Genomic DNA, 72,089 nt, shown 5'->3' with positions numbered 1-72,089 from the left:
CACCTACTTCCCCAGCCACACCTAGAGCCTTGGCTTGCTTTCTTGATCTGCCTTTGCCGCTCTATATTTGGGAGTCATTCACTCACCTGTGCAGTCCCGTCTGGAAATTCTCCCTTTCAGCTGCTCAGTCACTTCCTCTCTTCTGAGCTCCCCCAGCGTGGCCAGCTCTCAAGTCTCTCAATATTTGGTGGTTTTCTTTAATACTGCAGCTCCTGGAGCCACGGTATGTGAAAATCACAGGTTTCAATTTTTTAAGTAACTTTGTAGCCTGCATGGTTGTGGAGAAAAGCATGAAACAGCAATGCTTATAAACCAGAAGGCCAATAGAAAAACAAAACAAAAATTTTTAAATAAATCTCATGATTTGGGGGGGGGGGCTGACTTACGATTTTTGAAGTTGGCAGTACTGCTCTCCTTAGCCCATCCTGTGCTCATTAGTATCTGGTTGACTCTGCAAAGTATTGTCTGGCTAAGAATCAAGGGACAGAGGCTACCTGGCCCTATGTGCACATTGAGATCAGGAGGAGGCATAGGTAGCCTACTGCTGAGCAGACCAAAGCAAGGGCCCAACTGAATTGCAGCTCTGACATCCTGGGGCGGACAGGAGCTGTTGCTGTTTCTCAGGGAGGAATCAGAGCCGCGAATTCACCATTCCATCCATCTCAAAACACAGGCATTTATAACCCACTGGTGAGTGTATTACAAGTTCCCTGCTTTGCCCTAGCGGCAGAGGAAACAAATCTGTTACAACCCAGATTCTGCTTTTAGCATTGAAGGTGCAGTTCAGGCCCCAGTGTGTCAGCCAAGGTGGTGACTGTCACACATTGACTAGTGGGGCTGCTTAATCTGCACCCTACAAAGGGTATGCAGCCCCTGTGCACCCAGGAGCTCTGGGAGACAGAGTGCCTCTAAGTGTTGCTACTGAGGCGGTGTGTGTCCTCTGCACTGCATGCAATTTGCTCAGTTTAGCACTAAGACGCTGTGGATTTGTCCCTATGTTCTTTCCTTTTTTACTATCCCAGTATTATATCTCATCACGTTGTTATTATTGTGCTAAAACTTGAGGTCCTTTGTCAGATTTTTCTCTGTTTTTCTGCTCAGGCAAACCCCAAGACAGATGGAACTAATAATAGTTGCAGCCAGTAACATATGTTAAGTAACGCACATCAATATTTTTGACTTTCACAGATGCTAGGATTTTGCATTATAGAGATGTATGATTCTTTAACTAATTTCAACAAAGCCAAGAAAGTGATCTCTATTGGCAATACAATAAAACCACATTTAAATGAATGATTTTTCATAGCGCCTATTTTATATGCTAGAAGGTTATATTTGAAATTCCACTGTACTAACAGGCAATACTGAAAAAAATCTTAGTACACATTAAATTTCAAATTCTCACATCTCCCACTTAGCATCGTGAGATAACAAACCTTTCTCCAACTGAATCTAAAAATAGGATTTATGAGGTGTTTGTATCTCCTTCATTTTATTGTCGACAGGAGCATGCGACATCTCAGCGAGAACTTTGAAGGACATTCTATTCTGCAACAATTCACCTTAGAGTGTGCCTCTCATCCTCGTTGCTACTAGAAATGTGTGCACAGAAACAATGATTGTATTCCTCAGAATATTCCTTGAAGATTTCCCTCTTTTTGTGTTTTCACATTTAGAGTTGTTCTTCTGCTGGTGCCCTCCCAATCATTTTCTCAGTAGCGGATTGTGATGTGGTGTGATATACAAGGATAAGACTTTGAGTTGAGGGGGGGGGAAACCAAGAGTAGGTGAAGTCTCAGACACAAGAATCCTTTTTTTATGTGAAAATCTCTATTGATAAATAGGGAAGAGAAATATTTAATAAAATTAAGATTTGTATCACAAAATTGTCTAAATATGAGGCTAAGGCAGGGTCTACAAGCTACAGGCTGTAGCCAGCTATTTTCCTATAGATACATGGGCAAATGCTAACAATGGCTCTCAACCTTTCCAGACTACTGTACCCCTTTAAGGAGTTTGATTTGTCTTGTATACCCCCAAGTTTCATCTCACTTAAAAACTACTTGCATACAAAAGTGTCGCAGCACATTACTACAGAAAAATTGCTTACTTTCTTATTTTACCATATAATTATAAAATAAATCAATTGGAATATAAACATTATACTTACATTTCAGTGTATAGTATAGAGAGCAGTATAAACAAGTCGTATGAAATTTTAGTTTGTACTGACTTTGCTAGTACTTTTTCTGTAGCCTGATGTAAAATAAGCAAATGTCTAATTGAGAACCACTGGATTAAAGCAGTAACGCAAAAGCCTACAGGTCTCAAGCCTGTAAGACAACAGCTTAGTCAAATTAACTCAAGCTAAGACCTAAAGACTTGACATAAGCAACTAACTAGTAGGAGACCCTATATCACCAGATGTCACAAGATAGAGTGTTATAAGTAAGTGTTGCTAAACTGCTGACAGGTAACCTAAAGCTGGTATAAAATGGCACCTTGTGATATTTTAAGTTAGAAACTCAGCAGAGATGTCCAACCCTAAGAATGCCGTGGTAACTAATTGTATGTAGTGTTGTTGTAGCTGTGTTGGTCCCAGGCTATTAGAGAGACAAGGTGGGTGAGGTACAGGGCCGGCTCCAGGCACCATCTTAACAAGCAGGTGCTTGGGGCGGCCAAGGGAGAGGGGCGGCACCTGCGGCAATTCGGGGGCGCCAGGTCCCTCACTCCCTCTAGGAGCGAAGGACCTGCCGCTGAACTGTCGCCGCCGATCGCGACTTTTTTTTTTGCTTGGGCCGGCAGAAATGCTGGAGCCGGCCCTGGTGAGGTAATAGCTTTTATTGGACCAACTTCTATTGGAGAGAGAGACAAGCCTTTGAGCTTATGCAGAGCTCTTCTTCAGGACGCTTCAGACAAGTTCTAGAGCTTGTTGCTCTCCAATAAATGATATTATCTCCTGGTAACTATACAATAATGAGCTTAAGGTAAAAGGCTGCGCATGAATAGGGTGAGGAAATACAGATGAGGAAAGGGGACTGACACCCCTACTGAATATGTATGAGGCATAGTGGGTGTTAGCATGGCCTATGATAAAAGGTGGTGTTCGGCCCATGCACTCCTGGGAGATTTCTTGGAACCTGACAGGGCAAGGACTATTTGTAGGCCATCTTACCTACTATGGGGCTCCCCAGCAAAGTGAGTTTGCAAGTTCTGGATGCTTGTATTATCTCTGTCTACCTTGCTATGTTATAGTGTTTGTGATATTGCTGATGGTGCTACTAAAGCTATCACAAATTCAGAAGGTCCTCCCTAAAGTATGAATGTCTCATTACATTGGAGTCCTCACTCCCAAACTAACTGTAATTCTGTGGCTAATCTTGAGGCAGCTGAAACCTGCCAAACCACGTCATGTTAATTGGAAACTCCAAATAATACATAATCAACAGACCAGACAACAAGGGAAACTTCTCAGGAAGCCCCTTGAGCTTCAAGCATCTGCTTTTTGTTGCTCCTTGGATTTGAGGCAGTAGAGTGCCCTAAAGTGATTTGAGATGCCCCATAATGCATAGCAGTGGAGCATGTTAAATTCAAACACAAGAGAAAGCAAATGTCAGGAGGAAAGAATATGTGACAGGCCAGGCACTGAGGTAGCTGGGCCCACCAACAACTCACAGCAGGAAATGTTGGCAGCCATACTTCCAGCCCCTTTGTCTGGGGGGAGAAAATATTGGCTAATTTCCTCTTGGCCCTTGGAGCTGCCCCGGGGCGGTGTGTGTGTGAATAGACTGTTCTTTCTTCTTTCAGTGGATGGGCTTCCCCCTAACACTGAAGCTGCTATATGTGATCGGTCACATTTTCAGTGAGGCTTTTTAACTGTATGTACAAAATTTGTGGGTTAATGTGTCAAACTTGGCATTTCTGCACATAAAATCAGCAACAGTGCCTGAAAAGTCTTGATTTGTGTGTGCAATTCAGCCTATATGTACATGGAAATTTGTCTCCCACATTGATTATGGGTGCAATTAAAAAAGTCTGCTGAAAATCTTATTATAAGTTTTCCAGGAGTTATCTGTTGATTATAGGAAGGTATTTTATGTTAACTTCTGTAGCATAATTCAGGATTTAAATTTCTGAACAACTGAACATGCAAATATCTACGTGATATACCACATTCTTGATAGTCTGAAATATTGTGTACTGGAACAACAGATTGCTAATTGTATCAAAGGTTAAAAAAAGGTGTGAAAAAAAGCTGTTTAATAGCCTGTCAAGTTTTCTGTGTGTCTGCTCCTAAAACCTGTGCCCAAAGCTTAGGTGTCTCATTCTCATTGGCTAGGCTGTCCTGTTTTGCTCGTCACCTCAGACCTAATTGGCCATGGCCCTTCACCTTGTGTGCTCATTTACAGCAGAGCAAAAGGAGCACCATTCTAATCTGGTAGCATTTTACGTGCAGTTTTCACTTTTCAGTGGTATAAATGGCACATGAGGTGCAGGGCAACAAAAGTCTGCTTCTTTCCATGCTTCCTTCTTCTTCAGTTTTCTCCCTATCTCCTGCTGCTTTGTGGAGTTACCTTTGAGGCCCTACCATCACCTCCAATGCTCTCAGTGACACGACTGATTACCTAATAATCCTTGCCCTCTTCTTATTGGTTAAGCCAATCAGGTCACCTCCCCATACTTGGAATGGCTGCTTCCTGGGGATGGGTGTAAATAAGGCCAGGTCTACACTCCAGAGTTAGGTCAACTCAGCTACGTTGCTCAGGGGAGTGAAAAATCCATACTTCTGAGCAACATAGTTAAGCTGACTTAATCCCCAATGAAGACAGCACGAGGTCGACGGAAGAATTCTTCTGACAACCTAGCTACTGCCTCTAAGGAAGGTTAATTAACGACGCCGATGGGAGAACCCCTCCCATCGCTGTAGTGAGTGTCTACACTGAAGTGCTTCAGTGATGCAGCTGCAGTGTTTCAAGTATAGACGATCCCTATGTCCATTTTAAAGAGAAGAAATTGAACCTCTGAAGTTTTACCAGCCTTTCAAACCCACTCAACAAGCTCCCTAAAACATACTGCACTTTCTATCACTCATAGTGACTCTATAAATATGGAGGGAATAAACTATCTATTCTTGAGTGACTCTGTTTGCATGAAGTCATCATTAAAGGATAATCTGCATTATAGGTTTTCTATCATCAGTACGTATTCTTTTAAATATATATGTATATACCAATGAAAGGGTAGATTAGTGTTAAAAAATTTATCACGAGTTTGTGATCTCCCTGGCATCATGTCATCCCTCTTTGACTTATCAGCTCTGCACAAGGTCAGTAGAATGACCAATAAACTCAAATATTGCCAAATATTTTTATTGGCATAACAGTGACATCTATTGTTCAATATTATATAAAGTAAATTTGTAAAATCCCAAGCAACATCCTGTTGGCATTTTTTTTGCATTTAATAAAATGCAAGTATTCACAGTCAAATTATTGATTCAAAGGATTATGCCACAATACTTGCAATAATACAGTTGTGCCACTATGCAGGGCTGGCTCTAGGTTTTTTGCCACCCTAAGCAAAAAATTTTTTGCCCTCCCCCCCCCCTTTTTTTGGCTTTTACACGTTTGCACTTTGCAATGTTTTTGTTTTGTTTTGTTTTTTGTTTTGTTTTAGCTCCCCCGGTGTGGGGTCTGGAGCGATTCCATTCGCCCCCCAACCCAAGCAAACAGGGGCCCATGTTGTTCCCTTTCTGTCGCTCTTCAAGCTTCGCTCTGTGCTGGAAGGCAGGGGATGGGGGTGGGGGTACTCTGAAAGGGACGGGAGAAGTGATGTGCCTGGGTCAGGGGCTGGGATTCTGGACCGGAGTGTGCCTGGGGCAGAGGGCAGGGCCTTGGCCTGGGATAGCCCGGCCCCCGGCGGGCTGGGCTGCCAGAGCGGCAGCCAGGGGTGGGTCTCCGGGCGCGCCACAGGGGGTAGGGGGCAGTGGCAGGAGCCCCCTTTATAGGCAGTGGTGGGGCGCAGTGTGGGGCCATGGAGGACGCGGCCGCGGACCCGCTGGGCCGCGAGTCCTACTATTACTACGGGGAGGCGCACGAGAGTGGGCCAGGCACGCAGTGCGAGTGGCTGGAGGACTGGGAGGTGTCCTTCTCGCTGCTGCCCGTGCTCTACATGCTGGTCTTCGTGCTGGGGCTGTCGGGCAACGGGGTGGTGATCTTCACCGTGTGGGCCAAGGGCCGCTCCGCCAACACCTACATCGGCAACCTGGCGCTGGCTGACCTGGCCTTCGTGGTGACCCTGCCGCTGTAGGCCGCCTACATGGCGTTGCGCTTCCACTGGCCCTTCGGTTCAGCGCTGTGCAAGCTCAGCAGCTACTTGGTGCTGCTCAACATGTTCACCTCCGCCTTCTGCTGGGCTGCCTCAGCTTCGAGCGCTACCTGGCCATCTTGCGCTCGTGCGCCGCCACGCCTCCGTGCTGCTCTCGCTGCCCGTGCTCTGGCGGCTGGCCCTGCCCACACTGCTGCTGCGCGACACACAGCCCAGCCCGGCCGACAACCGGAATGCCGCCCCTGGAAATGTGCCGCCCCAAGGACGTGCTTGCTTTGTGGTGCTAGAGCCGGTCCTGCCACTATGCCAAATAATAAATCTAATTCTTTTTGTCACAGCATGATTTATGAGTTCACAGTGGATTGAGGCACAAAAAGAAGTACCCTCTGTCAGGGAGCCGATTGCCTAAATATGATAGATTTTATAAAACCTGTATATTAGCCATATTGGTGGAGATGCTGCTAAGAACATAAAAATGTTCTGTGATGTAAGAGACTAGTCTGTCTTCCATATCACAGGTAAAGAAGGACTAGGAAAACCCTTGATGGACTTCTAAGAAATCTGTTTGTAAATTCATATTGCATAATAATTACTAATAACTCTTTGCATTTCTGTAACCCTGCGAGCTAAGAAACTGATTTATCAAGCCCACTTATAACTGAAATGCAGCCACTTCTGGGGTTAACAGTGCACAGCAACACTATGCAACGGTTTAGGATTGGTAGTGGGAAAGTATATCATAGCTATTTGAAATTGCACTTGGCAGGAACTTGGGGAGAGGGAGAATGCAGTTACCAGAGTTAGAAACCTCGGCACCATTACTACTATTGCTAAATGGGTCAGGGGATATTTAATGACACCAGAAGGTCAGAACCTGATTCATGGAATTTTCTGATCAACTATTGCACTGGAAACTTTGAAATTTGAGTCTGGAAAAGGGGATTTAAAAAAATTAGTGAATTTCCCGCCTTTGTGGCTGTCTCTGCTATCTCTCTCTCTCTCTCTGAATACAAATTCAAACAGTAAAGCTTTTAATATAGCAGTAATGAAATAGCAAAAGCTATCTAGTATGACAGACACTCGCTGGCTGATTGCACTTTCTGATTCGTGAGCTAGAACTCAGGGGAACAGCAACTGCCTCTTTTACTGCCTGTTCTATGAAAACAGCAGACGGCTGTGTATGCTCATTACTATTTTAGGTGATTCAGAGCATTGGAGGAGAAGTGGGGAGACTGGAAATATGGAAGGATGTTTTTAATAACGTCAAATGGATTAGCAACCTCAATTCTCATCTAAACAAACTATGGATAGCAATTAATCTCAGTACAAATGGGTGATAGCGGTAAACTAAGTGAGCTATTTCTGACCTCTTTGAACCACGAGAAAAGGAAAGTGGCTTTAATAATAGGACATTGATTCAGGAAAGCATCTCTATTGAGGACAGCATTTAAGTATGTATTTAACTTAAAGCATGTGCTTAAGGCCTATTAGTGTGCTAAAGTGCTGTTTTGAATAGTGATGGACTTAAGCATGTGGCTAAGTGCTTTCCTAAATTGAAGCCCTAAGCCTGAGTGAAACATAACTGACCACACCTACCATAATTGGAGACAGAGATGAAAATATAGACTTGGTCCCTGATCCTGCAATGAGCTGCGTGCGGGCAGACCTGTCTCTGAGGTGCATAAATTTTTAAAAGCCTCAGCCAGTCAGGCCCAAATCCTAGTCCCATGAGTAAAACCTGAAGCTCTATGTCTATTGAAGCTTTGTTGGGCAGAGGGTACAGAATCTACCCCCTACCTCAGATGCCTACACTCAGTGTCAATGCTGTGTATTTTACTTTGGCTGTGGTTATGCTGCAGAACTGTAGTGTTGCTCATTTAAAATAAAATCCTGAAAATCACTAGAAAGCCACTAAGTCTAGAAACAGAAAACGTGGGGATCTCAAATTCTCAGCTGATATTAAATAGTGGCAGCCCCATTAATTTCAGTGGTGTTATGATGAGTCACGTCAGTTGAGGATTATGGTCCAAAACCCTTTGAAACCTCCCAGACTATGTCTAGACTAGGCTGTGCCCTAGGATTGACCACAAGTACATTTTAAAATATGATTTGCTGGGTCCGTGCTTGGTCCTGAGCTCCTTTGAAAACATGGCCCACTTAATTTCAGCGCCTAAATGGGAGCAGAGCTCCCTCAGTACTACTGGCCTATGTATTCTGGGTATTCATACAGCAGGCAGCAGTGGTACTAACAACCAAACTTCCTTAACCCAGAGAGTGGAGACAAGCTGAGACGAGTGTGAGGGAGTGAAATAGATCTTTAATTGCATCTTGACAGATGGCAAAACTAAATGGAAGTGACTGGGCTGACAGTGAAATTTGAGAAAAGCATAGCTGAATCTCAGTGCATACAGAGGCTTAAGGCTGCCGTAACAAATCCAGGTCATTCTAACCAAGAAAGATCCAGTTCCACTTCATTTTCTCTTTATGGGCCAAATCCTGAGCCCCTAATTAAATTTTTACTCCATGCTTACTCAAGCTAGTACTTCACTAGGGGCCAGCATGATTAAGGACTAAATAAAGGTCAAGGGCCATGTCTCCTCCTGCACTAAAGCCCACAGAAAGGAGCTATAGGCAGGAATGCTCCATGAGATCCAGCTTGTGGGTTTCCTTCAGAACCATCCCATCTAGGGGCAGTGTTTGCCTCTCTTGTGAAACAGGCCAAAATTCGGTCCCCTGCCCTGTGCATCCCCTAGGATCTACAAGAGGTAAGAGCCCTGTGCCACTGCTGTATCTCTGAGCCCCCATCTCCTCTTCCCTGCTGCCTGACAGGATGGCTCCACTGAGATTAGAGGAAAGGAATGGGCTGAATACATGCTCTGTAGCTGCCAACCTACCCCTGGGTAAGTGTGACAATATCCTCTGGAAGCATGTTCCAGAAAAAGCTTGATGAACCTACGGGCTTTTATCTGTACTGGGATTTTTAAAGGCACCTAAGAGAATTGGGGGCCAAAGTCTCATTGAAATTCTAAGCTTCATAGGCTTCTTTGAAAATCTCGACCATATGTATTTATTTATTGCCTGTGAACCCACATACTTTTAAACTGCAAAAGCAGGGTGTGAATGCTAGTCGGCTCGGGAAATCAGCATTAGCAACAGGCAGGGAGCCCCCAATCAGAGTGGAGAATAGTAATTTATTATCCATTAGGAGACCTGTCAATCAGCTAGGGCTGATGGAGCAATAACCTTTGAAACAATCTGTGCAGCCATGCCTAGACTGCTAACTGGCTATAAAAAAAAAAGGTCATGTTGATGAGATGAATGGTTTCTTCCCATTCAGACACTCTATCCTGCACTTTGGTGACACATGCAGCTATCTCTGATCAAGCAAGATTGTCAAATATCTCCCGGGGCTGAGTTCACTGTGTTCTCATAGCCCATGGAGGAAATAGTCCAAAAGCTTTTATAGTTCTCTGAAACATTTTTAAATAAGGAAAATACCCCAGTCTCTTTGGTGCCTGCCTAAGGTGGGATGTGGAACGAAATGCACCGTTGCTGCCTCCCACGCCAGCTATATCCTCTTTGAAATGTTGACATGCCACTGCAAGGCCTTCACTTCCAAGAATGCTGCCAGGTGCCCGCACAATGAAGCTGTGGGGGGGAGGGAAGGGGGGCCTTGAGCAGTAAAACAATTATGCAAGTCAGTTCTTTCTGTTATGCCCAGGTTCCACAGTGGAGGAGGAGTAGGCTCTGTTTGGAAAGAGTGCAGCCCAAGTCTGGGGCCTTTAGCCTCTCTCTGCTCCTGTTCATACCTTCCTCCTAGTTTATTTTATTTTTAACCTATGTGGCAAAAGTCCTCAGGGCTAAATCCTGCCAATTTTACTCACTCAATACGTCTCATTGAGCAAGGGAAGCAGGATTTGGCCCTTAAGGTGTGTGCACAAGGCTCTTCTTAAAGTCTCACTTAAGCCCATAGGGTGAATTTCACCTTTATCAGAGGGGTAGGTCTGTTAGTCTGGATCTGTAAAAAGCGACAAAGAGTCCTGTGGCACCTTATAGACTAACAGACGTATTGGAGCATAAGCTTTCGTGGGTGAATACCCACTTCGTCAGCATTCACCCACGAAAGCTTATGCTCCAATACGTCTGTTAGTCTATAAGGTGCCACTGGACTCTTTGTCGCTTTTCACCTTTAGGCTCTGATCCTGCAAAGCACTTAAGCATGTGCTTAACTTTAAGTATGTGCTTAAGAGCTTTGCTGGACTACGGCCTTAGGGGCAGATTTCAGAGGCAGTTAAGGCCAGTTTGTGCTGCATAAGTGACACAAAGTGTCCTTAAAATGGCCGGGTATAGTCAGTGGAGAATTCCCTGTGTGCAGGAGAACTCTCAGCTGGTAGTAATCCAGGAGTGGTGGTTCTGTGACCAACCGTGCCAGCTACCCCCTCCTGCCCAGTGTTAGGATAAGGGGGGTGTATGTCAGGGGTGTGCTGGGATGGGTCATGAACAGGATGCAGAAAGGTGGGGTCAGGATGCGATGGAACAAGACTCCTCTACACCTGATTCTCCACTGACACAAGATCCCTGAGGGACCTTATGTTAGTGGCGTAAGTTAAAAGGCTACTCTGTGCAGCCATAACTTGTGCCAGGACTGGGGAAGATGCTCCAGTCAGCTCCCCGAAAGGCACAATTCGGACAAAGTGGAGAATCAAGCACTTAGTGAACAAGTCTCTAAGGTTTTTTCCCCTCCCATTTTGTCTGTATGGAATGGGACCTATGGAAAGTAACATTAGTTAAATTAAATAAAATAGAGATGCATCTTGCACTAGGATGGCAGCAAATCACACGTATAGTCAAAAGATTTCCTTGTAGAGGGTACCACCAGGTCTCGTATAGGAACTTTACCCGTGCACTGTGGTAGCAAATTAATATTTCAAATAGACGGTGCTGCATGCATGGAGATTACGTGTAGCCCAGGGACGGATGTCTCCTGTCTGAGGTTATGGAACCCATATGTGTGGAGCTGCCTTTAAGTGATTAAGGAGCAGCAGAGAGAATTCTTCTCAGAATGCTCTGTACAAAGCCCTGAGCATGCTTGGGGATGGGGAATCAATCCACTGTCTGATACACACCTGGCTTCTATCCTGACTTCTGTTTCCTTATTGCACTGACATTTGTTACCCGGTTTCTGGCTTGCAGCTACAAGCAAGAGTGAAACTCTTCCTGACCCCCTGGGATGGATCTGGGAACTGTCCCAGCCTCAGATTCCAGCCTAAAACATGATTCTGGTATTCCCCATCCTTATTGTGAAAGGGATATTTATTGTGTGCATGTTTATTCGTCTTGCTCTAATAAGCTATATCTGAACAGCTAGCTAGTCTGTTCTCTAAGGATAGAGTGGAACAGCCAGTATCTTCTTGGAATAAATACAAAAAGATTTTTTTTTCTTCTTTTTAAGAAGCTTATAACATACCAGATGAAAGGTCAGAAATAATTAAGAGAAATGACGTGCACTTTAACAGAAGGAATACATGTAAACCAGCTAATACAACTATCATCATCACACCATTCATGTATAATAGGTCACAGCTGGGCTGAATGATGTCTTGGTTTGAAAAAGGAATATCTTTTCTGGTGCTGCCAGTTTTGATCGGGAAGGACACAATGATTATACAAAAGTCATTATTATTCAGTGACAGACAATTACTGACGTCCACATTTAAAAGCAATGGACTATGACCAGGTGAAAAGAGTTAAAGATGTTGACCGCAGAGGACTGGTGCAGTCATACTGTAATAGCACGTATTATGACCAAGACTTTCAAAAGAGATTTGTGTTTTTGGCAGCCTTCATTTTTGGGTACCTGTCCAGAGTTGAGACAATTGATTTTCAGAAGGAAAGCACACTGCATTTTCTGCAAATCAGGTGCCTTTATGGTGTCTCAAGCTGAGGTATTTAAAATCACTAGTCACCTTTGAAAATCTTGACTTATGCCTTCATTTACAAGTATGATTTTCCTAAACTTAAACCCATTCCAATATTTTAAAATTCTAATTATAGTTTTGTGTAAAGAGGACTCCATCAATTTGACTATCTGATTTTAAGGTGGATATTTTTGCAAATGAAGACACTGATGTCAGAAATTTACAGTACTCAGGAAAACTGTAAATGGTTACATGATGGCTTCAGGGAATCTCTACTGCACATCATGTACTACACCAGGGGTCGGCAACCTTTCAGAAGTGGTGTGCCGAGTCTTCATTTATTCACTCTAATTTAAGGTCTCGCGTGCCAGTAATACATTTTAACGTTTTTAGAAGGTCTCTTTCTATAAGTCTATAATATATAACTAAACTATTGTTGTATGTAAAGTAAATAAGGTTTTTAAAATGTTTAAGAAGCTTCATTTAAAATTAAATTAAAATGCAGAGCCTCCCGGACCGGTGGCCAGGACCCAGGTAGTGTGAGTGCCACTGAAAATCAGCTCGCGTGCTGCCTTCGGCACGTGTGCCATAGGTTGCCTACCCCTGTACCACACCTTGATTCACAATGTCTTCTTTACTATTTAAGGTCTGTTACGGGACATGTGATACTTTGAGGAATAATGTAGAAAACACCTTTTCAAACAGACACTTAATGGACATTCAGCAGTCTTTCAAAAGAGGGAAACAGGGATTTAATAGATATATGAATTTCCTACAGAATCATTAAAACTTACTTTCTGAAATGGGTTTCTCATTTAAATATATACTGTAATATGTATGTCTGCTTTAGCCACCTTAGAAAGCCATTTACCAAGATCAGCTCCTCAAACTAGTAAATGTTAAAGAAGAGATAGCCACAAGCAACTCAAATTAATACTTTCAACAGTTAGAATATCAAAGAGCCTCCTACCAGCAATGGGGCTGGAGATACTGTATGTGTTCTGGAATGCATTAACGTTGTGCAGGCTGTTATCAGATACGAGGTGAAGGAAATACAGACTTAGATAGCACTGACTAAACACTCCATGTAGATTAGAAGGTCTCCATTAGAGAGATCCTGGAGCTTTTAATTGCGAAAGTATCCCTTACTACTGAGCTAGGTAAGGTTGACACATGGAACATCAAGTACATCAGTTAAGTAGGAGCAGACATGCTCCTAGGAGGGCTTGCTGATGTAACAGAAGGTGGGATGGCCTTCACTGCGGCACTGAATGCAGATAGGATAGTATTCAGAGCCTGAGCCAACTCCCCAGTGAGAGATGGTGTTGGCTCATAGGGTCTGAACCAGTGCCCATTAAAAGTTGACAAAGGGACTCCCACTGGTTTAATAGATGTGGGATCAGACTCATAGTGCAGTAGTATCCACTAGTCAACATCATTTTCTATGTATTCAAATGGATTGACTTCTCTTAAATGTGACGCTAATCTCCCATCATGAGTGGTAGCATAATTTTGTGGAATAGGTTTAAGAAAAATGTAAAATACTGGGGATAAAATTCTGGATAATCACAATTGTTGGTAATCTATTTAGGAATGAACTGCTTAATTTGCTAATATTGGTTTAAGAAAGAAATACATTACTGAGAAAAGTGACAAGGTAATCACCTTTCCCATTTCACTGCAAACTAAATCCATCCCACATAATCATGCTTTTTATTACATACAGATTAGCAATTTCCATAAAAAACGATTTTCAAGGTACAAAACCAACTGCTGTTCATGCATTGGAAAACCTGTTATTTTACCAGAGGGACAGCAGAGGAAATTCGTTTCACCCTGTTATCAAACCTCTGGGGCTTAGTTAATGTTTGAGAAGAGCTTTGAGATTCTCAGATGAAAGGTGCTTTATACATCCAAATATGATGGCTTCCCTCTTGGCCGACATACTGGAGATTGAACCAGGGCACCTCCAGAGCTAAAAGCATGAGCTGGTATAACCTAGCCACAGGCAGAACGCCTATTAAACTCCATGGGTGTTTGGGCCAAGTACCGGGATCTGGCACTTTATTGCTTCAACATTAAACATCTCCAAATGCTGTGGACATATTTCAAAGATATGGAACACACGGATTACATTAGAGTTGTGACAAAATCCAGCCATTCTCATAGGCTGAGATTTTCAAAGGGACCTAAGGGAGTGAGGCATGCAACTCCCATTGAATTTCAATCGCTCCTGGGCATCTAACTTTCTTAGGCTCCTTAGAACCACCTGGTCATAGCCACAAGCAATTTGAAATGGCTTCCAGAAGGGCTGGAAGCAACATAAATTCTTCTGGACATAGTTAAATGAGTTTGGTAGCTAGTGCAAAATCTTCCAGTCTCCCTTTAAGATAAGTTACTTCTTTGTGTGTTTGGTGCCTGTAATTCAAGCTATACAAGACCTCGATTCTCAATGTCGTATGTAGTACATAGGTAGTATAATATTTATATACTCCCGGTTACCATCTCATCTTAGTAGGTTCCTCAGACTCACCTCAATTAGATCAGTCAAATCATCTCCAGGTTAAATTCTTCCATCGAACAAAAAGAGCCTTGACTTAGCAGGGTGAGTTATAACTGAGAACATAAGGTAATGTGTGAGATATAAGTATCATTGACTTAGCCACTTTTAAATATTCATCTTTGCTCCCTAAATCTTTGAAGAAACATTTTATTAGCTTATATTTTAGTTTAAAGTGTTATGTGGAAAGCAACAGATCTTGCTGGGGTACAACATTCATTTTCTGATTCAGACCTGTTTTAGAAACTTGGGCACTTCCAGGTTACTGCAAACAACTGCCACAAAACGAACAAGCTTTTCTGACACCAGACAGTAAGGTGGCCCAATGTTCAGTGATCGTATAACCCATTTTCCATTTAACTATAGGAAGAATGACTGTTAAATTGTGGAGGAAAATAATGTAAATTCTGGAAATGGAACTAGATGCTGTACTGGATCCAGAATATGCTGGATAGAGCTAATGGGTGAGCACAAATGACTTGTTTTCAACCCCTGGTTTTAGAAGTGATTGTGTGAAGACTGGATTTTTATCTTAAACAGCCTAGTCTTGTTATAACCCCTAAGGTTGGTTACACCAGCTGTGACTCACCAAAGCCTAGTTCTGCTCTGTTCACACCCCATTTTTCCTGCAGCCCTGACCCCCCTACAACATATGAGGGACACTTTCAATGGGGTGGGGGAACCATCGTCTAGCTGGGTCTACCAGCAGAAAGGGGGCATAGCATTGGCAAGGACCTTGCCTGATTTTTTTTATCAGTCCCTAACATTTAAATTCACTATTCAAACAGATTAAAACAAATCAAATAGCAATTTTTGCTTGCCTAGAAAATTCATCCTCCTTGATCATTAAAGCAAAAAATTCTACTGGCTGCATGCATGAGACCTTCTTAAAGCAGTTGTTGTTTTTAGATAGCTTAATTTTCGCCGTTAAATTGTCAGCATCACCTATTTTGGATCTGTGGCTGGATGTCTAGCGCAGGTATTATCCTTATTACCGTTGCACACATTTATTTGATTATTTTTAAACACCCCGAACTAGTTAGAGATGAAAAGTCATGAATGAGGTTAATGAATAATTAATGGGCTGAGGTGCTTTGTGGTGGCAGCTCTGAATAATGATGGATGAGCTCAATGCGAGAGCTGACTAGCTGTCCAAGGTCAGATTGCACATAGGACCATTAATGTTGCCTGACACAGCTTTAGTTCCATCTGATTTCCTATTTTAAACAGATTTGTTATTCCTAGATAACTGCTGAACCATTTAAAGGGTTGGGTGGGCATTTGCTGATCCAAAAATCTGGAGAACTCTTATGTGGTATCAAACAAATCACACGGTTCAGCAGAGTTTTTGCCCACAGATGACCTGATCCAAAGTCCACTGAAGTCCATAGAAAGACTACTATTCATTTCAATGGACTTTGTGTAAATGGGATCATTCTGGGCCTGATCCACAGGGGAAAAAATCACTGAGATCAACTTTCATACAAAAGTACTTTACTAGTTAGATTTAAAAAAAAGTACAAATTGTGACTTTTATTTTGACACTTACAGCAATTGACAAATGTCAGGCCAAATTCTTCACTGACTTATCCCTTGGATGAAATCATAGCTGCATTGAAGTCAATGGGAGTTTTGCCATTGATTTCAGTGGACTCAGAATTTCCCCCCAGTGTGTAATTCCACTAACAACAAAGTGAACAATTCAGCAAAGGGTGCATGGTGTTAAGTCAGTGCAGAATTTGGCCCCATAACTTCATTTCATTGAGACAACAAACTACCATACAATCTGACATGAATAGTTGCAGACCCTTATTGTTGTAAGTGGGTGTGTACTTTACACCAATCAGGAATGAATTCTAATGCCTTGCCTTGCTTAGGCAGGTCTACGCTTAAAACACTGCAGTGGCACTGTAGCGCACCAGTGAAGATGCTACTGTGCCAATGGGAGAGTTAAACCACTTTTGTGAGAGGTGGTAGCTATGTCAACGGGAGAAGCTCTCCTGTCAACATAGTGCTACCTACACCAGGGGTTAGGTCAGTATAACTGCATTGCTCATGGGTGTGGATTTTTCACACCCCTGAGCGATGTAGTTATACCGATGGTAGTTTATAGTGTAGACCTGGCTTTAGTGTATCCAGTTCTCCATCAGTTACCTCTCTTGAAAGAGAAGTCCACAGTAATGGCCATATTCCCTTCTCTGCAAAGTATACCAGAGAGAAGCACTTCACATTCCACAGCCCACGTCGGTGGCCAGGCAAGCAGTAAAGGGCATTACGAATCGGCAACCTTGGAAACAGTACCTTGTATACGTTACATAGATTAGAATAGATGTCAAGATTGCTGAGAAGCCTACTAGTGCCCCCTAGCCCTGGGGTTTGTTACATCTGATGATGGCCGAACCTGGTGCATGTGCTGAAGGATGGGCAATTTGTTAATATGCCATGTTTTGAACACAGTCTTAATTTAATAGTAGATATGTCTCAGCGGAAGGAAAAGGTTTACTCTCTCTCTGATGCCCTGCCATATACTCTGCTGCTACCTAATTTATTTTCTCTGGCCACTATTGTCAAGGTTTGTACTTTCCTCTCAGTCAGGCACTGAGTCAAATGAATACAGATGTAAACAGAGCCTCTTATTTTCTGTATTTCCACAAAGGCATTCAGGGTTCTGCTATACAAAATGAAAAACAGGGTAGAATGCTTAAAAATGAGCATTGTTCCTAAAATACTAAGTGTTGTATGGTTTAAAACCCCCTCACAAGCAAATCCATTGTCATATGAGACTAAATTTACAGTTTCTGTCACAGTGGTTGTCCTTAAAATGTGCCTATTTTATCCAAGCAACTAAATCATAGGGAACAAATCATCCCTCTGTGAGTCTGTTCTGTTCCCAGAATTCAAATATGAACCTTCTGGTGTTCAAAGGGGCTTGGCTTCATGTTTCCTCTTTAAGCCCCTCTGTATGTGTAGTTAAACTGTGGGACAGGATAATGTTGAGGCCCAAAATTTTAGCAAATTTCAAAAATTGATTGGATGTTTATGTGGACGACAAGAATATCCAGAGTTGTAACAGTTAATGATAAAAAAATGTGGAGGAGATGCTAAGATTCATACTTCCAGGTTTAAGCTAATCTCTAAATACTAATGACTGGGAGATTTCTTACACCTTCCTTTGAAGCATCTGGTGCTGGCCACAGAGACATAATTCTGCACCAGATGGACCTTGGATCTGATCGGTTATGACAATTATTATATATTACAAACTGGCCCAGCAACCCACTGTACAGGCATCCGTCTCTTGCAAGTGGACCTAGTCATTGGTCTCCATGTGCTTCTAAGCTGACTGGGTCTGGATAGAGTCTAGTCACTGTTTCAAACTCAGGGACTCTTCGGCATGCTACTGTGCAGTTCCATATCTACCATGCTTCCCCGCACATGCCACCCTGGGCTTGCAGCATCCCCCGCTCCCCAACCCCTCCCCCTCGCCCAGGTAAAAAGCCCATTTTCCAATAGGGTGAGTCAGTAGTTGAGGGTCAAAATCAATAGCCCCAGACTGTAGCCTTGATGGCTCTCAGTGATGGTCCTTCAACAAGGTGTCAAATGAGATCCCCAGGCAGGGAAGCTGTCTGGAATGCAGCATGACAGGCTGCCTCTGTGCAAGTCTGCACTAATGTTGCCACAGGACCAGTATTTCAAGAGGTATAAAATAGACTTCACAAGTTGGTACAGTCAGATCCCTCCCCATCACATTGTGTTCCTGATTCTGGTTTAAATGCAGAGTCAAATTCAGAATTCTTTGTGTATCCAATGCTCTTGTTAAAATCAATAGGCTTGTTGATCTCACAAGAGATTCAGAATCAATCCCTGAATCAGAATATTATTGTGTCAGATGATATAGCAGGTGTATTAATCTGTCAAAGTAAAAACAAACCAGAGAGTATGAATGCACAGTAAGCTATGCCTTGATACTGTGGCGGAATAGATTACTTGTGTATGTGTGTACTAGAAAAAGGCTACAACTATAACATAAGAACGGCCATACTGGATCAGACCAAAGGTCCATCTAGCTCAGTATCCTGTCTTCCGACAGTGGCCAATGCCAGCTGCCCCAGAGGGACTGAATAGAACAGGTAATCATCAAGTGATCCATTCCCTGTTGCTCATTCCTGGCTTCTGGCAAACAGAGGCTAGGGACACCATCTCTGCCCATCCTGGCTAAAAGCCATTGATGGGCCTATCCCCCATTAATTTATCTAGTTCTTTTTTGAACCCTGTTATAGTCTTGTGAATCCTGTTATAGTCTTGGAACAAAAAGGAATACAAAAGAAAAGGAGAACTCTCTGGGATAAATCTAAAAGACCAAGATAATTAGGACAAAATGTGAACCAAAAAATAATGTTCAGGGTTAGCAATCATTTACAATTGACATAATTTATAACAAATTAGCTTAAATCCCCAGTTTTTCATATTTAGAAATTGCTTTCATTTGATCATAAGCAGATAAATGTTTGGCTAAATGAACATGAATCCAATAGGACATTTATCTACTGATGATTGCATATAAACAGGATTAACTCCCCACTAACTAGAAACTGAAAGATGTTTCTCTTGCGCCTCCTGAATCCTGGATGAGCCTAGGAGTGAATATATATACAAATATACACTCTGAAAATAAATGAAATAGGGGAATGACAGAATAAAGCATGTTTGTGACATTAATCCAGCCACAGAAGGATAGTTAATTCTTGAGGATGTATTTAGCAATTTATTTCCCAGTTCAGCCAAGCTATTTAAGCATGAGAGCAATCACATTGAACCATAGCCCAATTTTTATTTCAAGGACAGGGCCACAGCAGGTCAACCCTCAGAAGCAGGCAACTGGTCATGGCTCTCTGACCATCCGCTTCATGCCATGCACTGATTGGATCTCAGCACAAGAAACAATTTGGGACAAAGTAATGATTTATAAACTGGGGCCCTGATCCTGCAAAGCACTTAAGCATGCTCCCATGAATAATGTCATTGAAGTCGATGTAGGGCCCTCTATGAGCAAAGCTGTCTATGTCCTCAAGTGCTTTGTAGGATTAGGACCTAAATAACTGATGTTTGTACCAATTTGTTATATTTCCTACTATAGAGGTAAATGCTGTTCACGTAATGAGGCCAGTTATAGGTCACGGTCTGGCAAAGGGATCCACTGAAGGCAATGTGACTCCAAACAAGCATGAGGAATCACCAGCACATACTCCACTGCAGAGCCTGGTCCGTTGTCCATTCCCCCCCGCGATGTGTGTGAAATGAGTTGGTGGGCTCAGGGTTGCTGCTAGTGGGTAGTTGTCCATATCACAAAAAGCACCATCACCACTGGTGAGAAACTGTGGACCAGCTCCTTCGCTGGCGTAAATTCAAATAGTTTGACGGATGTCAGTGGCGCTGTGCCGATGCACACCAGCTAAGGATCTGGCCCTGTGTTTGGTACCTTTGCTTTGTGGTCAGCCTCAGCAAAGCATTGGATGACTTTCTCCCTTTCCCGTAGAACAAGGTTAAGGCACATCGGCGGAGTAAGGAATTATGTATTACTCTTCCTGCTCTGTGGATTGAAAGGGGATTCCAGCACTGGCACTCTAACCAACTTCAAAGACATAAAATTATTCTTAAAAAACAAGCAAGCAAACAAACAACCAGCCTAAAAGATACATGTTTCGTATCTCAAATCAGAGTCAGGCACTAAGTCCCCGAATTACCTTTCCCCCGTTCTCATGACGGCTGCTCCCTCTGTGCTGCGTTCTCTCCCAGCTGTTAGGCTCAAGGTTGATTCAGCATTCAGGTTAGATAAACCTCAAACTCTCTCCTTTGGAGGCCTCATGTTTTATTTACATGTATTGTTCTTGTACAGTGCTCGTCCTATTTTCCTGAGTAAAAAATCTGCCATCGTCGCTCCCTTAGAGAGCATTCAAAAAAATACGATGAGCAATATCTGTGGTTGTAAGTGAGGATTTTCCTCAATTGTGGCAATCAGGAGTGTGGGTTAGGAGTGAGAATTCTTGCTTCATCAGTGAACACAAATGTCTCCATACACGTGGAAAGCCACTTCCTGTAACGCATTTCCTTTTCCAGATAGACTTTGACTTCGGCCCGTATGACAGCACCCTATAGACACACGAGGTTGTCCCAGGTACACTATTGTACCAGAAAGACGCATTATGTCAATAAGGCAGGTTCCACCGTTACAATAAAAGACCGAGCACCTGGCCCAGTGCTTAGTGGAGATCAGGGCATAGAGGAGAGCAAGCTGGCCCAGGCTCAGTTCAGAGAAGGGTCGGGGGTGATGGTGGGCTGGGAGAAGTCCCACCCAGGTTCTGGCTGCATTATGTCTGCCCCCATGATTGAGGATGTGCTCAGAATTTAAAGGTCCAGTTGGACCAAAATTTCCTCAGCAGTAGCAAATAGCTGCTTCTCACCAGGGCAGCATTTTTCCATCTACACTGTGGCCTTTCATGGGGCCACATCATATGTCTATTAGTAGGTTGGAACTGCTGCAGAAAGCGGCTGCCCACCAGGTGCTAGGGACACCATATTGGAAGCTCATGACATCTGCGCTCTATGGTCTTCATTGGTTGTCCATTAGCTTCTGGGATGAATTAAAAGATGGTGGCTTTAACGCTATCAAGCCCTAATTAGCTTGGGATCTTCCTCTCTCCCCGTGTTTTACTGCCGTCTGTGACAAGGTGGTATACAAATCCCACTCTGGACAACAAAGGGTTAAGGAGCAGCTTTGGGTTCAGCCATCTCCACCCTGCCACACCTGCAAGACGTGCACAGGCTGGAGGAGGCGCTTCAAAGGGGAGCGGAGCAGCTCACCTGTTGGCAGATCAGGGAAGAGAACAGACCTTCAACTCCTGAGGAAAGGCAGGAGGGTCCCAGATAACCACTGCCTGAAGGCCCCTCCCTGAGGGATGGGAGGGCCAGATCCTGATGCATCCTGAGAGGGAATCATTCCCTTCCACCTCTTCTAATTCAGTGTATTTGTGTTAATGCCCTGTGCTTTGTGTTCCTGGACTACCCCAGAAGGGGATCTCAGCAACAGTGGCCTGGCCGGAGGACCAAGTCACAGGACGAGGCAGGCCATTGCAAAGGTAGAGCCGCCATGGGCAGGAGACAGAGCGCTCACTCCAAACATCCGAACCTCTGGTTATCCTGCCATTGCTGACAAGCTCATACTGTTTACACAGGTCAAAGGCAGCCTCACTCACTAACACAATCTAACCCTGATCAAAGCATAACAGTGAGCTAATACTCCTGGTCCACCTCATTACCCTACATGGACCATGCAGCCTGCTGTGAAGGTCCACAGATCTGGGCTATTTTGGACCATGAGGGGGACTGAGTGGTGGAAGGACAAGTGCAATGGGTAGCATTTCAAAATAAGCCACCTGAATTAACCACTATTTCTCCCTGTGCCTCGTGCAGCCATTTACAGGAGGGCAAAATGAATGTAAAATGTTACCAATCTGATTTGGTATCATTTCACATCCACTTTACACTGGTGTAAGTGACTGTATAGGGCAATGGAAAATCGGGCCCAGTATTACCTACCTTGACAATGTATGTATGCTATCCAATACTAAGGGCCCGATCTTGCCACCCTTATTCACATCTTTAATCCTTTCTCCCATAGGTAGCCCCACTGGGAATGTCTACACTGAAATTAAAAACCCGCAGCTAGCCCGTGCCAACTGACTTGGATTTGTGGGGCTTGGGCTAAGGGGCTGTTTAACTGCAGTGTAGACATACCCACTGAAGACAAAATGTCTACTTTTTGATGGCTCTCACACTTTACATTTTCCAAGCGCTGTACACACAGTAATTAATGCTGTGCATGAAGCACTTTACAAAAATCTTATGACAGCATTGCATTTACTGATGGATTTTCCTGTCTCACATTTTGACACAAAATAAGATTCACTAAGGCTCAGACATTTTAAATCTAAGCTCCTCATCTCTAGCTTGGCTCAGAAATACATTTGTTTCACTTCAGCCTTTATTTCTCAGAAGATCCCTGAACTAAATTCTGTTTTCTATTCTTGGCCGACACCCCTCCAGCACTGTGTATACCTGACGCCATTCACCTTCTGTCTTCCTCGATTCCCTGTCGTACAGCCAGCAAGAACCCAGCAGAAAGGATTTCCACAAGTGCAGGATGTGAAGACTCAGCCAAGCTTCCAAAATATAACAGCCGGGGATCTTAATCCTGATTTTTTTTCTGAAGGCAACAAAAGTTGCCAAGGATATGAAGTGCTCTCAACCTTCACATCTTGCCAGGAAACAATGGGGAGTAGGAGGAAGGCTAAGATATGGACAGAGGGCCTTGATTAACATGCTCCACTGAATCCTATTCCCATTCCTTTGTGTCCAGTTAAAGACTTACAGTAACTACAAAGCTGAGTAAATCTTGGTTCTCCTAAAATTTCCTCCACCGATTGGCTGGAAGGGTAATAGTAGTAAAGAACCTGTGCTTGTGGCCCATGGAAGGAAGATAGTGATTTTCTTCAGCTCTCTTTTAGCTCTGTAAGTTTCAGTGCCAATGAACATGTACGGTGGGACTTCAGTATTGGTCTCATTCTCAGCTGTTACTTTTAGGCCAATGCTGAGCACTTCTGAAAATCCCGTCCATAATTTTTACCTGTACTGTGCTTCCTTTTCAGGTCAGTCTTGTCCTCAACATTTTAAAAGTTGGCCACTTGTAGGTTTAGGAGTAATAGCTTTCTGTGGCAAAAAAAGATGCTTGATATTATTATGATAATATTATTATGGGCCACATTCTGCTACTGTTATCATGGGCAAGCTTCCCAATGAAGTCAGTCAGAGGGTTGTACAAATATAAAAGCAGGATATATGGCCCTATGTTATTGTTTGTTATCCTATTGATCCTTAATTCAAACCCGGGGTTGGGGGGGAAAGCATTTTCCACAGTGACTACATGAGAATTATTCAAGTTAGAATTTATAAAATCTTAAGATCAACAGCGGCAGCAGGATGGAATTAATAAGTCATAGGCCACCAGCTTATAGAGCTGCCAGGAACAGTTTGCCAACAATGTGAAAAGCACGATCATAGATCTAATCTCCTTACTTTTTAGAAACCTATAACCCCATAACCTGACAACCTTCTAACCTTATGGGGAATCAGCCCTGAATAATTCCTCATATCTGTCTGAACAAGTTTCACTCAGACTATTGTGTCCATGCATGTGGAATAGTGAGGAGGCATTGAAGGGGGGGGGAGGAATGCAGTTGTTTTGCTAAGGAGCTTAATCTGCTGGGCTGCTATATACTCTGCTCCTTGCTTGCCCCCCATAAGGACCAGGCTCTCTGCTCTGGGGACTATTCCATCCCAATTCCTTTTGGGCATAGAGTGCTCCAATGAGCGCAAAGAAGGGTCAGAACTGTGGCCCCAGCCCATTATGTACCAGGGAGTGCCTCCCACAATAAAAGGTAGGAACGTAGGAATTGCCAGACTAGTTCAGACCAGAGGGGGTCCATCTAGTCAATTATCCTGTCTCTGACAGAGGTCAGTACCTCATGCATCAAGGGCTTTTAAGAATCCTGCAACAACTGGAAGTCAGAACATCTGTGCCCCTCATTCGGTCCCATCCTGACCTCTAATTAAGATTGACTTAAGCCCTGAGGCATGAAGGTTTAATATCCCTAGTTAACTCTGGATAGTCTTGTTATCCATATAAATGGCTGAGCGTGCATGTGTGTGTGTTCGATCTTCTCTCCCTGGACCATGCACTGGGACCCTCTCTTGTTTGCTACTGTATGCAAGCAGTGCTGTAATCTGTGTGAAACACGCTGGTGTGTGTCTCTCAGGCCAGTTTTCAGCGGGTGTGTTCACATCACAAAACCTGCATTACAATTGGCAGTGACTGTCCTCCTGAGGCCAGACTTTACTTGCATGTCACATGCAAAACTTCTATGTACATCATGAAGCATCTTGTACTGAAGTCAGGGGTAGAGTACTGCAGTTTGGTTGGCACTCTCAGCAGTGAAGTCAGTGAATGGAGGTGTAAATTATTCTCTTATCCAGACCTTGGCCTTTCTGGGCAGGCTTGGAGCAGAGTAAAATGAGGAATCTTGTGTCACCGCTATGCATGAGGTTCATAGAATTATTGTGTGTATTAGAGTCCCCAACTAATATATCAGGTCCCCATTGTCTGAGGCACTGTATATGTGCACAGAAAGAGACAGCTCTTCCTTGAAGACAGACAAAGGGTGGGAGGGGAAACAGATGCATAGAAGTTGAAGTGACTGTCCCAGGCGGTACAGCAATAGGCCAGTGGTAAAGCCATCAGTAGAACTCAGTTCTCCTGACTCTCATTCCAGTGCCCTGTCCACTGGACCTTATTGGTAATGCCTCTCCCAGCATCAATCGCGAGCACTACATACACTGCAAAAGACCAATTTAAAACCAGGGGAAATGAAAATAATTGCTCACACTATTTAAAAATAGCCACGGAAGAATGGGCCCAATTCACCCGTACACTCCAGCTGCTTTGTGCTACGTCGGCGATGCAAAGCAGCTATCAGCTAGATAATTAAGCCCCATTTATGGATGCGTCACATATCCAGAGTGGTGTAAAGCAGCCAGGGTGAACCTGACCCTTTCCACCCCCAATGAAATCTTAAGTAGACCTTACTCTTTCAAGAACTATCTCCTCTCTCAGGAAAGCAGACAGCATCGCTGGGAAGGAGAACTGAAGATACAAAGTACTATAAAAATAGGAGTTCAAATATTTCACCATGTTGCCATTTGCAAATTCACAGTGGCAATGGATATAAAACTTAGATCCGTCTCCAAAATCAAAGAGTTCTATTATTTGAGCTAAAAGAGAATCTCCAGTAGCTGCCATCCATAAAGGGCATATGACATACTATTGAGCAGTTTTGATTCCATACACTAAAGGGCACACATAAGCACTAGCTAGTTCATTACCACCCCATCTCAGAATTCTTTCTCAGAAGAAGCACAGAGTGATTAATGTGCTATCCACAGACACTGCAGCTTGCTAACTATTTAAATTGCTTTCAAATAGTGTGTGACACGTATAATTTTCCAGCTAGCCCCAATGCTGCTAAATTATAGATTATTTCTAGTTAATTCAAAGTGTTCTCACTTTAAAAGTGTGGCGGTGCCACAGGCCAAACTGCGGGAATTGTAGTGTCAAATGAGAAAATTACTTTGTTATAACCACGATCATGAGGGTGGACACTCAGCTGGTCTACCACCTAAGTGCTATTGTATTAGCTTTGATGGACACTTCTCTTTGACTCCAATTCCCTATAAGCAAAACCCTTAGCTACAAGCATGAACTTCTGCCATTATATTTCACTAGACATATGCAAATAATTTCTTCATTTTAAAATCAATTTTTTTTCATATGTAGTGCTGATAAAGGGGCACATTTTGCAGAAAGGTGACCTCCCTTTTATGGAGGCAATTCAATTGCAGGCCTAAACTGGAGTAGCCGCAACTCTAATGATCGGTTTGTGCTTGCTAACGCTACAATGAGGTTAAATAACTTGCCTAAATTCACATAGCAAGTCAGTAGCACACCCCACAATAACATTTGGGTGGCCTAATTCCCATACAGGTAACCAGAACTGCAAATAATCAGGCTTCTGACCACAATCCATTTGCTGGGTGGAAAAATGCAGGCATAAATCTTGCAGGCATACACTGTGGCCATAAGCAATTAGGACAGACCAGTCTAGCTGAAAATATAAGAAGCCTTATGACCTAATGATAAATAAAAGACGGGGAGTCAAGACACAAGTTTTCTATTCTGGGCAGTACTATTGACTTGTCATATGACCTTGGGCAAGTTATTTGCCTCTCCATGCCTCCGTTTCTTCATCCGCTAAAGGGAGTATAAAATATGTGTCTACCTCACAGATGAGTTCGAGACTTAGTTACTCTGTTTTGCATTCCTGGGATAAAAAATGCCGTGTAAATGCAAACTATTTGTGTATCTCTGTCCCGCGGCCAACATTTTCACCTGCCTAGTTGGACATTCTTTCTTAACAGGGACGCAGTGTTATTCAATGAAATTCCCCCCAGGACAGGTGAAATTTCAAAGGTCCAGAACTGTGTGTATGAGTGTAGAAGTGACTACCTTCTGTATACTTTACCACTAATCCATCTAGCGCCAGGATTATTTCCAATTCTGAATTACAAACTCTCTGAGCCATTAAAACAGATGGCTTTTTATTTTATTATTATTTTTTTTTGGCAATGAATTTTCTCCCACCTTCTCTTAAAATAGGAATTTACTCTCAAAATGCCCTGAGATGCAAGTCGGCCAGCAGTCAGTCCTGCAGTAGGGGCAGGCTTCTATCTTGTGACAATGCAAGGCAAGAACTGAGGCCTTCAAACCCTTGGAAGGAGGAAGATTCCAAACTTCCCAGAGAGATCTAGGGCACGTACGCTACAATGTCCCAAGATAACAGACCTTAAAATCATGACATTATTTGTGTAGGGAAAAGTTATTTTAAATAATTGTCAGAGGTTTAGAAAAAAATTAACAGATGTAGCATGGCCCAGTGGTTGGAATACTGGAGTATGATTAAGGGGACCTGGAGACTGTTTCCACCATTGCTACAGGCCTGTGTGGTCTTGGAGAAGTCATTGTACCTCGCCATGCCTCTGTTTCCATTCCCACCCTTTTCCTGCTTTGGCTATTTAGATTATAAACTATTCAGGGCAGTGGAGCCCTGACCTCAACGGGGACCCGTGATCCTGTAATATAAATAATTAGGGTGACCAGATGTCCTGTTTTTAAAGGGATAGTCCTGTTTTGGGGGATTTTTTTCTTATATAGGTGCCTATTACCCCCCACCCCCATCCCGTTTTTTTACAGTTGCTATCTGGTAACCCTACAAATAATAATTTATTTCTCCTTCCAAATCCTATACACCTGGATTCCTGGTACTAAAGGAGGCAGGGTTTAGAGGTGGAGGCATAAAAGAAATAATCCCAATCATATTTCTAAGACAACTTTTCTGAAAACTATGTTCCAAATGCCTGATATTGTGGTGACGTATAAAGGTTTTATTGGCATCATCGGCATATCTCAGTTATTTCTTTGTCACCATCCCAAGATCATGCTGATGAGACAGTTATTTCACACCATCATTCATGCTCTCTTTGCCCGGCATGTCCATGCATGCCTGTATATAAACTGTAGATGAGTCTATGTTAGCCATGTTCCAGAGAATGGCCCCAAACTACACTGACATTTCGTAAGTGATTACAAAAATTCTGCCCCATACCGACAGATTTGTGAACCCTAATGAAATTGGCAATGTTTCTCGAGCTACTTACATGACGAAAAGATTCATTTCATGCCATGAAACTTTTGCCCAGCTCTCCCAAGCACAATAGTCTCTGTTTGCTAGCTACTGGCGCAGTTCATTTAATTTATCTCGGCACTTCATTTGGAAGATTGAAATCCTTCTTCTGCCGTCATCCCCAGTGATTTCTCCACTTTAATTAATTGAAAGCCTGCTGGCCCATTAGAGAAGTGGGTAATGACCTCTAGATTCAAGTCACATTTGGCTAACACAGCTATTCTATAACATTTGCCAGACAAAGCATAAAGGAGGAGTGCCCTTAATCATAATGAAAACCGCACTCATCCCAAACAAATTTTATTAAAGCAGGAAATTAGATTTCAACAGTAAAAAAGGGGGAAAAACCACAGAAACTACCCCTGAACTTGCAGCTTCCTGTTTTCAAAAGACTCAATGTTTCACCAAGATCAATTTTTATGATTAGCTGCATTAAAATAGAACCTAGAGACCTCAACTGAGATTGGAGCCCTTTGATCCAGGCATGGTACGAACACCTAGTCAGAGACAGCCCCTGTTGCTAACAGTTTATAATGTAAATAGGTTAATCAAGGGTGGGATGGGAATAGAGGCCCAGAGAGGTAATGTTACTTGCCAAAGGTCACACTGCACATCAGTGGCATAGCCAGGAATAAAACTCCAGTCTCCCGACTCCTAGCCCAAAGCTCTGTCTACTAGACCATGCTGCCTGCTTAAATTAAATGTTTGTTTATTGGTAATAATGCTGGTTGCCTAACCCAATAAAAGGGAGATCAGTTAAAGAATCTCATGAGTCTGGAATCTATCACTTCATTGGCCTGTCCCCATCTCCCATGAAAGTTGATGCAAATGTTGCCATTAACTTCCTAAGGGGCCGGAGTGGACAACAAACTGGAAAGTACAAGACCAGTGGGCTAGTGTGGGCTGTCAACCTACCCCTTGGTGTCAACATCACTGGATTCATTTTGCTGAAATTATAAAAGAATCTTTAAAAGAAGTGGAAAAACCCTGCATGAAATCTTTGCCCCACTGAAGACAACGGTAAAACCACCATTGACTTCAGTGGGGTGAGGATTACATCCATTATGGTTTTAAGTTTGATTGATTGGTTTGGTTTTGTAGCTTTAGTAACTTACTCCACAAATTATCCAGTGTATTTCAATGGGACTGCCCAAAAGAGTAAGTTACTATTCAATGGGTGTAAAGATGTGAGAATCTGGCCCCACGGAGGCATAATGGAAAGTTGGCTCTTCAAGGAGTAATTGCATTTGAATTCTCTGTTTCTCAGAGACGAATGCAAAGCTATATTCAGAACTCAGTCAAAGTCATTCCTTAATCAATGCAGTTTTATAATGCCAAATAAGTCACAATAATTATAATTAGGTCTCAGGTACTGTCTATTGATGAAGGCTTACAGTGAGTGCAAACTTTAAGATGAATAATCAAGCCTGGCTACGTGGGAACTATTTTTTTATTATATTATATTATATTAAGTTTTATTGTCTTGCTTAATTAACAAGTAAATCAGCTGCTCAGAAAGCCATCTCCTGAGGGCGCTGACCACCACCTACAACTCAGTGGGGTGTTGAGGGTGCTCAGCTCTTCATGAGGAAGTGCTTGGGATTGTGCAGGATCTGGCTCACAATCCCCCCCAGCGCTGGGCAGGAAATGGTTTTACTGGACTGGGAAAAAAATTGAGATTTCTACTTTTTTTCCAATCTCAAATCAAGACAAAAAGTCAAAATCTCAAGAATCCAATTTTTTTTTCAATTCCGGTCAATTGAAACACTGCATTTTGATGTCAATCTTTTGTATTTTTGATTTGTTTGTCAAGGATTAGTTCAAATTTTGAAACAGATAGTCTTTTCAAGCCAAAAAAAAAATGGAATTTGTTTTTCAGAAAATATGGAAACTGGAAGTTCTGACATTTTTGAAACCCTTTTTCCATGTTGTTGTTTTTTTTTCAAAATGAGAAATGAATTGAAATCAGCCCTTTCCTGTGAACAGTTTTGGTTCTGACAAATTGTTTTTTTCCGATGAAAATACCTGTAGTTAAAAAATACACCCAATTACACACACTGTGTTGATGCAACATTTTTGTACCACTATACAAGCTGTACAAGCTATACAACTTGGCTCAAATAACACATCCAAATGGCCTTGGACCTAGCTGAGGGATTGCCCCTCCACCATGCATGCCATACAGCCACAGCTATGGTCAGCAGAAATGCCTGAGCTGTATCCCTGTAGTTATAAACGAGAGGGGTCTGCAGGCAGGATATTCTCTGTGAGGACTCTGGACATTATTTTCTCCCTTGTTCCAAAATGGGCTGAATTTCGTGACTTTCCAGACAAACTGCAAAAGATGTCCGTTGGAGAGGAATTTTAGAGGAGGTTATATGTATGCTTCCCACAGGATGAAGGGGGTGGCTGGGTGGCCAAATTATCTCAGTGCTGCTCTGATTTTATGGCCTGGCATTTTTTGTCAATTTTTAATGTAAATAAATAAATAAAAGAGCATAGGAGGAAGAGGCTAGTGGTCTTTTCGCTGCTTGAGCTCTGAGTTAGACACTGACTAACGTCCCCCTGTGCAAATAGTTTCGGGGCACAGCATTTGACCCAGTTGGCAGTAGAGATGGCTGGAACATTTTTGAAACATTTATTCATTGATAGGGCTGTTTCGTTGAAACAGATCCCTTTAAACAAAGTTTTTGGTGGCAAGAATTCTGAGGTTCAGGGTGCACTCCCCAGTCACAGAGAGAGAGAGAGAGACAGACAGACAGACAGACAGAGAGAGAGAGACTGACTGAAAACTTGATTTAATCATCCGAAAACGGACATTTGGACACAATTCAATTCCTCAGACAGTCAAAAAGGTTTATTTTCACCCCAGTGCAGAACAAAAACAAATTTTGAAACCTCAAAAGTTGTTGTGAAATGGAATTGTCATTCTCCGGCCACCTCTGATTAGCAGTCTCTATTCAAAGGAGATAATGCTGAATTGGGGGGATTGAAGTCAGGAGGATAGTGCATTGGCAGAATTCTGTGGCAAATCTTGCTCTGTCCCCCGCCCCACGTTATTGTCAGCATTCTCCTCACTCCCTAGTTTAATTTATTAAATAAAGAAATGAGTAGTTGTGCTAGATGAGTTTTTGTGTGAGAAGATCCTCTTCTAACACTGCCATCCTTTATTGGTAATAATCCAGGCGTAAAATGTTGCCTACAGACAGGTTTGAAATAATAATAATTTTATAAGGCTTATAAATCAAGCTATAAAACTAAGAGACAAATGCCTCAGTGTAATAAAATATAAAGAAAAAACACCCTAGGAATCTTAATTAAATTGTGTGACAATAATAGACTTAGAAGGCCATGTTGTTCAAGTCTGGGTACAATTCTCTAGCTGTACATTTTTGTATGGACAACATCCAGCATCTAAAACTCTCATCCTGCAAAGATTCATACGTGTTCTTAACCATATGTACGAGTCTTTCCATGCGACTTCAGTGGGTCAGCTCATACTGCAGAAAGCTGGGAACTACCCAAAGTGCATAAAGCTGAGCATTTGTATAGTCTTTGCAGGGTTGGGGCCATTAGCTTTTACTTGAACAAAAGCAAAAAAGGAAGAAAAGAAATCTATGCAAACTGTGCATGCAAAAACTTAGATAATACCTCAATTTGTACATCTGGAGACCTGACTGAGTTCTTTTTAAACATATGGTCTAAATGTAAATCTCCAGTAAACCTCACTAAGTTATTTATATTTTCTCCATAGAATTAATTTTCAGAGACATAATAAAAATACCTATTCTTCATGTTTGTTCTGGGTAGTCGCGTGATTAGGGAACTTGCCCAACAGAGATGATTTTGCTGGTCCATACTTTTCCCCACAACACAGAGTTGCCCAATTGCAAGAACTCACCCTCCCATGCCTTTCTGGAGTTAGCCCTTTAAATTTGGCAGAGCCAAGCTGCTGCCGCCTAAAGTGGCCATTTTGTAACTGACTGCTGTTGCTAGCTGCAGCCTCCTCTCTTCTAGCTTGTAAGTATTTTTAACTCCTAGTATAATTCTTCCTAGCCTTCCCTTTTTAAAAAAAAAAAAACAATCTTGCCAGCATGGTATGTTTTCAAAAGTGACAAGTCTGATTTTGCTTAAAAGGCCATCACAAAGCTCAGTGTTTGTTTGTATCAACAAGCAGTAGAGAAGACCTGGTATGCTCAGAGGAGGTTTGTGTAACAATACAAGTTTTGCTCAACATATTCATAATGAGCAGAGTCACTTCTGTTTGTTGTCAGGAATACAGGCTGCTTATCTCGGTCCACTCTGAAGTTAGGGATGGAAGTACTGTATATGGTCTACCTTGTTAGAAGTTGAGGATGGTTTCAGTTGAGTTGTGCTGAAAACATATGCTGTGCTCATCCTTCCTTTCGCAAAAGCAGAAGGAGGAATAAATAAATCGTTTTACTGGATTGTGGTGCTCTATGGTGCATATGGTAAGCTGATATTTATAGGGCCCAATCGTACTGCCATTCCACACAAGCAACTTGTATTGACTTCAATGGGGGTTTTGTGCTCAGAGGCTCTGGAGCATATGACCTTAACTGTGCAGGTAACCACTATTTTTCCTCTTTGTAAAACTATTTAGCTGTGCATGTATTTATAATTCTTCCTCTTTTCTTTTCCCGTCATTCTCCTTTGTAGGCATTGGGGAGGTTTCTGGGTATTTTCCCCACTTTTGTTATGTTTCATTTCAGTTTACAGCCCTTAAACATCAGTTCAATAACATTTTTCATTTAAACCTGTCGGACAGGAATAAACCTGATTCTGCTTTCACTTTGGTGTAAATGAGTAGTAATTCCATGGAAGTCAGTGGAGTGACACTGTTTGTGATTTGAGAGTACTATGAGGGCTCTTGTTTAACTATGGACAGGAAATGTCCCTGTAAAATTGGATTTTAAGAAAAAATATTTCTATCGGATGGAGGGTATAATTAAGAGGATTTGGTTGACCTTCCAAAAAAATGGATCAGGCTGGAGATTGTAACCTTTGTTTGAATGACAACTGAGACTACAATGGTGAATATTTATATGGAAAATCTGAATTATTCATGTACTTTTCAAGATAGCAGAGTTTAACCTAGCAGCTTCTTGTCTATTTGTTACACTGCAAAATAGGGGTTGCATGCACAGTGATACGGTAGCTGATTTTAGACAATTCCTGTTTGACATAAAGAGCCCAGTATATATGGGGAAAGCAGCTTTGTGTCTGAGTTTGTATCTGGAACAGGTGCAAAGGCTAACAAATGCAGGCTGTTCTGAATAAAGAACATTCAAGTGCATATAAATCACTGATCTAACTTTATTATGATACAATGGTGAATTATGTTGGTTTTGCCTCTGCAATTAGATGGTGCAACAGATGGTGAAGATTTACAAAAATTGTAACGTTCTTGGCAAGGTGAGTTTAACAAATTTGTAGCTGAGTAGTCTCAAAACAGGTGAGAATATTTGCACCCAGAGAAAAAATAGGTGATTTCTTTTTTGGTGCCTTTCCAGTTCCACTTTAAAACCCAAACTTGAGGTATTTGCCTAAAGAGTGGTACTGTTAGATTACACCAGTATTTTCCATTCATACTTGCACTGCTTTGGTGGAAACTGGCATGGTAAAAGACCAAGTAAGCCTGTTTCCAAAGGGGAAATGCACAGTTGAGAGGAGTTTTATGTGTGATCATGTGGTCCATTAGGCATATGAGGGAGAGCAAGTAGCTGGTAGCATAAGTTTCTATATTATCTATAAAGCCAATCTGCATCTAAAGAGAGGTGAAAAAGATAAACTAGTCCATAGCCCATTCGCAGTTTCTCGTTCTACTAATTTATTACTGTTTACAGTAACGCTTTGTAATACAGTTACTGTAATTACACTGTAGTTGCATTGCAGTTACAGTGGAATTACACCGTGGTTTTGCTTTTCAGCACATAAACTCCACTAATTGATATAGCTGATAAGTTAACTTCATGACTAAATAACTCCAAAGGGAGTTATGCATAATACCTACACTATTAAAATCCAACTACATTGTACTTGCACTGTAATTATGTTCTGTCATGTAGTGAACTTTCCAGTCCTGGGAATCAGTGATAATTATAGGAATCAAGAAGCATAACCATAATGTAATTTCATAGTAATTACTATGTAAGCATGGTGTAATTACAGCAACTGTATTATAAAGTATGACCAAATCTATACTTACTAGTACTATAATTGCATCGCTGTCTTCAAAGCGTTTGTGTGACCTCTCAATCTGCAGAATCCCACTTTTCATCTACTGTGAACAGAGATACTGCAAAATCATTAGGAAAGGTTTTTGAGGGATAGCCCTTCGCCACATTCAGAGCAGTGAGTTTGAGTAGGTCACATGCTCCCTCTAACCAGCCACTTATTCAGATTACACTAGAGGAACTGAATTTCCCCAGAACGTTTCTCGTTGCCTCAGAACTAGCCACTTTCCCCTGTGCGTGTTATGAGTTGTGTCTGTGACTTGTTTCCTTTGAATTCCCTCAGTAAGACTCATGAGGGGTTGGGAGGAACCTGAAGGTAAAACAGAGTTTTGTGTCTCTCTTCCAATTCCTCCTTTGTAAAGAAGAAAGAGAAATAGACTAGTCTCACTCGAGAGAGTGATTATCAGTAGTTCTGATGACATTTTTACAGTGTTTTTCTCTAGACTCTTCTGTATGAGGCCTGCATGCAAAACAACTTTGTCAGCTTCACGAGGTGGTACGATCCATGCCTGCCTCGCTGTCAACAATCGGGCACTCTCTTGCGGCTAAAGGGTGTAAAATCTTAGGGCTAGATTCAGAAAAGGATTTGGGTGCCTAAATCCCAGAATCAGGCCCCACTGGCATTCCCAAACCCCCTGATCAGCGGCACTGAACCTTGTAGGCACCTAAACTTGCCCCATGCCTATGTTTTGCAGTACAAATTCCCTAGGTGCTTGTTTCCACCTCTGGATGTGCACTGTGCAGCCTCACTCTAGGTCTCCTGATGCCTAAGCCCCAGAGCGATGTACTAGCTGGGGAAAGATGATTCCTTTGTGAATCTATCCCTTAATGACTAAGGGATAGATTGACAAAAGGACTTAGGCACCTAACTGCCACTTCAGTAGCATTATTATTAGAATGGGTGATAATTATATTTATGGGGTGACGCGATTAAGGCAGTCTCGTTATTGTGATCGCTGATACCATGAGATGTTCCTTATGGATGAAGTTTCTCATTTTCTCTGCGATCACTACAAGGGCAGAGTGAAGATAGTCAGGTGTCTGCTTTGTGAACTGCAACCTTAGCTTTGCATTTCCTGGTTTTCTAATTTTTTTTTTTTAACTTTTAACATTCGTGGAGGGTAACACTCACTCCAACCACTGATCTGTCTCTGCAGCCGTAACATTAAATGTGTTTTTTGTGGGGGATATGCACACATTTTGCAGACACGTGTGGGTATCCAAGTAACTCAGACATTTCAGTACTTGCCCCTCTCTAAGAGCCAGGCAAAATGCCTCCTGGTGTTTGTTCACTGTTCAGGATTTCTATGTAACTTTCTCATCAAGCATAAACTTTTGCCAGCACTGCTACTGAGACAAAAGAGTGACATTAAGTTTTCTGTAGCATCAATCTAGCTACAGAATTGGCATCACTGCACCACTGGCACCAGTTTTCAGGTCTCTGATGTTCTCTTTAATAGATTTTCCATCTGCTATTCTGTCCTTTTATTGGTGTATAACTATATTACCTTATGTAGCTGTCTAGTGAATCAGCGTGCAAAGGGTCTCCAGCCACAATCTGACAGTATAATTGAGTTGGAAAACTGCCGTTTTCAATCTCAAATATCCTTTCTTGTTTATTTCACACAATAAACTCAAGTGAAACGGTGCTGCTATCAAGCTGGAAAATGCGCAGATATCAAAGGAGCAGTCTGTCTGAAAGCTGGAAATATCCAAAGTACATACTTAGCATCAGATTACGCAATCTGATGCAGACTTGGTTGGAACAGGGAATATGAGTGTGTGTGTGTAAAATGTGTTTGCGTGTGTATGTGTTTTAGAGCTCTGCTACTTGCTTTACGTGAGTGGAAGAGACACATCCATTACTGCTGCAGTATTGGCTGACCGCTCCAGGGATAACAACCCAAGAGAGATTTTCAAATGAAATCCCTTTAGGTCAGATCCTGTCTTCCTTACTCTAGAAGTAGTGCTATTGCAAGTAATGTCCCTATCTGAATAAGGGAAAGCAGAGCCTAAACAAGATGTTCCCAATTGATAAATAGTGAGGAACACTTTCCAAAGCTATTCAGAGGTTTGTTTTTAACATTGCTTATGCTGGGGGGGAAGTCTCCTTGATATGATCTATGTTTGCTTTTAATGTTGGTGATGCAGGTAGGGTGAGTATTTGTCGTCTTTACTTGATCTGAGTGTAGTCTCTCTAACTGAGGACAGCAATTAATATCACAATCATTTCCGGCTTAGAAAAGGTTGGCTTTATTTTGAATGTAAACGTTCATATTTTTTTATTTTAAACTTTCACAATACATTGCTCCTTTACCCCAGCTGATTTCCCTAGGCTTAGTCTACAGAAAATTCAACTGATTGCATCATTATTTGTGCTTCAAAGGAAGATCAAAAAGCAACGAGTTTTATTGTTCTTCACTTTAATTGTACATAGGTCTTTTATTTGTTGCCAGAATAACTTGAGTTGAGTTTTACAGTAATTGGCCTTACAGCAGAAAGTTTCTGAAGTTGAGACCCAATTACCTGGATATAATATGATCCAGAGGAATCTTTTTTAGGAGTACCTGTTGCCCACATTCCCCTTGTTGTGTTTTTATTACTATCTTGCTGTGTAAGGCAGTTCTTAACAAACTAGCATATTTCCCCCTAGCTAATATAGGTAATAATTCTTGACATATAATAAATGGAAATATACCTATCTCATAAAACTGGAAGGGACCTTGAAAGGTCATCAAGTCCAGCCCCCTGCCTTCACTAGCAGGACCAAGTACTGATTTTGCCCCAGATACCTAAGTGGCCCCCTCAAGGATTGAACTCACAACCCTGGGTTTAGCAAGCCAATGCTCAAACCCCTGAGCTATCCCTTGGTGTAAAGGGACATACTCATAGGTATATATGTAAAAGGGGATGCACGTCAAATATAAAGTCATACAGAGTTCAACTATTTACCCATGTCATGAACTGAACAAATGTACAGCTGAATTACCTCAGACTGTGTATTCTAGCTCATTTTAGATTTCCCAGAAATGTTCAGTACAAGAATTAATTTGTGCTTGTATTTGGACTGAGAAAAACTGAATCTACAAACTGCAGTGATCCATATTAACAAATAGTGACATTTCCTTGTGATAAAATCATTTTAGAAGTAGCTGATAAAGCTGTTCACCTGTAAAAGTGGATTGGTCCAAATTTATCCCTGTAGTAGGCGGAGTGAAGCCACTAGAATTACACCAGGGATTAATTTGGCCCATTAATTTTTCCAGCTTGACACCTATGAGCAGCTGACTTAAAGGGGATACAGAGGGAAATAGCTCTCTTGCTACTTTCCCAGTACAATTAAGAGACTCGTTGGGTGAGAAATGGATGCTATGTTGCTTATACAAAGGTCTTGTGATTGTCTCTCTCTTGTGCCATCCTCAGATAAGAGGGTACAGAGAGGCAAGAGATTTGTAGTTCTTAGTTCATAACTGTGTATTTAATTGTCTTGGTAACTGGTAGAATTCTTAACTTTTTTTTTAAAAAAAAAAGAGAGAATGTTTATCAGGACTGATGGGCTTTTATTTTCCCTGATGTGACTCTACATTCAAATGTAAGTCGCATGAGGATGAGTTTGTTAAAAGAGTGGAAATTGCTTCTTTTCATCCAATGGAACTTTATTTACTGCTGCATATGAGATCAGAAGATACATTTCCTCACAACCTGGCAAGACTTCCCATTTTGGATTCTTCAGGGCCGGTGCAAGGAAGTTTCATGCCCTAGGCGAAACTTCCACCTTGCGCGCCCCCCCCCACCTCCACCCCCAGCCCTGCAGCAGCTCCCCGCAGCCCCCTCCGCCCTGAGGCGCCCCCCGCGGCAGCTCCCCCCCCGGGGAGCCGTGCGGCAGCTCCCCACCCCAGCTCACCTCTGCTCCGCCTCCTCCCCGAGCATGCCGCCCCCGCTCTAACTCTCCTCACCTCCCAGGCTTGGGGCGCCAAACAGCTGATTGGCACTGCAAGCCTGGGAGGCGGGAGAAGTGGAGCGGCCACTGCGCTGGGAGAGGGAGTCTGAGCCACACGTGTCAGCGCGCCGCTGGCAGCCCAGCCCAGGAACGCTGTAAAAATAAATTGGGGGCACCTCTTTTTGGCGCCCCCAAATCTTGGCACCCTAGGCAACCGCCTAGTTTGCCTTAATGGTAGCACCGGCCCTGGGATTCTTGCATTTACCAACAAGGACTCTGTTACATCAGGAATCTACTGATTTTGCGTTTAAAAAAAGCTCCTGTCTTCATGATTTTTAAATTAACCAGTTATAATTAACTGTGTTGTATTTTTTTAGCTCTGTAAACAAACTTCAATCCTTAATTTGTGTGGTATTTACCTCAACACATCCTGGAGTTTGTGGCATCTACAATGTGTCATTACAGAGGATATGGTTTTAGTGCATGGTTACCTTTTTGCTCATTTGTTTAGTTAGATCATGTGTATCCTGCTCTAGTAAAGGGAGGTCTACAACAGGATGAAATGCTTCTAACAGCTGAAAAGCTCCTTAATAGCTCATAATCAGTACGCCTATGGGCCGGTGCTGCTGCAGCTACTGGAGCTTTTAGGTTGTGCTAGTGCAAAGCCCTTTCTTTTTGTCTCTCTCATCTTCATTGCAGCTTTTCATACACATAACAGAGTTATGGATTACTGCAGATGAAGCAGCATTCTGTTCTGCCATGTAATGGCTCCAGATCTTCTAATGATTGTTCTTCATGAAAGCTAAAATGTCTGAGTGTCCCTTTTACTCACGAAAGCTTATGCCCAAATAAATCTGTTAGTCTTTAAGGTGCCACCAGACTCCTTGTTGTTTTTGTAGATACAGACTAACACGGCTACCCCCTGATACTTGACTCACTTTGTACCGCTCATACACACCTGGACCCAGTGGGGTTGTTTGGAGGAGCTTCTGAAGAACCCTACCATCTGGGTATTGCAACATTTCTTACTATCCAAACTGAGGCTTTCTGACACACCTGCCCATGCCTAGCAGGAGGCATGCAGCAAGGTGACCTAAAGAGACAGAGCTGTTGACAAAATGAAAGAAAAAGCCAATTACATCAGGGGGTGGAGGTAGGTTGGCCGGTTGGCTAAAACCAACTGTGAGTTCCTCTGGTTTCTAAGTCATGCAATGAAACTCCATTGACTTGCTGAGGACCTGATTCATAGTTGTCATTGTTGTCGGTCTCCCCGAAGGAATGTGTCTGTGGTAAGAGCCCCTGATAAAGGGGGCATTGATATAGGGGATAGGGAGGGTGTTGGGGAGATAAAGGGGTGTGTGGTCGGGTGATCCTGCAGCCTGGTTATACCCCAAATACTGCAAAGGAAGGCTGAGCCCTGTAAATGAAGCAGGTCTTGCTCCCCTGTGCCAGAGCAAGTACTCCCATTTGGCCGAGAGGGTGTGGCATCACCTGGGGCTATTAATGGGCAGTGAGACAGAGTCCCAGTGAGAGTCAGTCAGAAGACTGGAGGGAGGTCTCTAGGGCCAAGCTGCAGAGACCAGAAAGCTCTCTGCAGGCCCTCCCTGGGAAGAGGGAGGAATTGGCTGCTAGGAGACTGTAAGGTTGGGACAAGGCTGAAGGTAGGAAAGCAGCAAGAGGGCTGGCTGGCATCCCCAAACCAGAGAGCCAGTGTTGGAGAGGGCTGAAGGCAGGCAGAGCAGTTGGAAGGCCTGGGGTGATTGTCCTAATACAAGGACAGGAGAGGGCTGCATTGGAGAGCCGGGGCATGATGAGGGATGCCGGGCTATGCCAGGGCATGGTGAGAGAGGTCAGGCTGTAAGTTGCATGTATTATTTGGACTATGCTGGGGGGAATTCTGGGCTATAGATGTGGGACTTTTGTTACTATTTATGTGCATGGGACACTTTTTTTTAATAAAACAGCCACCACACAAAGGCCGTTTGCACTAAGACTGACTGTTTTGGGGGTCTCTGAAAGAGGAAACTGAGGCAGGTTCACCTGTCATGCTGAGGCCTACTGCACGGGGGCGCTCCAGGTGGAGTCACCCTATGATAGGCCTTGGTCAGCCAGTTGCAAATTAGAGCAGCCTCAGGGCTACCCTAAACAGCACTGGGAACTGAATAGTTCCCAGGATCGTGAAAAGGTATGGGGAGTTGGAATGCATATCACTTCCACTCTGTTGCTATGCTGGGCTCTGCAATGGTGCATGGATGAATAAAGGCCAGAGAACCATCAGCACCCATTTAAGTGCCTGGAAGTTGAAGGCACTGAGTAACTCTAGCAGGAAAAACTAGATGTAAAGTAGGACAATACTGTCTGATTATTCACGTAACAGGAAAGGAATAAACCTGATGTAAATGGGTAAAGGTCTTGAAATGAACTCCTCAGGAGGGATAAACTAATAACAATGTCCAGGCCAAAAAAGAACACTTAGGAATTTTATGGCTGAAATGTTAGCCATGCTTTAAAAGGCTGGAATGTTTCAAACAACATTTAGACTAAACTGTCTGAGATATGATATGAGAAGGCAACTCCCATCTACCTCACAAATTAAGTCCACGCTCTGAAATATACAAAGTAGTTAGTTCTGGAGTTGGGTCTTGTTAGGTCAATAATCGGATATTATCTTCATATCTTTCTTCATGTTTCAGAATAATGATGTTTATAAGCATAAATATTAATTCCCATTCAATATGTATGCCGTCTGGAGTCCCTAGGTGTGAATAGCAATATCTAGTTACATGAGCCTGGGTATTCCTTAAGTGTCTTTGGATAATCTTTAAATAAGTGTATTAAGATTCAAGTGTGTGCATGCAGGTGGGTATTCTGTAAAGGCACTAAAGGATTTTGTAAGTTGCTGGCAGAAGCTTTTCTATAGCGGGAACAATCAGTCAGAATATATGAGTATTAGCATAAAGGAAGAAAAACAAAAAAGGGCTTTGTTGCAACAAAAATCTTCATGCATTCAGATCTGGATGCCAGAGAAGTAGAATTAGTTATAGGAAATGCATTTATTAGTGATGATGCACACAACCTTAAAATGCCCTATTTTTTTTCTAAATTTCATACTTTGGTATTCCTTTAAAAGCAGGACAGGCATCTCCCAGGATATAAGCGTTCCCAGGGGAAATGAGGCCTAGGGTAGGCTTTGGTGCAGGGAAGACATGCAGACATTCCAATCAGGAACCTATGGCCTAGTAGGGGGGAACTCAATTTGATGCTCTGAATTGGGCCTGCTTTCTCTATTGTTTCTTTTGTCGCTACAAAACTGGAATTTGGCTTTTTATGCTTTGACTCCTTGCTGTGCTTAGGCCATGAGCTCTGGGACAGCGGTAGCTCCATTCACAGCCCAACTAATTATCTTAAATGAATGACTTCCATCAGGAAACCAATTTATTTTACTTGAGGCCTTGGCTACAAATCTCACTATGTGGAGAGTGGATATTGTAGACAAACTAGGATGAAATGTTGATCCTATGTCTGTGTCCACTCATTCCTCTCCCAGCAAAGCATTAACACATTCCATCCAAACCTTTATGATGACGGGGAGATACCACAATAGTGTGGTACCAGCTCCTCTGTTTGTTTAAATATGCTAAATTTCGTTGCACAAGTGAAGAAATACACTGATCAAATTAATGGAAAGAAACACTGTGTGTTTTGTCTGTCTCTCTCTGCTTATTGAAGCTCAGCTTCCTGCATGCTGTCTTATGATGGCTGAAAATGCATGAAGAATGGCATGAAACAAGCCACTTTATAACATTGTCTGAACGACAGCAGGAAACCTGCCTGAACCAAGTGAATTTCTAACATCTTCACTTGCACTCTTTGCTCAAGTGAATTAACTCTTGGGACAGCAGAGAGCTGTACATGACTAAGTAATAACTACAGGACCGGCAAAGCAAAGACTATCCTGACCTTCAGTGCAGGTATGCAATAGCCGACTCTAGTTACCCATTTTCCTACCCTACTGAAGTCATGCATGAAATCAATGCAGCTGATGCACCTTTAAGACAGATACATTCATATGTCTTTTATCTGTATTCCCTCGGAAGAAATTTAAAATACAAGAAAGAAAAGACTCCCATGCTTAACACATCACAATTTTCTGTAGGTGGCAGAAGAGAGAGAATATTTTAAGGCAAAATGAATATGGTTCAGAGAATGTCAAGAGAGATCAGAATGTTTTTTATTCTTTTTCCTTCTTCATGAATAAGCTAAGAACAAGAGTTTTCTGAATCAGAATCAAGGCATATTATCAGAACTATGTGAATTATTCATTGTGAATAATAGTCATTGGTAATTTAGCTTTTTTTTCTGTTCACAAACAGCATTGGATTTTTTCTACTAATCTTTTTGCTCTTTGTTATTATCAAGTGAACAAGTTTGTGAGAACAAATTTCAATCTATAGTGTGTTAGTAAGTTGCTTTCTTTGGCTATTTGCTACTCCTGTGTTATCAGGTAGGAGTTCTAACCTAGGTCACATGGCATAGTCTCTGTTACCTGACTGGATGATTGAAACTTTTTAAACAAGGGAATAATAGACAGTAGCAAACATCACTTTTGTTCCCTCAGGAATATTCTTTGTTTGCATCAGAATATATACTACAAGACTAGCCGCTTCCCAACCATTTGTGCAAATAAAAACATGTTCATTTGAATATTCATGAACAACAAGGGGCATAAACATGGTTGAACCAAAGAGCTGTTCAGAATTCATGTGAATGTTTGTAAACACTGTGTTGCAGAATTTTTCCGGTCTGTATACTAACTCATCACAGACTCCCAAAACAGCTGGAATGCTGATGGGGGGGGGGAGAAGGGGGAACCTTCATCAGCAATAAAATTACATGTATGTTAATCTTATTGAGTAGAGCGAGCCACTTCAGTAACAAGACCAATTCAATCTGTATCTTTGAAAATGAAATATATGAGGATGCTACGCTCAGCTTCTTAGGACCCTTTACATGTTATTCAGTTCCCCCCCTTCACTTTCCATCCAGTTATTTCCTTTCTTCATTATCCTGTTTCTGTTCTGCACCTTTTGAGTTTTGCAACCAAAGAAAACTGGTCTTGCTTCAAATATTCTGTTTGGTTTCCTCGGTCCTTTTCTTTCCATTGACATTCGTCCTTTCTAGTGGCCAATGAACTGATTGCAGATAGGACAAAGTTCTTCTTTCTGGTCTACATTGCAAATCTGTTATTCATGGATCCCCAAGCGATATTCTGTTCTCATTCTGCTCACAGAACTTCCATTCCTCTGAATGGGGGGAGATAGGATACAGCTATTGCCAACAGCACCTTAAGATTGGGATGTAAATGACAGGACTAAATAAAGTTTCAAGGATGAGGATGAATGAAAGATGGTCCAGCGGTTAGGGCACTAGCCTGGAACTTGGTGGAAATGGGTTCAATTCCTTGCTTCTCTGCCACAGACTTCCTGTGTGAAGTTTTGGCAAGTGAGTCACTTAATCTCTGTGCCCTGCTTGTAAAATGAGGATGATAGCAAAGCTTCCTTAATTCACAGGGGTGTTGTGTTAACTACCTTACTCTTCAACAGTAATGGGGCCATATAAGTATCTAAGGTAAGACAAATGAACAATCAGAATAGGAAAGGGAATAAAAACAACTAACAGACCAAAAACCATGGCCTAAATTTTCCATCATGTTGGACATCCATGACTTCCACTGGAGTTGTGGGTACTCAGCATCTCTGAAAATCAGGCCCCTAATCTGCAAGTAATGGTTCTGACACCTCTATTAAAATCCCTTCTCTATGTCAGGCATAGGGGACAACTGAACCTGGATCTCCCGTGTCCCAGCTGTGTCCCTTGGCAGTCTGGCAAAATGTCTGGGAAAGTCTAAGGCAAAAAGTTTTTGGTTAAAACAAAATGTTTCATTTTGACATTACCAAAATGATTTTTTTTCTCAGTTCAGTCGAAACTGGCAAATTTGACACACGTTTGTTAATAGTTTCAGGTGACCCACGATCTCTCTTTTTTTTTTTTTTTTTTTAGGGGGTGAGTAAACTATTTGTCTGAAAAATTGCACCCATCCCAGCTCTAATCTGGTGCAGGGAATGCTCTACCTTGTGTGCCTTAAGGTCTCCTTCTGGGAAATAATATGCCAGCTGTGCTGCTCTGCTGGAGTTCCCAAACAATCTGACAAGGGATATAGTGGCAGCTTGCAAGAATCCCCAGGGTCAGACATAATTTATCAGAGACGGACAGAATGTCTTGAACCAAAGCCTCTTATAAAACATAGAATCCAGGTTAAATATAAAGGCGTCCTTCGCCACTTCCATCTTAAAGTTACTTCTTTCAATCCTCTCTCTATCATTTCATATATCACTCATCTTTTTTGAAAGATTTCATTTTGAAAGTATCTCAGCAAGTGGAGGAAAAAAGATTTGCTACACCCCCCTCCCCCCCAAAAGGGGGGTGGTGGTGGAATAACTCTTGCGGAAAGCAGTTTAATACTAACACAGCAGGCACTGCTAATATTATACACTCTTTGAAGTGGGTTATTTAGTTAAACTGGGATTCCAGATAAAAAATTGCTATTTACATTTGCATATGCCATGCCCGCTTTTGTTGATAGCCCTGAAAGATTAGATGTATATGATCTGAGTCCAGTAATATAAATGCAATAGTTTTGAAGGCATTTCTCAAGGAGGCTATTACAAGAGAGTAAAAAAAAAAAAAAAGTATGTATCCATATTCCTACTATCCATAGTGTATTTCCAGGTGCCCAAATGATCTCAGCTAGCAAAAATGGAACTCATTTGCTGAGGCTTCCCATTTGCTGAACCTGCTTAACAAGGCACTTGAGACTTTAGTTTCCATTTTTACAATGAAAATCAGTTGGAATCATGCTAAACTGTTCTTGTCTCCCTTCTGGGAGCTTCTAATTCTTCATTGACATCAGGTTGTTTAGCTTTACTGTCTGCACCATATATTTCAGGCTGCGAATTGATGTTCTAAAATTCTTGCAGAAGAAATAGTACCCGAAGGTATCAAGGTTTTGTGAATATTGAATGGAAGGCAGGGAATCTGTCACAGTTACCCACATTACATGTTCCAGGTCCTCACTTTTAGGATGGTGTTAGTGGTGTTCGGATTTCTTGCCTCCTCAGTATCTTTGGGCTGACCTAATATTGCCTCTGAGAGATGTAGTTCTGAAAACAATGATATTTTTCTTCAAAGGATTCTACAAACAGGAACTGATTAATGATTACACAAGATGGGAGACATGAGACACAGGGCTGGATCCTCAGCAGGTGTGGAGTCAATGGAGCTAGGCTGATTTTATACCAGCTGAGGATCCTGGAATAAGACCTTGATGATGCAGTCCTTATTCAAGGAGTGTTCTTAATGAAGTGATCATCAGGGAGCTTTGCTTAAGTAGAGTATACAGGATCTGCCCCTGATTTTGCCCAAGGACACTGAAGGTATTGGTTATAGAGTTAGAACTTGGTTATGAGGCTCTTAGGGCTGGTCTCCAGTCACTTGAACATACCCTAGTCTCTAACTATAGACAATCTTTGTAACTTCCCCTTTTATCACTACAGAGGCATCTAATAATTGTGCTGCTACTACACTTAGAACGACTGTGTTCTATTTCTTTTGGCCAATCTAAAGATCAACTTCCTGGTACCACCACAAAAGACAGGAGCAGGTATGTGGCTCAAGGGTGGGCATGCTGTTACTGTTCTATTTTCTGATTTTTTTTTTAAAGCAAATACATAAAGTACCACTTTCTTTCTCCCTGAATGATTTCAAATTCAGTGAAATACAATGGGTCTGATTCTTCTTTCAGCTACACTAGTGTGAATGGGAGGTAATTACATTAAAGTTAACGGAGCTATACTAGTGTAAAGCTGTTGCCAGTGAGAATTAGCTCAGTCTCTCCCCAAACTTAAAATAAATGACTAAGTCAAATTCAGAAAATCCATATTCAGGCTAGGCACTTAATTAAATACCCTGATGTCCACAGGTGCTGAGCATCTGAAGGGTCTTTGGACTTAACCGAGAGTCATAGGCTCCCAGCAGCTGTGAAAAATCAGGCACTTGGTTCTTAGATTTTAGGTAACCACATCTGAATATTTTTGGGGTGGAGTTTTCAAAGGGATCTAGGAAGGTAAGTGTCCAACTCCCATTGAAAGCCAGTTGAAACTCAACACCTAATTCCCTTGAGCCCCTTTGAAAATCCTGGCCTGTTTGTCTTGGTTTTATTTTAAGTTCATGAAATCATATGCTCACTAAGACCAGTGCTAGGTGTAACAGAGTGAAATCTTCAGGAGGTAATATTTGCACATGTGTACACACAGAGATGTATGTATAAATTGGAGTTGTGGGAAGATAGATGGTACCTGATTGTCTCTTAATCCCCTGTAGACTGTACACTTGTATCTTCCAAAAATGCACCTTCATGACCCAATCCATGCGCATTGTGCATCCTGGATTCTTTGGGAAATAAAAATTATTTCCATATCCCTCCTCAAGAATGAAGAATAGAGAAATGACTGACATGCAAGGAAGCAAAGCTAGAGTTACTGTTTACATAGCTTACTACAAAGATTGAAATGAAAGGCGCACACACATTTGGCAGCCTTTGAGTAGTGCTAGATGAGTGGCTCTGTGATGGAATCTGATTATGGTCTGTATATTAAAGAGGTTAATTGAAGATCAGAAATTATGCATATTTTATATGAACAAAGTTCATATTTGTTCATTGAAATGTTTAGAAAGTCTTACTCTTAGCACAGTTATCTTGCATGCAAAGAGGCAGACCATGGAATAGAGACATTGAGACAAATGCAGCTCTTTGTTACACTAGTATAAATCTGGCCTCACTAAGGATTGAGGGAAAAATAGAATTTATTTTGCCCAAAATGTATTGGCATGCTAAATCATGTGTCATATGTGGATGCCCAGAAAGCTAAAGCTGGTTGCCAGTATGTACACTGCCAGATATTGTGCGGACTTCTTGCCATGTTACCCTAAAACTGGCCTGCTATAAAACTAGTCTGAGATGAGGAGTGCTATATCCAGATACTACTTTCCTTATCGTCGCCTTCTTGGCCTTCTCACAAATGGCTTAGTGTTGTTGTGCAAGGTGCAACATCACAGTGTTTCGGGAAGTTGGTTTAGCTTCACTGCAAAGGATGGGCCACAGAATGTTGATTTCTAAAGTTTCATTGAGATAATGGAGGTTTATAAGTCTGGGATTTTCAAAAAGGCCTAAAGAAGCGAACTACCCAACTCCCAATGCTGGGCATCTAAATGTCTCCACTGTAAATGCTACTGTGGCACAGCTGAGCCCTCCAGCGTAGATGCTTCCTACATCGATGGAAGAGGTTTTTCCATCAATGTAGTTAATCCGCCTCTCTAAGGGTATGTCTACACTTACCTCCGGGTCCAGCAGCAGGCAATCGATCTTCTGGGATCGATTTATCGCGTCTTGTCTAGACGTGATAAATCGATCCCGGATCGATCCCGGAAGTGCTCGCCATCGACGCCAGTACTCCAGCTCGGCGAGAGGAGTACGCGGCATCAACGGGGGAGCCTTCCTGCTGCGTCGGGACCCGCGGTAAGTTCGGACTAAGGTAGTTCGAATTCAGCTACGTTATTAACGTAGCTGAATTTGCGTACCTTAGTCCAAAGTGGGGGGTTAGTGTGGACCAGACCTATGAGACAGTCATTAGGTCATCAGAAGAATTTTTCCATTGCCCTCGCTGCATCTACATTTAGAAGTTGGTTGACCTAACTATGTCACACGGGGCATATAATTTTTCACAGTCCTGAGTGATGTAGCTTGGTCGACCTACATATTTAGGGGTATACCATGCCTTAAACTCCTTTAGGTCCTTTTGAAAGTCCCAGTCTAAAAGTATATGCCCCTTTTTGACGTTCCTTTAGCCAGGCTGAAAGCATTTTTGTCTTCATGTTGCTTAGGGTGACTGGCTCAACCAAATAAATGTGTGGAAATTCTTGTTTGTTGGAACCCAACTATATAATGTGGCTATTATGTTTTAATAGTTAACATAAAATGTAATGTTTGTTCAGCTATTTGCTGAAGGCGATCTGTTGCAGGAAGGTTGTCCATTTGATTAAATGAACACATGTTTTAAATGTTAATTTTCAGTAGCTGCTATTGGCCAGAGAGCACAACAGCTGGTGTGGCGCTTTCTGACTATATCCTTGTTACCACTATTACACAGGCTGCAGTAGATACTTAAAAAACACACCAGTTCAGCAGAGGTATCAGTACAACTCCTGTTCACTGATCAAATATGAGATAGTTCCTGTTACACTCGTGTGGAATGGCTTACTAAGCAAGTTTGTTTGGGCTTAAAACATTTGAATAATAAGAGGAATCATTTAATGGCATGACTAGAGGGCTGGGATGAGCTACAATGGACCAAATGATTTTTACATTCCAGTAAAATTAGGCTGGAGGGTTGAGATCAATGAGCTGTTAGTACTAAAAAGGGCACGGACTCAAGTGAACCTCTCCAGTGGGTGTTTTTGTAGACAGTCAAAGATGCTACTAATGAGCACTTTGTATTATAGTCATCTACATTTTCTCTGCAAATTTTGCAAAGCAAAACAGTCACACGTTTATATTGGGTCTTATGCTATAATACTTAATCCTGCCATGAACGCAGGGGTCTGGATTAGATGACCTCTCAAGGTCCCTGCCAGTCCTATGATTCTATGATAAAAAGGGTCCGTTTTTATAAATGAATAATATCTTGCTCTTGTATAGCACTTTTTTATTGGTAGATTTCAAAGTGCTTTATTAAGGAGGTCAGGATCTCCAGTTTACAGATGGGGAAACTGAGGCGCAGAGGTTAAAGCGACTTGCATAAGGTCACTCAGAAGGCCAGAGCCAGGGGTTGGACCAAGATCCCCTGAGTCTCAATCCAGTGCTCTGTCCATTAGGCAATGCTGCATCCTTTATAAATAGGGTTGGAAAGACTAGACTTTTATTGGTAAATGGCAGTAAATGTCGATTCCAGTGTGTACACACAAACTGATGACAAAATATTTCCATTGAGGATAATCAAAATCTACAGATCGGCAAAGTAAGAAAAATGCTGCTTGAGAACTTATTAGAGTTGGATTCAAGGTTATTTACTTTGCATATTTTGACATCTGATGTTGAGAATTTGCGTTTTAATTGTTATAAAGCTTTAAATTTTTGAATCTCAAAGTCTACTGCCATTAAATAATTCTGATGCTCCCTATTGACTGACCTCCCTGCCATAAATTTATGCAACTGTAAGAATTTAAATCAACAAGTGAAAAAATGTTTTAAAATAAACATTGATATTATTCATTGACATTTATTTTTAAAAAATCTGTATTCTGCCAAGCCTACTTGTGAAAGAGTTTATATAGAGTTAACACATGCTCTAAGCATGTTAAGGGCATGAGGTGTATGTGTTATAAATGGTTTTAAAACCATCAGGTGGTGTTAAATATGGTATAAATCATGCTATAACAATTGGGAAACCATTATTAAAACATCTATACTTATTGATTAACCATTTCTAACCTATTTGTAAATAAAACCTTAATACAGAGTATGACCATGGAAACTCAGTCATTGGATGGATCTCTAGATAGGTCATCTCTACTGCTTCTGTCAGTGGAGCCAACTCAAGGCTTGTCTTCACAAGGACAGTCAGAAAAATTCTTCTGAATTAACTAAAAGTCTGGATTTAAAGTGGATTAGTAAAACCACATTGAATCACTGTGTGGATGCTCTCATTCAGAATTAAAGTGGCCTTTATTCAGTTTATATTAATTCAATTAATTAATTCAGCTAAACCAAACTAAGGCCACTTTCATTCTGCATGAGTGTTCACACAGAGGTTTAATGTGGTTTAACTAACCCACTTTAGAAGTTAATCTGAATTAACTTTCCTGAATGTCCCCATGTAGAGAAGCTCTCAGATGAGATACAAGGAAGTAGGGAATGTTACCTCCATAATATCTTACCCATCTCTAGTCTCCTCAATTTTACAACAGACCCTCAATAGGCATTACTCTGGGGGTTGCAGGGCAAAGAGGGTTAGGCTGAAGAAATCCACCACTCTTTGCATCATTAGCCCCACACCTTATCCTTGGGGGGAGGGGGGACACACAAGCAAGTGGTATGTACCCCTTTTGCAGTGCGAATCCACTTCCAAAGGAATGGAGAACTGGTTCCAGCCAGAAGAACCCATGCCAAAGTAAGGTTGGCAGAACTGGGCCCTAAATGACTTTTCCATAATATCTGCAGTATTCTAGGACTATAAGCATAGGGAAGTTTGGGTAGTATTGCAAATACAGAGGAATAGATTTATAAAAGTAAAGTGTCCAAAAAACTAAGGCTCCAATAATTAGTTGACATGCATTAAAACCAGGGCATAAATTGCCCTGGATAAAATTAGGCTGTTGCTCAGGTGAACTCCCACTTTGGCTAACTGCTATTAACTTGGGTGAGGATTCTAAAATGTGCCCCCTTAGTTTGAGTATAACTAGCAAACAAAGAACTCTGACTTGTTTGAAACCTTGACCCCATGGTACAGATATTTTTCCTACTTTCTGTTCTTCTGCTTGTTGCCTGATGCATCTCTATACAGATGCTTGACTTCTGCCACGTATATCTCCTGTCGCTCTCTGCAATCATCCAGTCCCAGGCAAAGATTACTTAGAAATAAAACTTTTTAGCAGAAAGAGTAAATCACAACTGAAACCTATTGCTTCTTTGTAGCTGGCTACCCATGGAGTTGTTCTGAGAGCTCCCTAACATTACTCCTGTATATGTATGATACTGTTTGATCCATTGTTAATCATATGCAAACTAAAGAACTTAGGGTTCAAAGACCTAGTGTGCAGATAATGTATTCTGTCTGTTCTTCAAAATGCTGGATGCCAAAAAAAGAAGCAGATGGACAACAACACAATCTCCCTCATACCCCGCCTCCGCACACACTGATAATGTGACATATGACTGCTAAGTTTGAAAGTTTTCATTTGCGTTTGTGCAAGCTGGCTTCTCTCTTGCCATTCCTGTCTATACATCTGCAGCTGGATGTTTGGCAGTGTCTAGCTACATGTCTGTTCATGTTTTCAGCCGTCCTCCCTCTCTTTTTAGTTTGGAATAAGTCTTGCTTTCTCTCTGCTCTTCCTCCAGAAGCACCCTTGATGCCATTTAGTTGTGATATTTATCTGGTTCAGTTAAATGATAGCAATATAGCTTAGGAAAGAGATCCACTAGCTGTATTGATCTTTGGCTTCTTCACCTGTCATTCTCAGGCATGCAGAGTTGTAGCAAAATGAATTGCTAATTCACCATCAGCTGCTCAAAGCATCACTGCCTTTGTGTGAAAACTGTGTGAAGAGCCTTTCGTATCTATTTCTATATATCTATAGAATGTGGGTAAAATCAGTTACTTAGGAGCCTAAATTCAATGGGATTATCACTTAGTCTTTTGAAAATTTCACTCTGTATTGTCACTGTTCTTTAGATTATTTAAATTGTGCCTCTCAAGGTGTATGTGCATTTCACTTTTAAATTGCATGCCAAAACTAAAAACAAAAAAAATCACCATTGGACATTGATTTTTGGTAATCATGATTTGATTTGAAAATTCCACCTTTAACAAACCTTCCCAACCCATTACCATCAGCTCACTCACGGAGGGAAAGTTTGAGTAAATAGATACAAGTATTCCCTGAAAGAGAACAGACACAGGCTCTGGTGTCCAGACAGGGAGAATAATTTTCAGATTCAAGGGGTCTTCACTGAAAATGCCCTGGCTGCAATCTACTTCCAATATAAGTGTGGGAATAGTTATCCTGAGTGCCTTTGCTGATACCAGTGTAAGGAAAGGAGGGTGTGTCTCTGACATAGCACCATCTTGTGGACCCGGCCAGTAAGCAACAGGAAGTAGGCGAGCGAGAGAGAGAGTGTTGGGTTTTCTGATTAAGCTACTGAATCCTGTTTTATCCATCATATTTATGTAATCTATTTATGTACTTATGTATGAAATCTGAGATTCCTGGCTTCCTTGAGAATGCACAATTACGTCTGCACAGTGTACATAATTTTTTGCTTCTTTCTTCAAAATCAGTGCTTCCCCAAGAACTGAATTCCCTTCCAATTGCAAACATTCAAATATCACAAATCTGACTCTCCCCCCCCCCACCCAAAAAAAAGTAAAATCATGAGAAGGGTTTAAAAATGAGATTTAAAATAATTGGAGTTCTTTTTATTTATCCGTCTGGGATTTGAACCTTAGCTAATTCTCAGGTCATGTTTTCAAGCTGCACTGCATACGCTGTCTTTCCCCCATTTTTTGGTGTGTTGTCAGTACTCATACATCTATTATCCATTGTAGCTTGTTGTCTTATATATCTGTAAAGTACAATGCAAATGCAATGATATATTTTATAAATAAAAATAAGATCTATGTCTATTTCAAAGTTAATTTGTGTATTTCTTGCCGTTGTTGATATGATTGAGAGAAGCGGTGCCCTATAGTAGATAATGTAACGTATTCCATACGTGGCTCTGCACTGTTTCATTTCTGCACAGTGTTTCATTTCTGAGTGTTGGACAGAACTCATGCTCTGATCACCCATCACTGCATTGCTCCACAGACTTCAGTTCCTCCCTGACTCCCAGGAGGAGAAGTGAAAGCAGAATCAGATCCAGTATTTCTTAAAAACTTCTGAAGAGTTATTCAGAGCAGGAAAAGGCTCTTGCCTGGTGACATCTTCCCCCAAACATGAAATGTATTCTCAGGGAGCATGGAAACTCCCTGAACACATCAACCTTGTGGAGTTTCATAAGCTTGTGGCAATATTCATGTAGGGCACCCCTTATAGAAGGATTAGACTTGTGCTGGGTATATGATTATTCCTGGTCAATATAGTGCATACACAGGTCCATTCCTTTTCCATTTTCCATTTAGAAAACTGAATCCAGACTAAAGATATTTATCAGTGCTGTAATTCCTGTCAGTGACCCCCCTAGAGAAGGCTGGGTACCTCTTGCACTTTGGGACACTGCATTTTTCTAAGCCCATTTTTGGTTGGTAACTATAACCAGCTGAAACTGGCATTCTCTAATGTGAATAGACAATACGTCATGTCCAGCAGATGGGCTTGAGTGAACCCATGCCAGGGAACTATTGTGTGTTCTGGGCTTGAGTGCATGGCATCAGTTTCCCATACCAGAAGGTCAAAACTGCTATCTCTGAAAGACTTTTGCATCTGCAGTTAACAAGATATGCCATCAGTATTATAATTCAGAGCTTGGTTTCCAGCTGAATAGTTCACTGTTTTAGTTAGGTGCTAAATTGAGAGCTATGACCTTGTGAGGTTTAGGACGCCCCCGCCCCTTTGTAATTTCTTCTAAATACTAACACTGCAGGATACTAAGAGGTCATGCATCATGTACGTCCAGGCACCTGAAATTGTTTACAAGGTGCTAAGTAAATGAAATACTAGATAAAGATCTGCAGACATTTGGAGAGAGGGATGTACTTCAGATTTAAAACGGACCTAAATGGTCAGGTGAACATTCTCTTTATGTGGGGGAATCCTTCACTGGACCAGTTATCATATTAGCCCTCTGCCACCATTTCCCTCAGTGTAGAGGAGGTGTTGGGTATTAAAAGGCATGGTTGCAGTGCTGCTCAGGTCTTGTTATCCCCAGCTGCTAGAACACCCCTTGGGAATCTTGTACTTGGACGTAACTTAGAGCGGTCACAAGGCTTCTCTGTATCTCTGAAAGTCAAACCAGCCAACTCCGGGATCGGGGGGCACAAAGGTTTCATAAGGCCATCTTAACCTTCCCACCTCCGCATCCTCTGACATGCACAACGCAGCTAGGCCTGACCACTGAGCCTTCAGGTCTGGTTCTGTGCTCCCTGCAAACACTTACACCTGTGAGTAACTTTGCACATACAAGTACTCCCACTTAACGTAGTGGTGCTCTATTCAGATATATAAATATCTTCATGATCTAGTCCTCATATGGGTTTTAACTTGAGAGACACTTTCGATTTAACAGGAGTTGCTCCTAATTTCCAATACTGTAAGCACAGAATTGAGTTCATAGTTGAATAGCCTATACAACTGTGTCTCAATTTTCAGCATGCAGCAACAATTTGATTCATTCTAACCTTGTGAAAGACAGTGTTTATTATGGAAGCAATAGGCAATTAATTATAGTGGCTCTAACTGGTACTACTAAATACATTTATTATAGACTGTACTTCCCATCAAGTAGATTTTTACTGCTTTTTTTTTTTTAGGATCATACCAAAAACAAAGAAATATCCATTCTTTTTTTGTTCAGTGGGAGAAAGCATCCTAAGCATCAATAAATACTAAAATAATTAAATGAAAGCCATGAGTTTCACTCATCTTAATTTCCTCATTCATCTATTTGTAGTGAACGCTTCATGTTTATTCTGTTGGGAAGAAAGAACAGTCACCTATTATGTGTCTGACTCATCTTTGATGAGGATATAGCTCTACTAATTCAGTTTTGTAAATGATGTACTGGATTTAATAGTGACAGAGTTGAGCGAAAACTGATTTTTCTATTTGAAAGGGTACATTTTAGGTGGATTTTTTTTTACCTTTTATTATTAAATCCAGCTAAATTTCTAAACAAAACATTTTCCAATGAAAACGCAAAACATTTCATTTTGAAAATGTTGACATGCTTAATATAGACATTAAAAAAATCATTTTTGACTGAAATTATTCATTGAGTATGTCCCGAATTCAGGAATAGTTTTGATCAACCAGAAACTGCATTTTTCAGTGAATAAATGATTTGTCTGAATAATTTTGCCCGGTTCTAATGATATTGTAGTTTTTTAGTTTCTGGTGTCATGTTTCCCATCCCTCTTCAGGAGCAGTTGTTCAACATTGTGCAGATCCATGGATTATGTTATTGTTAGAGCTGGTTGGAAATCTGACAATGAAATATTTTCTCACTGAAAAATTTCATTTAGTTGAAAATTGAAATTTTTTGAAAAGTTTCAAAGGTCTAGGTTTTGTACCAATGCATAATGGGAAATATTGTGAAATCTCAGATTGTCATGGGATGGGCTAACCTGTCTGGTTACTGCGGCCTGTCCTCCTCCTTAGAAAAGAATCTGTGTGTAATGCAACTTTCAAATGATCTATAGGAAATTAGTATTAAAAATTCTTATCTTAATATTGGTGATAGGAAGAAATCAAGTATGGGAAATCCTTTCAATAGCTAAAATGACTAACATCCTTTTAAATCAGGATCAAGCAGTTTAAACAAAATGAATGCACAGAAGATAAGAAATTGACCAAACACGTACGGGTCTTTTAAATGTAACGAATACAGGCTATGAATAGGATTTGTTAATATGTGTATGGAAAGTTCTTGTATGTTAGTGATAAAATAAAAAGTTAAAAATTATAAATCATTAGCTCAAAGGACTGATTTAGTATATTTCGATATGTACTACAGATATTTCTATTTGGTTCAAAGATTAAAAACTGCCAAATCTGATTGCATACATTAAGAATAACATTTACATTCCCTTCAAGGAGACTAGCTATATTTCTTTATAAAGTGGGCCTAACAGTTCCTTAACTGCAATTGTCTGAACAAGCCACTTGACTGTGACTGAGCATCGAAGCTCAGAATTTCTTTTTAGATATGGTAGGTGACCCTTATCCCAACCTTCACTTGTGATTCCCTGTCTGGTAACAGAACATCAGTGGATTGGCCGTTGGTGCTCTGGAATGTCACTTTATTTCAGGTGGTCCGTCATTGGCTGAAATTAACACCTGGGAGGTTGGTTTATGAAGAGTTATTTCTTCAGTGAAAGGGCTGCATTCCTCACTCCCTTTGGGTGAGGTGTGTGTGTGCGTGTGTGTTTGTGTACACACGTGCACTCATCTCCCTTAGATAAAATATGTCCTTAAGAAGAATACTGTGTGCTGTCGACTTGAAATGTAGTCAATTTCAAAATGAATTTTAAAAAGTAGTTTCAGGTACTTCATGTGCTTCTGAGATCCCCTGCCGATCGTGTGGGTGTACAGTCATATTTTCCTATTCTTAAAAATATTTTTTTTCTTCTCTCTGGTTGCTCTATGAAAGACTAGAGCTGGGCAAAAATGTTCAGATGAATAGGTGACTCACAGAAAAATGCAGTTGTGGCTCAATTGAAATTGTACGTGAATTCAGTCTGAATTCAGCTAATAATTTCATTTGGGATAAAAAAGGAAAAAACTTTCAAAAGTCAAAACATTTCATTTTGATATTTTCTAAACTAAAGGTTTTGACTTCATTTGCAATGACACTGTTTAGAAATTTCACTAAATTTATATAAAAAACAAAAAAAGAAAAATCCACTCAAAAATTAATTACAGTGAAATGGAAAAAATAATTCACTTGGGGTCGAATGAAAATAAAATAATGTTCAGTTTTTTGTTTTAGCCACCAAACCAAAAAATCCATTATTCGCTCAACTCCATGGATGATCCTCACAAGCAATATTGGAAATTGATTCAGCTTGAAATCTGTAGTCCACTCCTTTTGAGCAGACCCCCTTCATCTGCACAGAACTCTTTGCAGGATCAGGACCTAACTAATGATATATAAAGCACAAACAAGTGAAAAAATAAATGTATTTTTCTCTAACCTCTTTCAGCTCTAATTAGAGACAGTAACCAGTTAAAACTACAGTGTGTGATTTATAAGTGGATGATGATCCTTTAACTTTTGCACCATATATTACACATTGCTCTTTAACTAGTAAAGTAGGCATAAAGGGATGTCCCCATGATCCTTTGCTTTAGTCTTTGGAAATAAAAGGCAGTCTCATTTCATAATCAGTTCATGACCAAAAATAGGGGTCCTTTCCCCCCTTTTTTTTTAGGAAGCACCAATTTCTTGAAGTCCTCATTTTATCTTTTTTTTTTTTTTTTTAACCAGGACATTCCCAGCTGTTTCCCTTATTCTCTAATGTTGTGGCATATTGAGGAATACCTGAGAGCAAGGCTCCAAATGAAACAGTTGCTTTGAACAGACACAAAGGAAGTGGTTTCCCTGGCAACAGAACCCGCTCGAAAGGTCCCAGAACAGCACTTCCACCCGACAGATTTCTTTTCAATTTAGTAGCTTGCACATAGGCTTTGCTTGGAGGACTGATTTCTGTCCTAGGGCTTTATTCATAACAGGAGTTATGAATAAAGTTGCTTACAGGAATTGTACAGTTTTTGCATACAAATTTATACTCGGGACCGACTGGGTCAAAAAGAAAGACTGCTGATTTAGGCAGTGATGCTGTATACTGCGCTAGCTGGTAGTGGGATTCAGGTAAGCAACTCAGTGTTTACATTAAAAAATTAGACAGTGTAGGGGGGGAAAACATTCTTTTTTCAGTAAAGAATTAACTTGATCATATGTCCTCGATAGGAATTGATTAAGAGATCGGTGAAACAGCAAAATCCACCACTGCTCCTGAGTGCACCAGCTCTGACTACTCACCTTTGGGTTTCGTTCAGATTTGTTGACTTTTAAACACAAAGAGCAAATCAAAGAAGAGGTAAAATGGTTTTGTGTAGAAAAATGTAAACGGTGCTTTAAGAATTGCCCATTTATTTGTATTATTGCAATGCACAGGAGCCTCCATTCAGTTCAAGGTTCTATAGTCCTGGTTGCTGTACAAAGTCAGATAGCCCAGTCCCCAAAGAACCTATGATGTACATGTTATACTTAATATTAGTTATCTCTTATATAGTGCTTTTCATTGGTAGGTCTCAAAGTGTTTACAAAGGAGGTCAATATATCTGTCCTAATTTTACAGATGGGGACACTGAGGCACAGAAGGAGAAAGGGGGAAAGTGACTTGCCCAAGGTCACTGAACAGGTCAGTGGTGAAGCTAGGAATAGACACCAGGTCTCCTGAGCTGCAGTCCAGTGTTCAACCCACTCGGATACACCAGAAATGACCTTCACCTGGTGAATTCTCTGCTGGTGACTGGTGGCTGGATTATGGCCCCTTTCTGTCACCTGAGTGGTGCATAGGGGCTGTAACCCATCCTAAGAATCTAGCTGTGCACATCCTAAACTATTCTGTTCTGTGGTCAGCCTTAATGTTCCATGTGTGCCTTTGTTACTAGATAGTACTTCCCTGAAATTTGTGGAATCCATTAAATGTCTCAAGACTTAACAAAGGGAATAACTAGAAAATACGGTGGACATGGCCAGGATGTTATACAGAGCCTGATCCTCATGTGACTAATCATTAATATTTATTTTGGTTTTGTTTGGGAGCAGAGGGCAGGAAATCTCCTGATCAGCTATTGGCTATCAAATACTATCAGTTCGAGCTCAGTTTGACAGAAATTGACTCACTTTAGTGTGCCAGCCAGCAGTGGTGTCCTGGAAACACAACAGTGTCTCTTTAAGAATCCTGGTGACATCATTTACCCTCAGATCCGGTGTTGCAAAGCGTGAATGAATGGTGACCAGCAACAGCAGAAGGAGCTGGAAGAAATATCTGGCCTCAAGGAGAAAAGGCCAAGGAAATAACCTTTGAACGTAGAACATAGGTTGCAGCAAAGCATCAACTTTATGGATAGCAAAGACTGTGTGTGTAATGTTCTACCATGTTTGCAAGCCAGATCTAGAGACCAAAGACAGTTTTAATTGTGATGAATATTTATCTTATGGAAGGACAAAATTCATTGTCACTCTTCCCTATTTTATCTTATGATCCTTGTCCTCACATAAAAGCCTTTCTGTGTTTCTTATCAATTTGATCACATACTGTAATCTGGGATAACCTATTCCTGCTATAGTTTTGTTTTCCGATGGGCTGACTCCAGTTTAGCACAGTATTTCATGTGAGCCATACCATCCACGTATAATATTTCTACTATTTTCCATCCACTCTTTCTACGTCCCAACTGAAGCTGTGTGAATAATTGACTTGACAGTTGACCAAAATCAACATTTGACCAGAATCTGTGTTTTTTTCCCCTCTAAAAAATTCTTTGCTCTAATACTAACATTTTAAAATAATTTTTTTTTAAAATGGAGATATACCTATCTCAAAGAACGGGAAGGGACCCTGAAAGGTCATTGAGTCCAGCCCCCTGCCTTCACTAGGAAGATCAAGTACTGATTTTGCCCCAGATCCCTAAGTGGCCCCCTCGAGGATTGAACTCACAATCCTGGGTTTAGCAGGCCAATGCTCAAGCCACTGAGCTATCCCTCCCTCTGTCTGTCCCTTAAAGTGTACGTCTTTGGCATTGGACAGAAGTTTTCACTATGCTGGCCACAATGATGTGCACAGACCCCTTCTTGGCGCAGTTATAGTAGTTTAGAACCCATCAGTTTATTCCGTCCAATGTACATTTCCCTTTTATTTGTTAACATTGAATTTTGTGGATCATAATCCTCCCCTCATACCTTCTGCAAGAAGCATGTCTTCATATCTATTTGTATAGCACCTGGTATTGGGGTCCTGATCTTGAGTATGACCTTCTGCCACTGCCACATTACAAATCAACAACAACAATAATAATAATAATAATAATAATAATAAATAATTAAGCATATGCTGCTTATAAAATTATACTCAATATCTTAGCCAGAAAGTATAGGTTGTACACTTCTAATCTCTCTCTCTAATACCTCACTTTTTTTTCTGAATTGGCCCTTAAGTGCCCAATTCATATTCAACACACGAACTGAAGTGATGAGGCTCAGGAAAGGAGTATGCATTACTGCACTTAAGAATTTTTTCCCCTCTCCATGTTTGCTACTATGCTAATTATTTCAATGCCTTTTTAGCCAAGCTCTTTTTATGTGACTTATTTTTTATTCGTGGAAAAGCAGAGTCCCTCTAGCATGGAGCTACATTTGCTATTGTCAGAGATCTTGTGACCTTGAGTCTATTATCATCGAAATAATTAGCATGCAGCTTGCTTGGTATCGTTTCACAAATACAGCTGATTTTGCTGCGATGAAAATCAAACCTAGAAGCAGGTTTCCAAAGCCTTTAGGTTTAAGGGGGCAACAGGGGAAAGGCTTTTAAAAAAGAGAATAGTCTTGCTTTTGCCAAGCCTGTGCTCAGAGAGGATGACTCTGAGACCCAATGGAAATGCTCTGTCAACAGAGAAAGATTAATGAGAAGGCAAAGTCTGCAGGTATACCAGGAGTCAAAGCTCTGTCAACGTTCCGAAGCAGTAATTTGATTAGCCTCTCGGATTCTGGGCATTTGTGCTCCCTGCTAAGATTTCATACAACCCTCCAGTGATGCTAGCAAGTCTTCCAGTTAAATAAAGGCATTTGTGGTACCCCTACATTAATGTTTCCAACTGATTTACGTGTTCCTAAAATAATTTCTATTGCAAACCTGGTTTGTTGCCAGGCTATATATATAGGAGAGGAGATAAAGTGAGGGAAATAAACTGTATGACTTCAGCATAATGAGCAAGTAGGTATAAAGGAATTCAATGCCACTCTAATGGGATGAGTCTAAAGTGCAGCATGATTTATATAAATGAGAGCAACAAGTCTGTCAGTGGAAAACTAATAGCCATGCATGCTACATTCCTTTACCAACTGTGCATCTCCGCAGCTGTGGTATGATGGATTGAGTGAAGGACTGGATAGCTTGTGTTCCATTCCTGCCTCTACCAAAGGCAAGTTTGAGCTGAGGTGCTCAGCTCCTTTAACAGTCGGGCTCTGGACCGCTCTGTGTCTCATTTATTCCAGCTAAAATAATAGGGATAATAAAGTTTACACTTATGAGGAAGAATGGTCCAGTGGATAGGGCACTAGCATGGGAGATCTCAGTTCATTTCCCTTTGTGACACTGGGTAAGTGACTTAGTCCCTCTAGGCCTCCATTACCCCTCCATAAAATGGGGATAATAGCAATGACCTATCTTGCTTGGGTGTTATTTGTCCTCACATGTTAAAGATTGTGAGTATGCTCAAATACTACAAGTAGCTGAGATAAATAGACATATGGGATGGATGATAATAAAATAAAGATGTGAATTGGTAATGGGGACTATATATAAGTACCTAAGAGAGGTTTTGTTAAAGAACGTAGAGATATTCGTATGGAAAACTTTGTATGAAAGTGCGGGGGTTGTCTCAATGTCAGGAGCTGAGACTGGAGCGTCTGTTATCCAGGATTAGCAATTAAACTGTGTCCAACTGAATGAAGTTGCATGGAAATTGAGGAGGGGGAGCATGAAAAAGCTCCTACAAGGCTAGAATCTCTGGATTTGCTGAAATGATGGGAGACTCAACTGAAGAATAAAACAGCAAATACAATAAGGGCAGGTCATCTGTTTGAACAGCATGAGAAGCAACTGAAAGCTTTGCTCAGAACAGAAATCCAGCCCAAACCTTGAAGTCTGAAAAACTACAATTCCTTATTTTAGGTCCCAGTTCGGCCAGCCTTACTCATACTGAGTAGTACCTTGTCCCACAAATAAGCTCATTGATTTCACCAGGATTACCAGCAGAGCAAAGTGCTACACAAAGCAAGTGAGGCTTGAAGAACTGGGAGCTTAATGTTTTAATATTCACACTGTACTTTCTGACTTGGACTGGACCAGGGAGCAGAAATAACTCTCATCAATTCCAGTGGTGCCAGGCTGCCAGTGAGATGTGGCATGAAGGTTGAAGGCCTCAACCCTCAACTCCTGCAGATGCAGACCATCTAATAGGAGCATAGAGGTGGCTACTGCTAATAGGTCTCTTCTATTTGCATTTTTTAATCTCTGTACTCTGTACTCCTTTATTATTATTATTATTTATTACTGTCTGCCTTTGAGATCAGGCAGAGGCGGGGTCCGGTAAGTGTATGTGTAGACAGTAATGCACCTGATACATTTTTCGGGTCAAAGGGCGCACCCATTTTTTTCTCAGTTCAGTCAATCTCCCTGCCCTGGTAGCCACCTGTCCTTCTGAGAGCTGAATCAGCTTTGTCCTGTCGGAGGCTGAACAGCAGCTTGGCTGCAGCAGAAGCGAGATAAAGGCCTGAGTTTAAAAGGCATCCCGAGTGAATGAAAAACATGGAACAGAGGAAGGAACAAAAGGGAAGGAAGAGAAGAAAAGTTCTTTGCTTCCTCTTCCTTATAAACCAACCTCAGGTTGGTTTCCATTGCTGGAGTGGCACCAAAGTAGCCACTAGAATTTAATTGAGAAGGATGGATTGGAGTCTCTGGCCTGCTTTGCTGCTTCTGTGCTGATACACAGACTGGCTGTTTGACTGGCATTGAGCTGGCATAGCCAATTCTTGACACAACTTGCAGCCTGCCAAGGGGTGGAGCGTGGTCAGAGCAAGAGACAATCCAGCTACTCCCAGCGGGCCAGTTGTCTCTTACGGACTATTGCCAGCTGGCAGAAGTTGGAAGAGTCTCCAGATAGCTCTAAACTGCATTAGGTCTGAGAACAGACTTCTGTCCTTCACTTCCTACAACCCCAGTAAAGGTGGCATGGAGCGGAGGAGTGGCCAGAATGCAATGCACTTCCACAATCACCAATTCTCAGACAATATTCTTATGAAGAAACTGAGAAGTGGGTTTTTCATTTCAGATTCACTGAATACATTTAAATATGAGGTGTAATATCAGAGAAAATTACAGGTACTTTACCAATTTTCTGCACCATTTGTTGTAGACTGTTTTTGTTACAGGAGAGTCTAGAGGCTCCAACAAATATTGTGCCCCCAGTGTACTCCCACACAGTGTTACAGTCTGTGTCCCAAATGGCTTACAGTCGAAGTACAGAAAAAAGACAAAGGGTGAGAGAAAGTATTATCCCTATTTTACGGATAGGAAACAGAGTCCCAGAGAGATTGTTTAGCGAATTTCAATTTTGTTTCCAAAAGTGGCATCTTCCAAGTGATGGAATAGGCAGACCCATCACCTCTAAGTTAGCAAGCACCTCCATAGTAAGGAAGCCTGAAGTTTTGGAGATATGTTTCAACCCTGACTAAACCACTGTTCCTCCTGAAGGTTGTTCTAGTTGGGAGTAGAAATCAGTGATGGAGTCTATTTTCTTTCATGCAATCTTGTTTATTTACAAGGAATGTACAAAGTCTTGCTTCTCCGAATGCAGGAGAAACCCAAAAAGTTTCTTTCCTCGCAGCACCAACTCTTTCCGCCAGGTTATTCAGGCTATGCATGTTTGGCTTTCCTTCTGCTTCTCTGTCATGCCTCATCTTGTCCTGTGGTGCTTCAGCTTCTGTTGTGTCTCTCTTGTGTGCAAACCCAGACCAAAAACAGTTCCACCAAACAGAGCCCTAGCACCTACATTTGAAACCCCTTTGGCCACTTGATTGAACTTCTACTGAGCTTTACCACATGCCTATGTTTTGGGGTGCTACTGCTATTGTTTCAGCCACCTGATTAGAATGGCTTCTTTACATTTCTTCTGAATGTTATGCCTGACCCATAACAACAAGGTTTAATATCAACCCATAACACTCTACCACATTTCTAATCCAAATTTTTCTGCAGAGAAGGATGACAGCATATAGATATTATAGTGATGGCCATGGTAGAAATACCCAAAATAAATAGAAAAGTAGCTGCACCATGGCAAAAAGTTCATCCAGAGTCATCTCCAAGTTGTATAAATCAGGGAACTTTTAGGTTAAAAAAGAAATTGCTCTGGAAAGCCAAAGACTGACAGAGAATGGAAATGAAGGGATTGACAACAAGAAAATTATAATGTAAATTACTTACAAAAGGTCATCCTTACCTGCCTGGTGAGATTTTTTTAAATACCACACAGATCATTTGTATAGTGGATGGCTGGTATTTAATCTCATTTGAATTGATTGGTATATATTTCCTCTATTTCCACCTTCAAGACACACACAAAGGAATCTGTTTCCTGGTATCAATAGATCATTATTAAATTACTATTTTGTCTCCTCCATTCCTTATGGATTTCAGTGCATCATCCAAATGGAGATTCCCAATTACCTGCTGTGGCCAAGGAGAATACAATACAACTAAGGGGGAGAGTGAGGTTTATGGACTCTTTATGCTCCCACGATCCTGGGATTACTGCATTTTGGACTGGTTCCTCGGTGTAAGGTAAAAAAGCCTGAAAGTGGCTCTAAATTATGTTAGATGCTGGTGTCCCCAAGAGGTCATCATGACAGGTAAGGATCTGCAGACCATGGGTGGTGGCCCCACACCTCTTATGAAAGCATCGTAAGGGTGGCATAGGAACATTATGTTGCTGTGACCCTCCTGAGCCTGACTACCAAAGCCTGAGATTTACTTTGCGCTGGCAGTGTGAGACAATGTAGTACTCACACAAGGGAGAATGTGGCCCCAGTGTGTTTTTCTTCAGATTTCAACACTGCACCAAAAGACATCATGCACACTTGAGGCCACCTATGAGGAGAGGAATGAAGTGCAATGGCTAGGATATTGGCTTGAGGCAAGGAAGATCCAGGTTCAACTCCCTGCTCTGCTACAAACTCCTTCTGTGATCTTGGACATGTCAATTTGTCTCTCTGTCCCTCAGTTCTCCATCCATAAAATGGGGATACTAGCACTTCCTGACCTCAGAAAGGAATTAAAGATTATGAGATGCTCAGATAATAACAGGGGTACCTAAAAGTAATTGTTAGAAAGATGTGAGGAAAGATAACAATTTGTGCCCTTTAAGATTCTGATTTTGAAGGCAAAGCAATACTAGATGGAAATGGAAATTGGCTTTTCTATGGTGCTCCTCACTGTGGTGACTGAGCATCTCCCATGCATTAATGATTCTATCCAGACAATGTCCCTGTGAGGTAGGGAAATACTGTCCCCATTTTACAGATGGGGAACTGAGGTACAAAGATCACCCAGGAAGACTGTAGTGGAGCTGGGAAGGAACCAAGGTCTTCAAAGTCACAGTGTAGAATACCTTAACCCCCGACCATCTTTTGCCTCTATAAAGAATGCATAAAAGAAATCTTGAAAATCTTCTAAAAGCAATTTTATTTTCATACCATATATTCTCTACTCACTTGTGAGTGTTCTGAAGTGAAAGCATGAGATTGTTGAAGTATATTTTTAAGCATTAATAATAGTGTTGTTGAAGTATTAAAATAGAGCCTTGGAAAACAAATCCTTGCTATATAAAATTAAAAGACTTTAAATCAAAAATATACTACGCTGTTCAGCAACTCCTATACATCCTGTGCTGATACCAAGATAAACATTGGTTAAAAAAATACATGAAAACTGTGCGACAAAAAAGAATGATCAACTGATCAGTAAATATACCTGGAATAGTTGTATTTTGCAACAGCATTGCAAATGCATTGTAGCTTGGCAACAGTCTACTGCTTCTGAAGGGATGATCTTCAAATGAAAGCAAAATGGATTCAGTGAACAATAACCAGGGGTCAGATTGCACCATCACATGGCTAAAAGGAGGAAAACTGCACCAGATTTGAACATCCTGTCAGCCTCCAAGTAATAGGCCAATGGACCTAACCCTAAACTTTATACGTAGGATGCCAGGACCACTTGAATGGAGGATCTATACCTCTGAGATGGCTCTGAGTCCCTGACAGGTCCCTGCTATCGTGAAGCCAGGGGCCCATGGATTCCTCTGGCCTCAGCTACCTCTACTATCCCCTTTAAAGGGGATGGGGATGGGCAGGGTGGTTCTAGGAGGGTGGGAGTGGAAGCGGACGTGCTCCCCTGACTCCACCCCCCTCTCTGCACATTTTTCTCCCAATCTACCCTTCTCCCCCCAGACAAGCAGAAAGGCCTTGAGGAAGGGGGTAGATGGTACATCAGAGGAGGATTTAAGCACTGGGAGAGTCCTCAATTCCTGATGCCCCATATTGCCTGAGTTTCTCTGGTGCGTTAATAAATACGTGTCTTGTAATCTGCGACAATTTTAATCCTGATTAATAACTTTTCGGTTTCATTTTACTTTGAATGGCATTTTAAGTGTCATGTTGACTATGAACCAGGTCCCAAAGTGGATCCTTATTTTAAATATCAGAGATAGGATAGAATGACTCTCTGTCTAGGTACTCATGCTGTTCCCATTAAAGCAGTACGATATCGTAGCTTCAGCAAGAATACACACAGAAACATGCAACCACGGGAGCCAACAACACCATGAAATTTAGGAGCAAGGACTGGAAGAGAAACGAGGTGATACAAGCTTAAGAGGGAAGAAAGTAGTTAAGGAGAGGATTGCCCTATGATCAGTATTTTGGATAAGATGTGGATGAGTTTCTGAACAAATGCATACTTCTCCGTTCCAAGTTGACAAGACTACGGAGATCTCTGATCTCTTGCAATCACTTATCCATTGCTCAGTAGCCACATGGCAATTAGTTTAATTTAATGCAAGGGAACATGCCTATAAAAATGAATGTTTGGCCAATAATTCAGTCCCCTTACTTATGGAAGTGAGCGTGTATAATGTAATGTAGTTCACAAACAACTATAAAAATGACCAGGGGTCTCTGATACCTTTGTTTTATAACAGTGAAATGAGAAAAGCTGTTCAACATAAATCAGGAAAGGAAGTTTAATGAGTAAAAATCCAGCTAGTTGCAAATTATTCCAACGAATGTATTTTAGATTTCTTACTTAGACACATCAACTATCATTGAAATTACATGAAACATGACTAGTTTAATTATTTTGTCCTTAGTGGAAGAGTGCTAATTAATTTGGTAATGATAAATATGCATCTGAATGTCATTTTGAAGTCCCTACAGGTCCTAATTATTCTTAAAGTCTGAAGTATAGGCTTTAAAATAAAAAGATTACTAGAGGAAAGATTCTTCAAAGGTACAGATGAATTCAGAGGTGCATAGTAAAAGAGGCTCTCTTCTTAATGACTGTGCAGTTCTTGATCAATGGTAAAAATATGAAGAGAAAATATGGAGTCCCAAAAAATCCTGAAGTCTTTCAGGGTTTTTTGTAGTAGATTCTCTCTCAGTCCAGAGCTCGTGGTAATCTGTAGAAAGCAATCAGATAGCTGCTAACTGTTGTACAAACTTTGAGAATGGGCAGAATCAAAATGGAGGAGTAGAGATTACAACAGAAATCATTCAAAACCACTGCCACGTGTCTCTTATTGTGATTTAGAGACCTAGGGCTCCCTTGGGTGTGAACTTGATCTGTGAGTGCTCTAACCCATAAGGATTAATTAAAGGTAAATCCACTTTCTTAGAGTTTTTCTAAAAGGTTGGTTTTAAACTGTTATAATGTTTTATATCCTGCAACTATTTTTTAGAATGGGCATTTTGCCGTTGAGAAATACGCGGCTAATAATCCAACTGGGTTTTTGCAGTACAAATTTTGGCTCTTGTCCAGGTTTAATTATAAATTAAAGAAGGTGCATTCTTTGAAATAAGTGGGAGGTCAAGGTGCGCTAATTAATAATCGAGTCCATTTGATTTTACAAAGGTATGTTTCATAGATCTTTTATTGTTCAAATCAATTCACATCAGGATACATTACTTCCCAAGCCTTGACCCTGTCAGCTACTCAAACAACAACATGCACGTCTACCAATAAGCAAAATAATTTCCCTAGTGGATATAATATGTTCCTCTATATCTTAGATAAACATCTATGCATGTAGCTAGTGAGTGCCGTTGAAGTTTGGGAAACACACCTGGGAATACTGAGATATTGTGATATCTTATTTTAAACACTGTGACTTGGCCAGTCCAGTGAATCGGAATGATGATTGTTAAACTTCCTTTTATTCAGAATTAATAGTGGTACTTTACAGGAATTGTAGTGCCAGTACAAAAAAAAAAGTCCTTTACCACCAGTGTGGGCAGAAACTATTTTCCATCCCAGAGTTGGGGATAATTCTAAGTGGAAAAATATAATATGAGCCTGATTTTGTCAGTGATCTATTACTAGAGCCTCTTAAAGTTGCAATAATACAAGGGACATGAAAGCAAAAGGGATATAAGTGCCTCAACTTACAATGATAATGAATACAACAGTTTGCTGGAGTAGCTGTAAATCAAATGTACTGTAGCCATAAAAAAACCATAAGACATTTGGATGTGATCCTGGACTGCTGCTGCAATATAGAAGCTGTGCATACAAATGAGAAGCCATCCATATTGCATTATGGGGAGGACTCTCTTATTGAAGCAGGAAAGATGATGATAGGAAGTTGTTTTTGGAAAACTACTGAAGCTCAGCTTCATCTTGTTGAAGCCAGTATGGGGCAATTACATTTGGGACAACATCAATATCAGTTAAATGGAGGAAATGTAATAAGGAAGAAATGTGTGATCATTACGGGTAGACGTTAAATTCTACGGATTAGAAGACTCAGTGCTTTAACTTCATTTTCAGTTTGGTTTTATTTCTCCAGAATTATTTTTCTCTTTATGCTTTAGTGCTTTTAATTTTTTTTTTAATGGCATGGCTAGTGCATATTGTACCTACGTCCAGCATACTGAGCCTAATGGAATTCAGAAAACAAAGAAAGCCCTCATGATAGACATTTCAAATCAATGTACTGTGTATAACACAAAGCTAAAAATGAAGGAAGACGGATACTGCTGGGACCAAATGGACTGCTGGAAGCACAATGAAAAATAAAATCTGTAGGAAGGGTGGGCCCCGTTATTAATGCACTGAACAAGGCTGCAAATCTGGTTTCAATCCTTGGCTCTGTCACAGACTGTGTGTGACCATGGGCAAGTCACCTAATCTTTCTGTTTCAGTTCCCCGTTGTAAAATGAGGATAATGCTGCTTTAGTCTCTTTCGGTCTATTTAAACTGTGAACTCTGTTGGGTGAGGATTCTCTCTCACCATGTGTTTGTGCAGTGTTTAGCCCAACAGTGCCACAATCTCACTTGGAGCCTGTATGGGTGTTACAGTAATACGAGCGGTATTGGAACTTCTCAGTACTAACTCCCGTCCCTGGGGTCACAGTTATGCTAATACAAATGGATATTCTCACCAGCCCACAAAGGATCCGAATGGGATTACATGCACAAATAAGATGAGAGCAGGGTTTGGTCCTTAAGGACTTTGTTACCAAAATGCAACACAAATTATGTAATAGATTTAGAGCCGGGCTGCTGGAATATTTTCTGCAATCGTTTGCTGCCAAAAAATGTTCCTGCTTCATTTTGGCCAGTTGGAACTCTGGGGAATATAGAGAGTAAGTGAGGCCTAGTGGGAAAAGCTCATGACTGGGAGCATGGAGAGCTGGTTTCTATTCCCGTCGTCGTCCTAGGCTCCCTGTGTAACCGTGGCCAGGCATGTCCCCTCTCTGTGACAGTTTCCCCATTTGTAAGAGGGGGTAATAATACTTCTCGGGTGTGTGGTGAAGCTTCACTGGTTGCAAAGCACTTTGAGAGTCTTGGATACGGTTGCCAACTTTCTACTCGCACAAAACCAAACACCCTTGCCCCGCCCCCTGACGCCCCTCCTCTGAGGTCCCGCCCAAGCCCTGCCCCTTCTCCAAGGCCCCGCTCCTGTTCACTCCATCCCTCTGTCCCTCGCTCTCCCCACACTCGCTCTTTTTCACCACGAGAGGGGGCCAGGGTGTGGGAGGGAGGGAGGACTCCGGCTGGGGGTGCGGGCTCTGAGGTGGGGCCAGAAATTAGGAGTTCTGAGTGCAGGAGGGGGCTCCAGGCTGAGGCAGTGGGTTGGGATAGGTTGGTTCCTGGCCAATGGGAGCTGCAGTGGTGGTGCTTGGGGCGTGGGCAACGTGCGGAGCCCCCTGGCAGCCCCTACGCATAGGAGCCGGAGGAGGGACATACCAGCTGCTTCCCAGAAGCCGTGTGGTGCGGAGGCTAGCTGGAGCCTGCCAGCCCCGTTGCATGGCGCTGCCAACTGGACAGTTAACGGAGCTACCAGGATGCCTTTTCGACCAGTTGTTCTGGTCAAAAACCAGATACCTGGTCACCCGAGTCTTGGAAGGTAAGGGTGCTATACTTGCATACAATATTATAAAGCAATAATATAACTGGCTTGATGTTAGCTAACTTCTCTCACAAAAGCCTCTTAAGAGTCCAATAAATGTTTTTGTTTGTTTTTTTTGGTTTTCCTAGTCATGCAAAATTTCTGTTAAGGAAAGAGAGGCTTGGTGGCTGGGCAAAGGAAGTAAAGTTTAAATGCAGGTGTCAAAATCTTGCCCTGGATGTGTTATACATTATTTAAACATTGATAAATCATTCTAGTGGCGCAGACAGTCAGCATTCGTGTGCAGTACACATTTCACGCATTCTTCTTTTGCCAACACTTGCGACTCTGGCACAGAGACTATTTAAATACACATTGTAACCGTTTCATATTGAACAGAGTAATGTATAAAATCCAAATTGTTGTGCCTCCCTGCTGCTTACCTGATCTTTTCATGGGCGGGGCTGGTAATGGTGCTCAATATTTTAGATATTCACACTAGAGTGCTACCAAGAGTAGTGGAAGTTTGAGGGGGAAACATGAGGGGCGAATAGAGATGGGTGGGTAAGGAAAATTGTCACATCGTGTCAGTTTCAGCAAACGTTTATCTAGAATACCACTGTTTCTCTGCCAACGGTGCTGTACCCAGTATCTGCTGGCACACTGTGTATGGAAGAGCAGATGCTGTGCATTCGCTAAAGCAGATGTGGAGGGTGAAAATAAAAATGAAAGACGAGCCATACCCCTTGGCGGAAAAAAAAAATTCAGAGCCCTTGTGTATGATTTTGCATAATTTCTGCCTATTCTTTTGTTGTTGCTTTTAATCTGGTGCGAAAATATATTGGAGGCAATGAGTCTGAGTCTCTTCCCGTGTGAATCAGTTAGTAGTGCCAGCTCAGAATCGGACTCAAAGGGAAAGAAATAACCAAGAAACATGGTAGATTTGATCTTGCAGACGGTCAGGATGTGGAACTTCCACTGGAGTCAATGGGAGATGTGTGCACAGAATGGTTACAGAATCACAGACTGCTTTTGTCCTGGCATTTCTATGGGTTACTTCATCTCAGCCCTGATAATCCCAGCCTTCCCCCTCCCCCCCCAGCCCCACTTTAAAAGGCATTTTTTAAATGCAGAATGATATTTCTTCAAGGAAATGGTGAAAAGTCCCCTAGGAAAACTGGACAAAAAGTTGGGCAGAACGGAGACCTTACCTAAGATCTGAGTTCACCTTTTCTTGACTGTTCCTGCCATAGGGGAATGTCTTAAGACTTCAGTGTTGCAATCACATCCAAGCTTGCAGATCCTTATGCCTATGCATAGCCCCACTGAGATCAGCGGAGCTCCATATGGGCCCAGTTGCAGGATCAGGACCAAAAGCAGTCTTGGAGCAGACAGTTTTCTGCCAGGGAAAGTGGTGAGCTGTTTGTTTCATTTATTTATTTGTTTGTCTGTTTTATTTGATAACAATGTGAAAAATAAAAATATCAGGAACTATAACAAAAAGGACTGCAAAATTTATATGAACAAATGGCAGCAGAAATTCACAAGAATAGCCTTGACAGGGAGAGAAAAAAGGAAAGTCAGGCACCACTTTTCCTTTTAATTTCTTTTAATTTCTAACATTATTATTATTATTGTTTGCATTATGGTAATACTCAGAGGCTCCAGCCCCAT

The sequence above is a fragment of the Terrapene carolina genome, unplaced genomic scaffold, assembly GCF_002925995.2.
Source record: "Terrapene carolina triunguis isolate 2854851 unplaced genomic scaffold, T_m_triunguis-2.0 Scaffold192, whole genome shotgun sequence".
Lineage (NCBI taxonomy): Eukaryota > Metazoa > Chordata > Testudines > Emydidae > Terrapene > Terrapene triunguis.
The sequence above is the reverse complement of the archived record's forward strand: the minus strand, read 5'-3'. Positions refer to the sequence as shown.